Raw genomic sequence first — 70,799 nt, 5'->3', positions numbered from 1 at the left:
ACATCTGATGGGAGGGCGTTCCACAGGGTGGGTGTCATTACCAACTTCCTCCAACTTGGTCCCTCCAGATGAACGACAACTGCCATCAGCCCCAGCCAGCAGTTGTAGTCCAAAACATCTCGAGAGCACCAAGTTAGGGATGGCTGATAACTCACAACTTCTGCACATTCAGCTTTATGTGCTTGGCAAAAATAAAAGGGGCAAAAGGGGGCAGGCATCTGGAGGGGGGGGGGACGACTTTGGCAATCCCCACCCCCATTGCATCCAATGTGTTCCAGCTATACACAAGTTTAGCTTTACGTGATATCCTTGGAACACAGCCTTTGCATTAGCTGAGAATTGTCTGTAGTTCAGTACAGCGGTACCTCGGGTTACATACGCTTCAGGTTACAGACTCCGCTAACCCAGAAATAGTACCTCGGGTTAAGAACTTTGCTTCAGGATGAGAACAGAAATCGTGCTCCAGCCGCGCGGCGGCAGCAGGAGGCCCCATTAGCTAAAGTGGTACCTCAGGTTAAGAACAGTTTCAGGTTAAGAACGGACCTCCGGAACGAATTAAGTACTTAACCCGAGGTACCACTGTAGTATTTCAGACACATCTCTTTCCCTTCCAGATGCTACCAAATTTCTCATCTGTTGGGGGAAAGGTGACAGAACCACTAATACTGTTTTGTTGTGTAGGTAGGTAGACCGGGGATGAAGATATTACAGCCCAGTTCTTGTGAAGGACCACCTTGACCTATATAAACCTGCCCATACACTTGAGATCTACCAAGGGTCCTTCTTCAATGCCTGCCTTTTAGGATGGTGATCAAAGGAGATGGGCGCTACTCAGCGAGGGTCCTGAAACAATCATGGACTTGCCTCTTCAGCTCTGGCACTTGGGAGGCCTTTTGAACACCTTCCTCTTCATGGCTGCCTTTAATTGATATCCATCCATCGCTTGCATCTCCGGAGCAGATTCTTCTATTCTTCTGCTGCAACTTTTTATTAAGCACTCACTCTTTGTGAGAGCACCATTGCACTTATCGGCAGGTTGAAAAATACTATTAAACCCAATCAAATATTTTAAAGTCCCCAGAGCTGTGAGAGGCATTGGTTGTTTTTTTGGTTGGTTTGTTTTTTAAACCCCTCCCAGCTCTTCTGATGCCACAGGAGTTGGTGGCTATTGCAGCAAGGCCGTTGGTTCACATGGAAACGCTTGCAATCTGCTGAAGCGATAGCAATCTCTTCCTCTCCATCCTGTTCAGCAAGGTTATAGACGAGCCCGTTTAATTAATTGCTAGGAGTGTTTGCACAATGTTGCGTGGTTGGACAAGGTCTGCAGATGAACTTCTTTTGTGGATGATATTCTTAATTGTATACGCTCTTCATAACGTATGCTGTTGAAGTAGCAATACAGACTTGCAGTGAAAATGGCCCTCTTCCTATTGAAGTGACAATGCATGGGTTCCTCCCCACCCCCATCCCATTCATTCGAGGCATCCTTGAATTAAGAAGGTGTTTTCAGGGAGTGGGTGTTAAAATACACAACTGATTGCCCTTTTTATTATTCTTGACTAGTATTTCAAGTGATGTCTGGTTTTTAATTCCCTCTTTTGGTGCGCTGGAATGACAATCGTAAATGTCTTGCAAATGTATCAAACAATTCTGATGGCCTTTTGAAAACCACTTTGGGGGGGGGGGGAGAAAGAAAACCACTTGGGGGGGGAAGCCTTGTGAGGTGGGTCAGTTTGAAAATCAACAGCGAGGCTTTGATCTATATATTTTCTCTCTATGTGGACCAATTGTTGATTTATTTACTACTTTAAAAAAACAAGAACAAACCCTTAAGCATCCTCCAAATCATTCAGGGCAGTATATGTGAGTTTTCTTCTCTGACCCTTGCTCCTCCTTGTTTTATTCTCACAACTGCCCTGCATGGTAGATCATTTACAAGTACTTTCCTGCTCAATTGGACCAAGGCAGCTATCAAATCCAGAATCCGATTCTCACAGTAGCCCCCCAGATGCCTGTAGGAAGTTCAGAAGCAGGACTTGAGTGTGACATCGCTCTCCCCACTTGTGATTTCCAGCAGCAACTGGTATTCGGAGGCTTCACTGCATCTTGTGGGAGCGAGTCCCAAAGTTTAGCCCAGTGCTGCATGCAGAAGTACTTCATGCCTTTCTGTCCTGAATAATCCAACATTCAGCTTCGCTGGGCGGTCCCTAGGCTCTAGTATTATGCAATTAGGAGGAGGGGAGCAAAAATCCATCTATTTCCTTTCTTCATGCCATGAGAGAGTGTGACAGGCTTAGGCTACCCGGTGAGCACAATTGCGGGATTTGAACCCGGAACCCCTTCTCCCACTGTGGCCTCCTGCATAGACAAAATGGCAGTATCCACACTCGGGGAGGGTGCTTTGGCGAAATTGGGTGAGCTTCAGAAGTACAAAATAACTTGTAGAAGGAGGGAGATTGCTTGGTAGTCACAGAATACTCAGGGGTAGGGGAAAGAGAGGGGGGGCTAGGGGAGATGGAACAGAAGGGAACCTAGAAGGGGGAACATCCTGGAAAGGCATAGCTGGGCACCCTGAAAAGGAACACTGCACTGCAACATTTTTGTTGCAGGTACAAATTTTGCCTTTTAAAAGTGCCCCCGTCCTTTAAATCGAGCGACTATCAGCAGGTGGAATTTGATTGGCCAGTCCTGAAAATTAATTTTTAAAACTCCGTCAGCCTACTGTGTTGTTGTTTTTTCAGTCACTGCTCTAGCTATGCTAACCTGCCAGATCCGGCTTCTCTCTCCTTATGGCAACTGCAGGGTTACCCTGTCTCGCGGTGTGCAGACAAGTATCCAGAGACTTCAAGGGCAAACTGGGGATTCCGCCAGCCCAGCTGTTGAAGAAGAGGCAGAAGCTGCGAACAACAGCGACTTCAGGTGAGGCGTCGTTTCGCGCGGTTTCGAAAAAAGGCATGAGGCACTGCTGTTGTGACATTCAGAGGGCCCAGTATCCTGTGACCCAAAGGGACCACCTTAAGGAACACGCAGAAACCATAGGAAATTTGAAAACAGATTTCTGGAGTCCCTTTCCAGAAGATCGCTTATTGATCTCGGCTCTTCTGGAGTTGCATCTTTCTGCCTGTGGTTGCAATTGTGTGAAATGCTTTGAAATTGTTTTGTTTGCAGCTTAGTCTCACATGTTTCAACTGAACTTCGGGGAGAGAGCCAGTGTGCACCCAGGAGGTCCCAGTTTGCACACATCCCTCTCCTCCTTCACCCAGTGTTTGTGGTCCTGGCAGTGACTTCACTCCTGCTGTGTGCCTGTTCTTCTTTTGTGTCCATGCAAAGACAGAGTGAAGGGACGCGGGTGGCGCTGTGGGTTAAACCACTGAGCCTAGGGCTTGCCAATCAGAAGGTCGGCGGTTCGAATCCCCGCGACGGGGTGAGCTCCCGTTGTTCAGTCCCAACTCCTGCCCACCTAGCAGTTCGAAAGCACGTCAAAGTGCAAGTAGAGAAATAGGTACCGCTCCGGCGGGAATGTAAACGGCGTTTCCGTGCACTGCTCTGGTTTGCCAGAAGCGGCTTAGTCATGCTGGCCACATGACCCGGAAGCTGCACACCAGCTCCCTCGGCCAATAAAGCGAGATGAGCGCCGCAACCCTAGAGTCGGCCACGACTGGACTTAATAGTCAGGGGTCCCTTTACCTTTAAAGACAGAGTGAGGGCTAGGAGGACTGCCCTCGCTCTGATTTGGCTTCAGGTGTCACTGTGCTGCCAAGCCTCTGAACTTTGCAGTGTGATACAAAACCACACTGAGGGACGGTACCTATAGGATCCTTATACCAAGTCAGAGCATTGGTCCATTTAGCTCAGTATTGTCTGCAATGACTTCCAGGATCTCATGCAAGGGGTGTTTCTGGTCCTACCTGGAGATATCGGGAATTGAACTTGGGGACTTCTGTATGCAGGGCACACACCTTACTTCTGAGTCCCTCCCCTAGATTTCCTGCCCTTCTTTTGCATCTTCAGGTAAAGAAAAATAAAATAGCTGCCATTGATAATGGAGATGCTTACCTCACTGGACTCCTTGGCAGGTTTTGAATAAACATTCACAATTTTTTTACTGATAATAATCAGCTAAACAGTTTGAGGATCTATACAGCTTTGTAACATGCAGAAAATAGCATTATTGGAGAAACCAAAGACTGGAACTGAGGGAAGTGGGGGGGGTGGGGGGGGGGTTCTGTGGGGGGGGAGAGGAAAAATGGGGGAGAAATAAGGATATGTTTTTGGATAATATGTTTTATTATAACTTTGAATAAAAAAATTATAAAAAAGAATTTGTTTTATTCTGGGTTGGTTTATTTGATGTTTTAATGTGCTGTAAACTGCTTTGAGATTTTTCCTGTAAACTGCACCCGCAAATGAGCCACACCTTTAAAATTCAAGGTGGTGGTGGTGGTGGAAGAGGAGGAGACAATACCCAAATATGAGCCACTTCCTTAAAGTTCCCTAGATTTCCTGCCCTTCTTTTGCATCTTCAGGTAAAGAAAAATAAAATAGCTGCCATTGATAATGGAGATGTCTGTTCTGGAAAATGGCTTAAGTGGGGTGTTAGAAATGCAGATATATAAGTTCATCTCCAAATGGCACCTTAAACCTAGTTTACAATCGCTGCCATGAATTGTCTGGCACCATTTTTAAAAAATGAAATTTATTGTTGCTGTTATTATTCATTTCACTTTCATACCGCTTTATACCGTATTGGCCCAAATATAAGCCACACTCCCCCCCCCCCCAAATTTCGACCATGAAAAGTTAAAGTCCGGCTTAAATTTGTGACCTTACAAAAATTAGCTTTTCCGATATCGCTGCTGAAACAGATATACAGTAGAACAGAATGGGTATGAGTGCCTGCGGAACTTTAAGGAACTGGCTCATATTTGGGTATTGTCTCCACCACCACCACCTTGAATTTTAAAGGTGCAGCTAATTTGTGGGTACAGCTTACAGGAAAAATCTTAAAGCAGTTTACAGCACATTAAAACATCAAATAAACCAACCCAGAATAAAACAAATTCAAGCTTCAATGAAAATATTTGAGATCCTTCTCTAAGTGACATTTTGCTTTCCCTATATATTTTTTTAACCTACGTGATTTATATAGCTGCCCCGTAACAGAAGTACTCTCTGTATGGTTCAGTGGTTAGAGTGTCAGACTAGGACCTGGGAGATCAGGGTTCATATCCCCACTCAGTCATGATGCTCAAAGGGTAACGTGGGGCCAGTCACAGCCTCTTAGCCTAGCTCACAGGGTCATTGCAGGGATTAACTGTGGAGGGGGTGAACCATGTACTCCTTGGAGAAAAAAATGGGCTGTAAATGCAATATATAAGCTCTTCTGCTTGCCTGTTTAAGAAAGCTGGAGGCTGCAGCCAGATAGAGATGTCAGTCGCTAATCTGGCATCCAGAGATCTCCACAAGGTCGCAATTGGACCCATGCCAGTCGCAGAAACGCACCTGGCGCCTGGCTAATTTCTAACACTGAGTGAGGGGGCCTCTGAGCCATCCGTGAATGAGTTAATGAAATTAGGGTGGGGGAGATGCCTGCTTGGTCCCAATTTAATTTTACTAAATCTGAGCATCTTAAAGGTAGGAGAATGGGCAAGGTGAAGCAAGAGTAAGCCAAGTGTACTGTTTGCTGTTAAGAATTCTTAAACCTCCCCAGGCCGCACAGAGGTTCTTTTCTGAATGCCCAGACCGTGTTAAGCTTTGCATCAAAACTTCACATTCTCCCTTCCCATTTTACTTTTCAGCTTTTACCCCCCGGCACCAGGGAAAGGGAGCGCTCTGCGGTGGGATGGGAAGAAGTTTGAAGAGATCCCAATAGCTCACATCAAAGCTACATATAACAAGTAAGTGGCAAGTTTCTCCATCTGTGGTGGATTTGCCCCAAGTGTGCAGTTTGGGGTGGGGATCTGTCCCCTTTTAGCGATGGGGCTGAATAAAGACAACATGGAAATGTCTGAGGTGAGAGCCAACCTGACTTAACTGGATTGTTTCACACAATGTTTTGCAAAACAAAATATCAAATGGGGCCTAGGTTTATACATTCCATTAAGGTTCTATATGATGTGGGTGGCACTGTGGTCTAAACCACAGAGCCTAGGGCTTGCCGATCAGAAGGGCGGTGGTTCGAATCCCCGCGACGGGGTGAGCTCCCATTGCTCGGTCCCTGCTCCTGCCATCCTAGCAGTTCAAAAGCATGAAGTGCAAGTAGATAAATAGGTGCCGCTCTGGCGGGAAGGTGAACGGCGTTTCCGTGCGCTGCTCTGGTTCGCCAGAAGCAGCTTAGTCATGCTGGCCACATGACCCGGAAGTTGTCTGCGGACTAACACCGGCTCCCTCGGCCTATAGAGCGAGATGAGCAGGCAACCCCAAAGTCGTCCACGACTGGACCTAATAGTCAGGGGTACCTTTACCTTTGAGGTTCTATATAAAGAAAATTATGCACTGGTTTGCACTAATTCCTGTACAGTGGTGCCTCGCAAGACGAAAAGAATCCGTTCTGTGATTCTCTTCATCTAGCGGTTTTTTCGTCTTGCGAAGCAAGCCCATTGACGGATTAGCGCTATTAGCGGCTTTTAGCAGCTTTTAGCGGCTTATCTGCTGATCAGATCAACTGATAAGTGGCTTAGCGGCTTAGAAAAGGGGGGGGAGGGGAAAAAACCAGCAGGAACTCGCAAGACATTGTCGTCTTGCGAAGCAAGCCCATATGAGATTCGTTTTGCGAAGCACCTCCAAAACGGAAAACCCTTTCGTCTAGCGGGTTTTCCGTCTTGCGAGGCATTCGTCTTGCGGGGCACCACTGTAATTCTGTGAGACTCATGAGCAGGACTAAAGAGGGATGCCCCCATCTCCTTCCCCCCCAATTATTTGCTGTTTGTTTAGAACCATTGGCTGTAGCCCTCTGTAATATTAAAAATCTACAAGGATATTGAATTACAGCTAAAATTAAAGCATGTATGAGACTGGAGTTATTATTGAATATGACTTTGTTTGGCAGACATTCAAGGGTTAAGTATATGACGGTCATACTGAAAGCTGACTGGTAACGTCTTTACAATCTTCAGCCATCTCTCTGTAAAAGCATAACGCTTTGGGGAAGAGAAGGGAGGGAGGGTCACAATTTTTATCGGTGTGTTTCATGATGTTATTGTATTTGTTGTATCTCTTTATCCTTAAACTTAATAATGATTTTATTTTTTATACCTCGCCCATCTGGATGTGTTTCCCCAGTCACTCTGGGCAGCTCCCAACATAATTAAAAGCACAATAGAACATCAAACATTAAAAACTTCCCTAAACAGGGCTGCCTTCAGATGTCTTCTGAAAAGCAGATAGTTGTTTATTTCCTTGTCATCTGATTGGAGGGCGCTCCACAGGGCGGGCGCCACCACCGAAAAGGCCCTCCTCTGCCTGGTTCCCTGCAACCTCACTTCTTGCAGTGAGGGAACCGCCAGAAGGCCCTCGGAGCTGGACCTCAGTGTCTGGGCTGAACGATGGGGGTGGAGACGCTCCTTCAGGTGTATGACAAAGGGGGTGGAGCAGTTTCCGCTGTGAGGTTACAGCATTTGGGATTTTTTAGTCTAGAGAAAAGGCAAGCGAGGAGTGACGTGACAGAAGTGTGGAAACCATACCCTCTTCTCTTCCCTCCTTGCAGCACTCACATCCTGATCACCTCGCATGAGAACGTCGCCTTGACCCTGTCGACCTGCGGTAGCGAAGGGTTCAAGAGCGCCAGGAAGGCCACCGCCATTGCAGCACAGACCACGGGGATCGCAGTAGCAGCTGTGAGTGAAATCCAAGTCACGGCACCCCTGGAGGCAAAGGTTTTCCCCAGGGGGAAGGGCGAGGGCCAGTTTTCCCGCTTGGACGGATCTTCTTGACGCAGGCGGGGAATCCCAGTGTGTTGGCTCTGTGTTATTTGCACAGAGCTCCTCGCTTGCGTCCTGCACCTAGATGATGACCACAAAACTCTTTGCACATTTAAATATATGCTAGTATTTTTATTAGATGTTAAACTTACTGGTCACTTGTCACCCAAAGAATCTCCAAGTGACATTGAAAAAAATATGCATAAATACAGTGGTACCTAGGTTTTCGGACATCTCCATTGATGAACATTTCGGTTTTCGAACACCACAGACCCGGAAGTAAATGCTTTGGTTTTCGAACACACCTCGGAAGTCGAACAGGAAACACAGCTTCCGCTGAGTGCAAGATCCTGAGGCCTAGCTGTCAGTTATTGAGTTTTGAGTTTTTGACCGTTTCAAACTCGGACGGTCTTCCGGAACGGATTACGTTTGAAAACTGAGGTACCACTGTACATTGTACTGTAGAAAAAGAGAAGGAGGGGGTCATATAACACGTTAATGTTTGAAGGAACGTATGAGGGGGGCAGCCCCCCAATAACAGCGATAGAAAACATTGGCAGCACGCCTCCAAGAAACAAAACAATATTCCCACCCAGTAACCAGCAGATAATAGTAATAAAAAACCCACCTCCATTAGCTTGTCAACCTGTGATTTTGATATTGAAATCTTCCCCTCTCCACCCAGAAGACATTGGAGCCCTCAATTCTCAGCAAGATCTTGATCACAAAGATGTTTGCACAAGCAATAGAAAACATGCCGTTGGTTCAGTGGCAAACCCAGGCTTGTGGCTGCATAGTGTAAAAGGAAATATCTGAGTACAGCACTAAAGCCAGTGAGAAAAGGGCTGCAGGGATCACTCTCTCCTTGAAACAGAGCCCCCTTCTTATTTGGGGGCTCGTTCCCTCACTTGATTGACTCATTAACCCATTTAGTTTTGCACATTCTTTCAAGATGGAAATTGGTTTTCTCCTACATCTAGTTCAGTCCAGAGTGCTTGTGAAGAGCTTCTGCGCAGAGATGATGGATGTGTATTGTCAGTTCTTGGTGTCCCAAGGGTCTTGCTAACAGCTTTCTGGGTGTTGGTGTATGTTTTAAGTGGGCTCGTAAAACGGGAATGAGCATTATAAAGGGAAAAGGTTCAGTGTGCCCTGAAACGAGTGGCTTATATTGAGCACTGGTCCTGCTCATTGAAATCAATGGGCCTAAGTCAGCCACATTCATTAAATTCAGTGGGCCTACTCTGAGTAGGACAAACATGTGACTATCACCCTAATTATTTATTTCTAAGATTTGTATTTGCAGTATTGCTATAGAAGAAAAGACCACTAAAATAGCCACTAGATGGCAACCTTCCCATATTATATTCAGGGCATCCCATATTCTCTCTAGAAAGTTGCCAGTAGCCAGTTTGGAAGTAGGAGACATTTAACAGCGCCGCCAGTGTGGTAGGATTAAATGCCCTAGAACGGAACATTTCAGTTTTGCAAATGTAGCAAGTTCTCTCACATTACAAGGCCATAATTCTCGTCTGCAGCCTACAGTGGTGCCCCGCAAGACGAATGCTTCGCAAGACGGAAAACTCGCTAGACGAAAGAGTTTTCCGTTTTGGAGGTGCTTCGCAAAACGAATTTCCTATGGGCTTGCTTCGCAAGACAACAATGTCTTGCGAGTTCCTGCTGGTTTTTTTGCCTTCCCCCCCCTTTTCTAAGCCGCTAAGCCGCTTATCAGCTGATCCGATCAGCAGATAAGCCGCTAATAGCGCTAATCCGCTAATCCTTCAATGGGCTTGCTTCGCAAGACGAAAAAACCGCTAGACGAAGAGAAACACGGAACGGATTCTTTTCGTCTTGCGAGGCACCACTGTACTTTTTCTCTTTTTTTTGCATCTTAATTCATAGAATCATACAACTGTAGTGTTGGAAGGGACCCGAAGCATTATCCAGTCCTATTCCCTACAGTTCCCTTCCTCCCAGAATCCCCTTTTCCCTTTAACGCAATATGGCTGATAGAGAGGAAACCACTACCACTTAGAGCCTATTTGCACAAGCCCCGTCGGTACCTCTGCAACTGCAAAGCTCTTTTCCTGCGGTTTCCTATCCATCACCATTATATTAAAAAAAGATACAGCGGTACCTCGGGTTACAGGCGCTTCAGGTTACATACGCTTCAGGTTACAGACTCCGCTAACCCAGAAATAGTACCTCGGGTTAAGAACTTTGCTTCAGGATGAGAACAGAAATTGTGCGGCGGCAGCGGGAGGGAGGCCCCATTAACTAAAGTCGTTCTTCAGGTTAAGAACAGTTTCAGGTTAAGAGCGGACCTCCGGAATGAATTAAGTACGTAACCAGAGGTACCACTGTAATTCCCCTGTCTGTGGTTTCTTAGAACAGGCCAAGGGCCCATCTAGTCCAGCATTCTGGCCTCTAAGGGGCTGGCAAGATGCCTCTGGGATGCTCACAAGCAGAACTTGGAAGGCGTCATCACTTTTCCCACCTTCAGTACCCAACCACTCTTACTCAGAGGCAATATGGTCTCCGACAGAGGAGGTACAACATGGCCATTGTGGTTTACTAGCTGTCAATAGCCTCCATGAATTTGTCTACTCTTCTAAAGCCATCCGAGGTGTTGGCAATCCCTGCCTCTTGTAGCAGTGAGTTCCACAGCTCAACTGTGTGAAGAAAGATTCGCTTGCCTTCCGCCTGCCAATGTTCTGCTTTGTTGAATGGCTCCGGAATGTAACATTACCAAAGAGGCAGGAGAACGATTTCTTATCTACTTGGTTCTCAACATCCCATCGTCTTATCACGTTGCTCCTCACCCACCGTTTTTCCTAAGCTGAAAAGGGTTGTAACCTTCTCTCAGACAGCAGCTGCTTTCCTAAGCCACATTTGTTGTGATTCTCAGTTTTATGCAACTCCAAAAAGCTTCCTTGCAGTCAAGATCTAGCAACTCTGCTCTCTCTCCCTCTTCACCACCAAGCAGCTGCTCAGTTGCTGACTTCCCATTCTTCCTAAGGAAATCATTAATCCAGTGTGCCGTAGTGGTTAGAGCATTGGACCCGGACCCGGGTGACCAGGGTTCGAATCCCCACCAAAGTCACAAAGCTCATTGGGGGATTCGCTCTCAGCCTTGCAAGGCTGTTGGGAGGTTAAATCAGAAGAGGAGGAGAACGATGCACTGCACCTTGAGCATTTTGGAGGAAAGGTGGGGTATAAATGCAATAAGTATGTAAATAAATATATAGAAAGATATGTGATCATCAAAATGACAGACACAATCCTAAAATTGTCTGCTTCCCCCCCCCCCACACACACACACCGTACTATTTCCCCCCTTCATCCTTCCTGCTATGGAGAGAGGTCTCCTCGCAAGCCACTGTATTCTAGGGGCATGTTATATTTATAATAATATATAATAATATTATATTTTTTATTATTATTATATTTCAGGTACTGACCCTAAACAGGAAGGTTTGTCTCTAGGAGGTTGCCCACCTCAATGACATTCAAAGCTCATGCTCTTGTTGTAAGCCTGAGGGACTGTCTTTGTATAGATTTAGTAAGCTGCTCCGGTGGGGAGGGGTGATTTTTGGCTCAAGCACAATGTGAAGATGCTTAAAAACCATCCAGGCAAGACACAGACCAACCTGGCCCCATACACTGACCAGATAAGGAGCAGCTTGCTTTCCTCTTCCCTCCCTGTTCCATTTTCCTTTGATGAGGTGTCTATGAGAGCATGACCTTGCTGGCAGGGACAGTCTTTATATATACAGCGCTCAGAAAATGTCAGGTGCTTGAGGACTGTTTAATAACAACAGCAGACGTGGAGACCGAACGTGGGGGTGGCTCTTTGGCTAAATGTGCAAAACGTCTTTGTTTTCCCCACCCAGAAAGCATCGGCGAAGGGTGTGTCCCACGTCCGAGTTGTGGTGAAAGGCCTAGGACCTGGCCGCCTGGTAAGTGCCTGCGTTTCCTTACTGAGGATTCTCGTTGGTCCTGCTGTGCTCATTGAAATTAATGGACATTATTTTAATCCACCCTGGGTGCTGTTGGTACAGATGGCACATGACAGGGTGGCAAAATAGAAGAAGGCAAGTCTCTGCCCCTGCCCCCAAGGAACACACAGCCTTTTACATTTTGAAAGCAGGAGAGATGCAACAATGAAAAGGTAGAAGCAGAAACAAATGTGGGGGGCGGACATTGGCTGATTGTTTCAGTTGATGGTGAGGACCAGTGGGGATTGTCAAGAACTTATATGGCTCAAGACACAGTTCTAGGGTGAAACTTTCCTTAAAACGTGCCTTTGCTAATTTATATGCATAGGTGACTCTGGGAAATGAAGGGTCAAGCAATTTTTCCATTGAGAAACTGACCTGTGGTAAAGGAAGTAGCCTCAATTTGGAGTCTTGTTTCTGCCTGAAGTAGCTGGCCACTGAGCCTCCCCATCTCTCCTTAGCTGCTGTTCATTCTCCCTGGGGCACCTTCCTTATAAATCTTTAGGCGCCAGGCAAAAGCATTCCTCTTCAACCAGGCCTTCAGCTGATTAATATTCTACTGCCTTTAAAATGTGGTTGGGGGGGTATTGTAAGGGACGCGGGTGGCGCTGTGGGTTAAACCACAGAGCCTAGGACTTGCCGATCAGAAGGTCGGTGGTTCAAATCCCTGCGACGGGGTGAGCTCCCGTTGCTCGGTCCCTGCTCCTGCTAACCTAGCAGTTTGAAAGCATGTCAAAAGTAGATAAATAGGTATGCAAGTAGATAAATAGGTACCGCTCTGGCGGGAAGGTAAATGGCATTTCGGTGCATTGCTCTGGTTCGCCAGAAGCAGCTTGGTCATGCTGGACACATGACCCGGAAGTTTTACGCCGGCTCCCTCAGCCAATAAAGCGAGATGAGCGCCGCAACCCCAGAGTCAATCACAACTGGACCTAATGGTCAGGGGTCCCTTTACCTTTACCTTATTGTTCTCTCATTTCTGTTTTAACTACTTACAGTGGTGCCCCGCAAGACGAACGCCTCGGAAGACGAAAAACTCGCTAGACGAAGGAGTTTTTCGTTTTCTTAGCCGCTTCGCAAGACGCATTTCCCTATGGGCAACTTTCGCTTGGCTCTAATAGAAGGGTTTCCCCCACAAACCAAACTGCAGTAGAGGGGAAGAGGGTAGAGAGGACACCACAGACCGGATTAGAAGGTGGTCAGGGAAGGTCTTGGGTTCAATATGCAGCATCTTATTCATCTATTGCATTTATATCCCGCCTTTTTCTCCTCAACAACCCTGTGGGGTAGGCTAGGCTGGGAGGCAGTGGCTGACCCAAGCCTCATGGCCAAGCTGGAATTTGAACCCTGGTCTCCCAGGTCCTAGTCAGCCACTCGAACCGCTACACTACACTGGCTCATCTCCAGGTGAGGCTGGGAGAACCGCTGCCAGTCAGTGCGTAGACCCAGGATTCTCCAACCCCATGCCCTCCGTCTGTTGTGGACTACAGTTCTTATCATCCCCAGGCAGTATGTCCAGTGGTCAGGGATGGTGGAAGGTCTGGAAAGCCTGATTTTGACAATAAAGTGGTCTGATTCCATATAAGGCCCAATCAGCACTCCGCTTTAAACAATCATGGCTTCCCTCCCAAAGAACCCTGGGAAGTGTAGTTTGTTAAGAGTTGTTAAGACTCCTCCTTCTTCTCACGGAGCTGAGTTCCTAGGGAACTCTTGAGAATTAGAGCTCCGAGAGGGGAGCAGGGGGGTCTCCTGGCAACTCTCAGAACCTTTAACAAACGGCATTTTGAGGGGAAGCCATGATTGCTAAATTGGAAACCACAGTGTGCTTCTTTTTTAAAAGGTATAGTGCCGATGGGGCCTGAGTCAGCTTCTCTCTCATCTTCCCATGCAGGAAGCTAAATGTTGTGTTGTCTGAAGGGTGGAAAAAACACTCCTCTCTCTCTCTCTCTTTCAGGCAGCCATCAAAGGACTTACCATGGGTGGCTTGGAAGTGATTTCCATCACAGATGACACCCCAATCCCACACAATGGCTGCCGGCCTCGAAAGGCACGAAGGCTGTGAACCAGGAGCAGAGAGAGGAAGAGAGACTGTGTTTGGGGCTCGTGCTTCTGATGCGCCTCCTGTAGCCATCTTGAGGGGGCAGCACTACCTGCCCCTCATTCCTCTGTCAATGGAGATGGCCTTGAGCTTAGCCCAGTCACAGAACAAGCAAGTGGCTGTTTTTATCATCCAAACAAGTCTTGCCTATAAAATCTGTAGGTTAAAGTTGCCGCCTCTAAATGTCTCCTTTCTCAGGCTGCCACATTTTTATTTTACTCTATTTTCTCTCTGGAATTCCCCAGGAAGAGGGATTGATGACCAAGCCACTCTTGTCACTTGCTGTTCTGTGAAGGAAACAGGGGGTCATATCCCTACGTTTTAAAGCCCATGGCTTCACCCCAAAGAATCCTGGGAAGTGTAGTTTGCCCCTTCTCAGAGGTGTGGTTCCCAGAACCTTTAGCAAACTACATTTCCCAGGATTCTTTGGGGGTGAAGCAATGTGCTTTAAATGTCTAACGTGGAGGAGAGTCTCTTGTCTAAAGAAGACCAGAAGGAGGTAGGGCCGTTCCTGGAACTTCTCAGGGAATTGGAGTGGGTGGGTGTGAGAGCATGCCACAATTTGTTTCCCTACACCCTGCCACGCAGCTCGGAAGGTAGGTTGCTCCCAGTCCCCCCTCCCCAGTTCCCCAGTTTAAACAGCCCTGTTATCTGTTCCCGATAACCTCGTAGCTGGGACCCACAAATGTTGACCATTGCAGCTGGGAGGTTGGCTGATTACTCAAAGCCAGCCTTGCAAGAAAGCTGAGCAGAGCCGATGCTTATGGTTAATGAACAGCCAGCAAACATACTTTGTTTTGTCATGAGCGCTAATGGGGCGTAGATTGCTCCCCTTCGGTCCAGCTGCCAGCTCCAAAGTGAATGTTGTTGTGTCTGACTCCCTCCCCTTGATGCCATTATTTTTCCTTCTTTGGTTCCTAATGTTGTAAACAACTCTGCTCTTCTTTAAAAGAAAGGGTGCCATGGCAACCAGGCAGCCATTTTAACTCCTGACTGCCCTTATTATGCATTGCTGGAAAAAAACGACTCTTTTCCCTCCCTCCCCAACTTTTCTTGCTTCTCTTTTTTATTTATTTGTGTTTGCAGAGAGGAGAAGGATTGGAATCAACTTGTTTTGCTTTAAGGCAGGTACAGAGATGGGGTTTGGATTTGAACCGGTTAGGAAGAATGCAAAATGAGCACAGTGGCCCACCCAGTCAGGACCGCAATATCACAAGGACCAGCTCCCCCCATATGAACAGATCTGGACCCTGCAGTCATTATCTGAGGCCCTTCTTGATGTGCCTCCTCTGTGACAGGGTCTGGAGCACAGCAACACGAGAACAGGCCTTCTTGGTGGTAGCTCCCCGCTTGTAGAATGCTCTTCCCAGGAAGGCCTGTGTGGTGCCTTCATTACATCTCTCTAGGCACCAGGCAAAAACATTTCTCTAAAACCAGGCCTTTGGCTGATTCAACAAGACCTCCTGCACCCACGATATGAAACCTAAGTTGCCTACAGGGGTGCATGGCAAAATTTGAACGCAGTTCTATTCCTGAAAACAACCCAAGTGTCTTTGGGCTCCTTAAAAGACAAAGGACTACATTTGATCAGATGTGTGATTTTCAGGTACATATATACACATCTGTGGGAAGAAGGCAGCAATTGTAAGAAGTGAGGTTGGAGATGCAGAAAAGTACAGTGATAATCTTGCCCTTAACAGAAATAATTCATAGAATGGTACACAGAATTCCTGGCATTGGAAAGCCAATTAACACACAACATAGGCTAAAAAAAAAAAAAAGTTATTTATTTTTTGTTCTATCCAGAGCTTTTTTTGCAGCTCAGGTGGGCGCCATTGCCATTATAAGAGAACAAGGGAGGCATTCATGATGAGTTTTGGCAGCGGAAGTTTGTTGCAGAATAGGATGCGCAAGCTGGTTGCCTTTGAATCTGTTCCACAATAGCACAACTTCCTGTAATGAGTTTCAGCTGTCACACTGGATTCCTCTGTTGCACGACATCAAAACGTGTCCTGCCACAAGTGGACAGAAAACCCAAGTTTCTCTTCAATCCGCTAGCATCGAAACACCACACCTTTTTCAGAGGTTAACGCGTGAACATCCCCAAGATGCAGCCCTTCAACTTTCCCCTTTTAAAATAGTACTGTTAACATTTGTGTAAGCTGCAAAGCTCGGCCTGGCAAGCCAGCCTGTCTCAGTGAGGAACGTGACCCATTATTGCCTGGGAGCAATCTGGTGCCTGCCCTTCTATACATTTGTGTTTGCTTTGCTCTTCAGATCCTTGTGCATCTCTCGCTTGGGCAAAGGCGGGCTTGTTACCTTTCCAGCTGCCCATTAGGCCAGGGAAATGTAACATCTTGACATGTTTGCTTCCTTGCAGATCCTCCAGCTCAGCATAATCTCCAGTAGGGGTTTGTAAACATCGGCCTCTCTGCCTTTGTCTTTCAGACTTAGTGGGGTATCTTGTGACTCCATGGCAGCAAAATGGCTAACGAAGATGAGCTCCTGAGAACTTTCCTATACCGTACTCTGGAACTGGCTATAGCTAAAGAACTTCCTTTTTTTTTTTCCTAGCCCTTATGCTGCTGTCAAATTCCCCCTCCCCTTTTTGAAAACTAACCCTATTTTGGGATTCACTCACATTAAGTTGAACTTTTGGTTCAGTACTAATTTGAAGTAGCTTTGCAAACTGCAGTTTGTTGTGATCACCAAGGTGTGGTGCGACATTTTCAACTGTCAAAGTGCCCTGACAGACATTGTCTCGCCGCAAAAAGCCACTGTAGAGCTGGAAATAGTACGTGAATTGAAAAGCAATGAGGAAGCGCAGTCTAAACCATGCTTTGCCTGTTGTACTTTTGGAAGCGCAGACCGTGGTTATTCTAAACCAGGCATCCCCAAACTCGTCCCTCCAGATGTTTTGGGACTACAACTCCCATCATCCCTAGCTTAGCAGGCTGTCTGAACTTTGCCTCTGCCATTAAGCCATGAAGAAGGACCTGAGTTAAGCCTGCCATCAACACCCCTAAAGTTTTTTAATGTAGTTTGCAAAAGTGGTGTTTTGCTGTTTGATCTTTTCCACTCAGCCTTCTTTGAACTACTCTCACTGGCTGCTCAACTTGTTGATGGCGGGGGGGGGGGGGGACCCTACATAATCAATAATCAACTTGATTTGCCTCACCAGGTTGTTTTGCGAGGAAGGGTGTGATATAAAATAAATAATACCTATTAAGTAAAATTGAGGAGGAAATATGAAAGGGGAAAATAATTGTGCCAAGTCAATCAGCAATAGTTTTCTTTTAAAAATAAAATCAAAGCTAGTTGTCATTCTTCCCTTATTTGAGATTTTGAACCCCTCCCCTCCCCGCCAAAAGCATCTCCGCTTCCCTTTCTGTCAGTGAAATGTGTCAGGTGTTAAGTTCTGGTGCCTATTCAAATTTTCAATTACAGAGTTAATTAAAGGTTAGTGCCTTTAAATACCTGGCAGCACTAACTACAGCAGGTGGGGGAAAGGGCGACACTGGGAAGGAATGAGGACAGATTGCAAAAATGAACTGAAGTTTCAGGAGAGTTCTTTGGAAAAGGCTGCTCTCTGTGCAGGTTTGGCCAAGGAGGAAAATACGGCAGCTTCTACGTGAAAATATTTGGATCGCTTTGTCCTCCTTGATCACATCGGAGTTCCATCTAGTTCAAATGTTTTGGGACTGGAAAACGCTTCGGAATATAAATACTGACCAGTGACACCCAAAACTTTGAAAATGTTTTAGAGAAATTAACACAAAAGCTAAGGTCACTAAGGGCTGACCAGGAGGCAAAAGATGAAGGACCCGTTTGAGAAAATATGGGAAGTGTTTATGGATTACACAAATGTAAAAGATGCCTGCCCCCCCCCCATGTATTCTGGATTGTGGATCTTTTGAGTTATTTTCTCTCTAAGGAAAAATGAATGGTTAATCAGTTTGTATAGTCACTGAGATTTTTAAAAAAACCTGTTAATAGTCACCTTTTTGTTTTATCCTTCGTATTTTTTTTTAAAAAAGTTTAATATAAATCTGTTTTCAAAAAAATAAAAGCACGTTTTGTTCCCCAACTGCACCCAATAGAATGCAAAAGGGATGCAGGTGGCGCTGTGGTCTAAACCACTGAGCCTCTGGGGCTTGCCAATCACAAGGTTGATGGTTCAAATCCCCGCGACGGGGTGAGCTCCTGTTGCTCGGTCCCAGCTCCTGCCAACCTAGCAGTTTGAAAGCACGCCAGTGCAAGTAGATAAAGAGATACAGCTGTTGCAGGAAGGTAAACGGCATTTCCATGCGCTCTGGTTTCCGTCACTGTCCCGTTGCGCCAGAAGCAGTTTAGTCATGCTGACCACATGACCTGGAAAGCTGTGGACAAACGCCAGCTCCCTTAGCCTGAAAGCAGGATGAGCGCCACAACCCCATAGTCGCCTTTGACTGGACTTAACTGTCCGTGGGTCCTTTACCTTTTGCACCCAATACAGTGGTGCCCCGCAAGACGAAATTAATTCGTTCCGCAATTTTTGTCGTCTAGCGAATTTTTCGTCTTGCGAAGCACGAAATCCCATAGGAATGCATTGAAAATCAATTAATGCGTTCCTATGGTCAAAAAAAGTCGAAACAAAGCCAAATTTGGTACAACAACAGTTTATTAACTGCTCTTTAAAGTCACACATACTGTAAAGAGCAGTTCAAAAATTGAAGGGAAAATAAATTAACTTTATAAACAAAACATGTCTTTGTTTTTAGACAAAGGAAACAAAGCCACGAGACGTTTTCGTCTTGCGAAGCAAGCCCATAGGGAAATTTCGTCTTGCGAGGCAAATTGAAAACGGAAAAACCTTTTGTCTAGCGAGTTTTTTGTCTTGCGAGGCATTCGACTTGCGAGGTACCACTGTAGTTGGACATTCTCAAAGGTAAGGTGAAGCGAAGGTGCTTCCATTGGCCAATTTCGCCAAATCTGTCATTTGGAGCTGAGATGTCTTTGTGGCAGGGAAGCGAGGGAAGCAAGTTCCCTGGAACTGTTTCACGCCTGCCCGATGGGATATGAGTAATGCAACAAAGGAGGCAGCCTTTTATCCCAGTCAGACCATGGCTCCCTCTAGCTCAGCACTGGCTCTGCTGACTGGCAGTGGCTTTCCAGGGTTATAGGTTGCCAGCCCTATATGGAGATGCCACGAGGGATTGAAGCAGGGAAACCTCTGCATGCCAGAGCGACTGTGTTTCTGAAGGGACAGGTTGGCCTGCTGAACATGATCTTCCCGACAGGCAGGAGGTGCTTGCATCTCATGGCCCTCAGTCCACTCTGACTTGCAGCAGACTGCATCTCCTTTTGATTCAAGAACACAGACTAGCCGTTCAAAAAGTATTTGAGGAGAGTGCAATGGAGGCTCTGTGAGAGGTGTAGCCTGGGGAGAAGGGAAGGGACTGGCTTGAGATCTTGAGGGCCAGATAGAAAGGCCTGAAGGGCCACTTTCATGTCCTGGGCCTGTGGTTCCCCATCTCTGCGTTATTTTCAGGAGGGTGGTACAAGGTTGAGGACCCCTCCCCTAGCACTACTTCTCCGAAATTGAAGGCCCCTGTGCCTGCTTAGAAAAAGAAAAACACATTCAAAATCTCCAGAGGAGCAACTGCACAGCTCCCATATCTCGTCGTTTTCAACCCTGCACAGGATGCATAATATTTTGGTCCTCTTGTGTCCCGTTCTGGGAATGTAAGCTGTTTGGGGCAAGAGACCCATTGTCCTGATGTACCTCGGTCAAAATGGCGGCGCGGTGCGAATCACAACAAACGTTCAACCTTCAGGAGTCGCTTCCGATTGCTTTCCACAAGCCCAGGTGGCATTTATTCACCCGGCTCGCCTTTCCACATTCCTTAAACACATTTTTCGCAGGGCAAAGAAGATCAAGGGCCCTTCAGTTGTTGTTTCTGTACTTTGGCCACCCTCTCCACTCTCTGCAAGACACCCTGGCTTTAATTGGCGTACTCTTTCCATCTCTGGAGCTGCTAGGGTGCTTTTGTTATCGAGCCGGCTAAAAGCCTCCAAGAGGCCTTGCCCTGATGGAGGAGTTTGGTAAAGGAGGCAGATGGAAGAAGCAGGCAGCTTCGTTCCTTGGAAGCACTGAACGGGGAGGGCAGTCTCTACTACAGACAGACCCTCCAAGTGTCCCAATTTTCCAGGGACAGCCCGGAATTACAGAAGCCGTCCTGGTTTCTGACTTGATCCCAGAATGTGTGCCAGGGCAAAAACAGAGTCCTGTTTATATGGAAAATAAAATCCCTGCACCAAATGAAGGAAGCGGTGATGCTGAGAAGCCCTATAATTTCGAAGGAAAAGGTCACCAATCCACTTTAAAGTCTTTCACTGCAAAGGCAGACATTTCTTGGGAAACACAGAGAGTGTTGATTCCTTTACAGTGGTACCTCGGGTTACATACGCCTCAGGTTACTTACGCTTCAGGTTACAGACTCCGCTAACCCAGAAATAGTGCTTCAGGTTAAGAACTTTGCTTCAGGATGAGAACAGAAATCGTGCTCTGGCGGCGCGGCAGCAGCAGGAGGCCTCATTAGCTAAAGTGGTGCTTCAGGTTAAGAACAGTTTCAGGTTAAGTACGGACCTCCGGAACGAATTAAGCACTTAACCTGAGGTACCACTGTATTGTAAATGGAGCCTGACACTGTCTACTCAGAAGAAAGTCCCACTGTATTCAATGGAGCTTACTCCCAGGTAACTGGGTTAAAACTGGGTCACATACTGCCATCCAAAGCATTTTGACTAAAAATCCCACTTAGTTCCATAGGATTTACTCACTGGTATGTTCCTGATCATTCTCTCAGTTTCTATTATTATTATTATTGTTATTTCATGCTTTTTTCATGACAGGGACTCAAGCAGCTTCCAGCTATAATTTCATTTCATTCCCTTTATGAATGAATGAATTATGGTGTTGTATACAATCCCTTTCCTCATACAATTTTTCTTTGCAACAACCCTGCGAGGCAGGTGATTAAGATAAAGGAAAGAAAAAAGGCAACTGTGCCCTGGTGTCTTGGGTGCAGAGCTCTGCACATGCTCAAAGGCTTCCAAGCCTAGCACCTTTGTACAGTGGTACCTCGGGTTAAGAACTTAATTCGTTCTGGAGGTCTGTTCTTAACCTTAAATTGTTCTTAACCTGAGGTACCACTTTAGCTAATGGGGCCTTGCGCCGCCACCGCACAATTTCTGTTCTCATCCTGAAGCAAAGTTCTTAACCCGAGGTACTATTCATGGGTTAGCGGAGTCTGTAACCTGAAGTGTCTGTAACCTGAAGCGTCTGTAACCCGAGGTACCACTGTAACTCAAAGGCAAGTCACCTTATTTTGCAAACCCTTGAAATGAGAGCGAAGGAATTTGCTTGGGCAAGATTTAGTGGCTTGGTTCTTCTGTCTTCCCACAAGGTCCCATGGTGGATCCTTGAGTGAAAGCGAAGAAAGATGATCGCAATATTTTCCTCCTGCCCTAAGGCGACCGACTTTCGCAGGGCAATTGTCAGAAACGGCCCTCTTGCCGCTCTTTACAGAACAACCGAAGGCTTTCATTTGCTTTTGGTGCGGTTTATGGCAGATGTGCATCAATCCATTGCCTTGTCAGCACTCAGATCTGCCCAAGCAGGTCTGTACCGGACAGATGGGAAGGAAGATTAATTTGTAAGGTGAGCTGCCGAGCAAGGCGGAAGCTTTTTCCACTGTGCAACAAATGCAGCTGCCTTCCGTGTTCACCCCCTCCAAGGCATATATAGCAAAAGAGATAATTTGGAGAGCCCAGTTTAGTGCTGATGACCAGAGACACAGAAAGACATTCATCACTGGTCACCAGAGCAAGAATTACACTGGCAAGATCCAGGTGCATTCTTCTCCCGTGTCCTTTTGTCTCGGCGACTGATCTCTGATCCTCACACTTCAAGCTTCCTAACACCGTTTCCAGTTATCATACACCCTTCCCATTTACTCTGCGTCTACTGCTGGTTTTGGAAGCTAGTTTACATACCCAGTTAGCCACAACCCACATTTATTTATTTCATAAAATTAAAATAGCACTCGATTGCAAAAAGCAGCAACCTCAAAAACGGTTTACAACGAGAATAAAACAACGGACGGAATTATCAGTAAAAAAACACCAAATTTAGAATTAAATGCAGTCATTTACCCTCGCTAGATTCAACGTGCTGCCATCTGCCTTATTGCAGGGCAGATTCAAGGGTAAACCACACACGGAACGAGTCTGCCCCTGCGGCTTGATCCTTCTGTGATGTATGTATGATTTTTTTTGGGGGGGTGGGGGGTCTTGAGCTACAGGGTGCTATATAGGGGCTTGCACACCATTGTTCTGGGTTCCTCCTTCCTCCTGCGTGTGGTGAGTGAGCACCCTGTTTCAACAGTTTAATGAAGATGAGGCATAATAGCTACTTTGCTTTTCAATATTCTCTGTTTGGCCTCTGTTATTTTCTCCTACCGATAGAGAACCTACATAAGGACTCTATACGGGCGGTTGGATACCCCATAAGGGATATAGGAGCAGTGGGTTTTTTTATAAGGTTGCCATATTTCCAAATGTAAAAATCCGGACTTTTTTGGGGTGATCACCCCCGCTCACCCCTGTGGCAGCCGCTACCACCAAGCCCGGACCAGAGCCAGAGCTCAAGCTTGAACCCAATCAGCCCATGCACACAAACTGTTTTTAAAAGAAACCCCAAACCTGGACATTTGCTTACAATTTTAAAAATCCTGCTGGGTGGGCATGTAGTCCCCCCCCCCCAAAAAAAAAAAAAATACAGGACATGTCCGGGATTTCCCAGACATATGGCAACCCTATATATACCAACAGTAGCCCCTTGAACTTAACCCAGGAGCAACCGGGGCAGATCTCTTAGCAGAGGTGTTATATGCTGAGAGGCGCTCACTCTTGCCAGCACCCATGCTGCAGCACATGTATTCTGTCATTTCTTATGAAATAATGCATCTGGATGTGTTCTCTATAAAGCAGCTTCAATCTGAGTTGAGAGGGGAGGAGAACATTTTAAGCTTGCAATGTGTACACAGCCTCCCATTGCAATGAGCTAAGGGATTCGAGAAGTTTGCATATTAGCAAATCCGTGGTTGTAGGTACCTTTTTGAGATGCTGGTGGAAGTGTACATTAAATGACAATCTGCCATGCCTTGGCAGAAGGAAAGGCCATCTTCATTGAACAGGTGTTTGTTTGTTTTTCATCCTCTACTATAGCAAGAAGCTGGAATTGAAATAGACCAGCTTTCACTAACACTAATAATAATAATAATAATAATAATAATAATAATAATAATAATAATAATAATAATACCCTGCCCATCTGGCTGGGTTGTCCCAGTCATCTGGTTGGCTTCCAACACATATAAAAACATTTTAAAAATTAAACATTAAAACTCCTAATACAGGTGATTTCAGATGTTTTGGACAACTCCCATCAGCGACAGGCAGCAAAGGTGGATAAAGCCTGCCAGATTACAGGCAAATAATTGTACGATTTCTGTGCTAGGCATCTTTAAGAGTTGAATTTTTATTTGTTTATTTCAAAAGAAACATCTGCAACTGATTGGGCAGAGCTGGGTGATTTGCAGGCAGGCTAGTTTAGGGGGCGCAAGGTAAGCTGCCTGGCCCTGTCCTCTCCCCATCCCTCAGTATCTGCTGCCTGAGGCAGCTGGTTCCTTCTCCGCAATGGTAGGGTCATCCTTGCCAGGAGCCAAACCCAAGGAAGGGCCATAGCTCAGTGGTGGAGCATCTGCTTTGCATGCAGAAGGTTCCCGGTTCAATCCTTGGCATCTCCAGGTAGGGCTGGCGAAAGACTCCTGCCTTAAAATCCCAGAGAGTCAGTGCCAGGCAATGCAGACAATACGAAGCTGTATGGACCAAGGATCTGAATTCAATGTAAGGCAGTTTCCTATGTTCGCATGTTCCCTGGTTGCGTATGTGGAAAAAGGAGCATAGTATGGATGCTCCAAAGAGAATCTGAAGGCCCTGCCTGTGGGTCCCTGATCTACCACAATTTGTTTACACAGTGTGGTGTAGTGGTTAAGAGCGGTGGATTCATAACCTGGTGAACCGGGTTCGTGTCTCCGCTCCTCCACATGCAGCTGCTGGGTGACCTTGGGCTAGCCACACTTCTCTGAAGTCTCTCAGCCCCACTCACCTCACAAAGTGTTTGTTGTGAGGGAGGAAGGGAAAGGAGAATGTTAGCCGCTTTGAGACTCCTTCGGGTAGTGATAAAGCGGGATATCAAATCCAAACTCTTCTCTTCTTCTTCCACTTGATGCTGTGGCCTCCAAGCAATGGGCCCGCAAGGCTGAACAAGCTTTGAAGCTTCAGCTCTCCGTAGAACTGAACGTATGAAAATGGGCTAGTTGGGGCTGGTGGTTATACTTCCGGCTGCTCTTCCAGCAGATTTTCAAGAGAAGGAAGGCAACGTCTGGCAGGAAAGGAAGGGTTTTCCCTGACTGGAACTGAGCCAAAGCAGCAAACGGAGGTGTCTTGGAACACATCCAGCAATTCCCTCCCCGAGATTTAATTTAAAGCGTTAATCAGAGAAGAAGCCATGTGCTGAGCCTTCCTGGTATAACAGGTGCAAAGCTTAGAGTTGGCCGTTTAGTAGCTCTTAGATGCTCGCCGGGGACTTGAAAACGTAGCAACGCCAGGATTATGTGTACCTGTTGCCCTTGGAGAGCACTTGAGGGGATAGGGAGAGTTTGCCCTTCTCCCTCCCTCTGCCACGCCAGGATGGAGCTCTTGCTGATCACAGTCACCATGGCAACCAGGAGAGGCAGCCCCCTACATGGAATGTTCCCAGTGCAGCTCCGAGTTGAAAAGAGTGGTTGTTTGTCCACTCTATGCATGCAAAAGGGCAGCGACTCTTCCATTCCCTTGTATGGATCAAGGGCTTTGTGACCTGATAAGGCGACGCAATGGATCTTTTTAAAAAACAAATAAATGGAAGACTATGCTTGGCAAGGACACCCAAGTAGCAACCATCCAGGTCGGGCCCTACTATATATATATATATCTATAAATATATATATATATAAATATATATATATATAAATCTACGAAAGCAAATATATATATATATATATATATATATATATATATATATATATATATATATATGTTTTTAACATATCATTTTCAACAGTAATTAAATATACTTTTCCATCTTATACAATTTTTGGGACTTCCATCAATCACATCTGAAAATTTTCCAATCTAGTCACTTAATATATATTTCTTACTTTCACTATTACCTTCAAATCTCATAACTAATATATCTATTCTTTCTCTACTTTGCAACATTTCATATATTTCTCCTTACAAAACTTCTTGTAGTCCTACCAGCGTAATTTGTTGATTACAGTTGCTCTTCAAATCATTCGTATATTTCTTCCAATCTTCCGTAAATCTCTGGTCCCGCAGGTTTCGAATCCTTCCTGTCATTTTGTCTAATTCTGTGTAGTCCATTAATTTTGTCTGCCATTCTTCCGTCGGAATTTCTTCTTGCTTCCATTTCTGGGCTAACAATACTCTTGTAGCTGTTGTGGCCATACTATTATATAATGGGAGGCAGCTGCCCCACCATCCCCGCAAATCTTCTAAGAGGTGCCCATGGCTATGGGAAGCTGTTGCCTTATCACCAGCGCTGGAGAAAGAATCAACTGCTAGTTTGGTCAGATTCTGTACATGCAATTGTGGAGGTGGGGGGGCACCATCTTGACCTTGTGTCAGACCAGCCCTGGAGCCCTTGCAAAGTGCTGTCTGGCGGGTCCACTCTGACAATGATGCTCCTCCCCACTGGCATTGCCTCCCCCCAGTGGGCTAACTGGCTGCCTTCAGCTGCTAGTCTGCTAGTCATCAAGAGCATCCCTTGGCCAACTGCAGCATCCTGGTGTGTGTAAATGGGCATGGGAGAATGGGCTCCCACAGGAGAGGCACTTGGATGTCATTTCATGATGCTTTTCAATTTATACGGTGGTACCTTGGTTCATGAACTGAACTCAATCCGTTCTGGAAGTCCATTCAACTTCCACAACGTTTGCAAACCAAGGCGCAGCTTCTGATTGGCCCCGGAAACAATGCCGACAGCCAAAATGGACGTTCGGCTTCCAAAAAATGTTCGCAAACCGGAACACTTACTTCAAGGTTTGCAGTGTTCAGGAGCCAATTTGTTTGGGAGCCAAGCTGTTCAGGAACCAAGGTACCACTGTACATTCATTCTGCAGCTAGCCTTTAAGATAACAGCAGACAAGTGTAGAGAAATCAAGTGACATACATTTGTGAACACACATAATCCTGTCCCATGTCAGTCATGTGCTTTTTGAAGCACTTGGGAGTCAGCATGGTATTGGTTAAAAATTTCAGACTAGGACCAACGAAATCAGAGTTCAAATGGTCTTAAGGCATGATGAGTTGATGCTATGAAGACTGACGAGGGATCTTTGGTCAGTCATTCTCTCCAGCCTAACCTGAACTTTTCTTATGAAAATAGATGCTGACCCTGCTTAGATGCAAGCAGGACAGAGTTGTGACTAAAGAAACTTGGGTGTCCCTGTTATATCCAGCTTCACCCTTAGACTTCACGTGTTTGGATGTTATGGAAAAATACCTCTGCAAAAGGTTCTGGAACAGGCATAGGTAAACTCGGCCCTCTAGATGTTTTGAGACTACAATTCCCATCATCCCTGACCACTGGTCCTGTTAGCTAGGGATGATGGGAATTGTAGTCCCAAAAATCTGGAGGGCTGAGTTTGCCTATGTCTGTTCTGCAAAATGTATGTAAAAGCAAAGAGAACACAAAGCCGTATTAAAAAATAGAATTCCAGTTTATTTTGCTTTTAACGTCGCACAGGTAACAAATTCACACCCTATCCCTGGTGGAAACAAAAATATCAGGTGTAAATATTATCCGTTTGGGTTTCCTAAAGACATCAAAGGGGAGCAAGAACATACATTGTTGCAGATAATACAGTGATAGGCTCTGCCCTGCTGCACTGTGATGCCCCCCTCCCTTTAGCACACACTCCCAATACTTCATAGCTGTGAACACAGGATCATAGAGTTGGAAGGCACCACAAGGGTCATCTAGTCGAACCTCCGGTGATGCAGGAATCTTTTGCTCAATGTGGGGTTCAAACCCATGACCTTGAGATTAAGAGTCTCATGATCTACCGAGCTATGCCAGGTCTTATTCGCAGCACTTTTCAGTAAGATAAATCTATCAATGATTGCTAGCCAAAATGGTTATGTTCTACCTCCACCGCTGGAGGCAGTATGCCTCTGAATACTGCCAAGTGCTGTTGTGCTCAGGTCCTGCTTGTGGGCTTCTGAAAACAGGGGTGCTAGACACATTCATTCTTTGTCTCCGGAAACTAAGGCCCAAGGATGTCGATTGCAAGACACTTTGTTCCCCAGAAGCAAAGAGAATCTTCTAAAGCTAAGCAGCTTTTGGGGTGAAGTGAACAGAGTGAGACTGAATGAACAGTGAACGAGGCAGGTGACCCTGCTCAAAAGGACCTTCCAGGACCAAGACCAAGTTACCTATTGCAAATAAGGGTCATAGCTCAGTGGCAGAGCATCAGCTTTGCATGCAGAAGGTCCCAAGTTCAATTGAAAGCATATCTAGGTCAGCCTGGGAGAGAACCCTGCCTGACACCAAGCAGAACCACTGCCTGTCACTGTAGACAATGCTTGGCTAGGTGGACCAATGGTCTGACTTGGTACAAGGCAGGTTCCTAGGTCAGAGTTAAGATCAAGGGAAGTAATAGTGCCACTGTACTCTGCTCTGGTCAGACCTCACCTGGAGTACTGTGTCCAGTTCTGGGCACCACAGTTCAAGAAGGACACTGACAAACTGGAACGTGTCCAGAGGAGGGCAACCAAAATGGTCAAAGGCCTGGAAACGATGCCTTATGAGGAACGGCTAAGGGAGCTGGGCATGTTTAGCCTGGAGAAGAGGAGGTTAAGGGGTGATATGATAGCCATGTTCAAATATATAAAAGGATGTCACATAGAGGAGGGAGAAAGGTTGTTTTCTGCTGCTCCAGAGAAGCGGACACGGAGCAATGGAGCCAAACTACAAGAAAGAAGATTCCACCTAAACATTAGGAAGAACTTCCTGACAGTAAGAGCTGTTCGACAGTGGAATTTGCTGCCAAGGAGTGTGGTGGAGTCTCCTTCTTTGGAGGTCTTTAAGCAGAGGCTTGACAACCATATGTCAAGAGTGCTCTGATGGTGTTTCCTGCTTGGCAGGGGGTTGGACTCGATGGCCCTTGTGGTCTCTTCCAACTCTATGATTCTATGATTCTATGATTCTATGATATTGCTCAGTGACGCTCATTTAGATCTCATGGGAATTCACCCAAGGTCCAAATGTGCAGAGTTGTTGCACCTACTCACAGCAGTGGGAAAGTGCAATGAGAGAGTGATATGCACAGTGCTTTCCCCTCCAGTGGGAATGCCCCCCAAAGATACTCCGTTAAAGGCTTTGCTTCCTGATGAGAACTGGCAAGATACAACCAAGGCTGATCCTCAGACAGCTGGACCGAGACCTAAATTACGGAGCTGTGAATTTTGGGTGGGTGTCCAAAAATGTGCCGGTCATTCAATGTGGCTGGAGGGAAGATGGCTCTTCGTCTTGACCAATGGATCAGGTTGGACCATGTCTGTACTGTGGTCTCCAGTGACCAGTGCAAGTTAACAAGGCCATCCCTTTGTGCCTGTGATAGACACGGACGGCCACTATGCAGCTGAAACAACACGGAAGGCCTACCTTTTGCGTTTCCAGTTATTTGCAAAATTAAATCCCACCTCAGCACTGCAAGGCATGTCCCTTTCCTTTAATGTTTTATTTCCAAAAAGATTATATACTATTTAATTGTGGGGGGAATACCACAAACTGGCTTGCAAAGAGAATACTCCTTGTTTACTCCCTTTGAGTGGGCAGATTTAGGCAGCATTATGGCAAAGGGAGAACAGAACGTGGGTAGCAGGAAGATAAAAAGCAAACTTCTCTCTCTTTTTCATTCTGAAAAACAAATAAATTCTTGACTAGAGTAGAAAGACCCTAGAGATGTGAAGACTGAGGAAAAACAAGGGGGAGAATGGAAATATTGGAGTGGGATGGGAAGAAGGGGAACAGGGATTTTTTCTCCCTTGAGAACTTATTTTTTCACACAGAAGAAATGGACATTTTGAGGAACCCTGAAAAGCAGCTCCATTGAAATGTGTATTTTTAAAAAATTAATGAAATGCTTTTTAAGGAAAAGGTTTTAAATATTTATGTGCAAGCCAATCTACAGCAGGGATGGGAAATTTGTGGGCCTTCAGACTCTCAGCTGGCACCCCTAGCTGGCACTGGCAATGGTCAGGGTTGATGGGAGTTGTAGTCCAAACCTAACATATACTGTAGTGATAAATGACAACACTCAAATCCTTAAGCATTTCTGCGCCTAGAGGGTGCTGCTATCTTCATGAGAGGACCATACACTTTATTTTGTTTACTACAAAACTTGTGGTTCTTATTTTCAACTTTTATCCCCCGCCCCCCCCCCCCTTCTCAGGTGGCAAAAAAGTAAGATACATGTACAGCAGTTTGCATCTCTCTCTAGAATTGGGTATACTTGCAACTTTGCTTGCACAAAACTAAGGCATTTTTATACTTTTGAGTCTGCGATCCTATGCTTTGTTTACCTGGGAGTTAGCATCACTAAAGCGTGGGACATATACTTCTGAGTAAATATGCATAGGGCTGTCCTATCAATTTCATAAATACACCACATGATATAGCTTTGTGTGCCAAGTTGCGAATTATGCATTTTATGTTGTTAAAGCAGTAAAAATACATTTGGGTTTCATAAGAAAATAAATATTGCATATATTTCAAATGTCCTCAAAAATTACGCCACCCTCTCCCTGAAAAACAACACACACATTACATTTTTCCAGAGCTTTAACATTTCCATAAATTTTACACCTCTACTCTGAAGCGCTGAACTCTGATCCCACTGTTACAAGACTGCAGTGCGGGAAGAGGGAGAGAAGGAAAGACTAAAATCTTTGGTGTTAAAAGGAAATGGTTCCTCTGTTGTATTTTGCTCACGTAGTAATGCCAATCTTTTTAAAAAACAAAACAATGCGAGGCATTATTGGAGCAGAAGTAATTTACAATATAATCTGTTTGCTTATTGAGAATGGCAGAAGGGCTGAAAGTCTGAGAAACATGAGGAAAACTACGATGACTTCATCTGTACTCAGGCAACGCATCAAAGCCGCACACTGTTAGATAAGATGCACATCACTCCTCTAAAGCTGTTTGGTTTTCTACAGCATGAATGTTCAGCTTTGGTGTGCCTCTGACAAAATGCGTACACTCAGTGCCCATGGCGACCATAAGGGGAAAGCGTGCTACGTGCAGCTGTGTCTCATATGGAAGTTTACAACATATTCTGCATTAGTCCGCTGCACCGAAATAGCAAAGGGCTCGAAAGGGTGGAAGGTGAATGCAACCAGGCGTCGGACGGTGTGATTGATGGGCCGGCCCAGGAGTCCCGCTTGGATTTCAAACTTTAGAAGCCCGGAATCTCGGGCATAGAACCTGCAAGGGAGACAGACAGACAGACAAATGATGCTCGTAGGCCAGTCTTAACTACATGAAACTGAGTAAGAGGAAATCTACTGTGACTGAGCAGGCAAAGGAAGATGCCACGTTGTTTTGACTAGTGATAAAAGGAAAAAGCGGGCAGTACGACAGAATTGCAAGAAAGTTCTCATAAATGCAGTTCGGAAGAAGTCAAAGCCAGCTTTTCAGAAAATGAACTGTAAGGGGCCTAAAGCACATTATGGGTTAGCTAGTGAACGGCCCATGAAATGGTGGAAACCTATGATGAATGAGACCATAAAGACAGGCTGCAGCAGGGCGAGCACAGAGTGATGCTCCCCTCCCGACAGCTAGAAGTTCTGTATCCTTTTGCTCCTTGGTCTCCAGAGCGTAACAGTCTTTGCTGCTTGGTTGCCAGGCATTCAAACATGTTTGAAATGAGACCAGCATTAAGAGGCCCATCTTGCCAACCTGATGCCCATGGGAAACGTACAAGCAGAACCTTGAAACGACTCAGTAAGAACTGAGCAAACTCAGTAGACACAGAATGCTGCCTGATTTGGGGTTGTGAGGGTGAGAGGCAGGATGGGACAGAAAACCAGAGTGAGTGGGTGGAGGAATCTAGAAAAAGGCATGGCACTCTACACTGAAACATGCTGTAGAAGGTCCCACTTTTTATTATGCCAGAAGATGCGGCAATAACTACAATGGGAAGGGTGACAAAGCACAGAGAAAGTCCTAGGTTCAATTCCCAGCCTGAAACCCTGGAGAACCACTGCTGGTCAGTGCCATAGGCAATGCTGACCTAAATTGTCTGGTTGGATAAGGCAGCTTCCTCCAATTCTATGAGAATTGCCTTTGAAGCAGGATTAATGAAACAAGATTCCTGGAGAAGGAGAAGCCTGCCCCTAGAACATGCCCAAGAATGCTCTATAAAATAATGCGCTTAAAGGGTCATCTCTGCCCTTATATTACCAACCAATTGCTGTTACATGCAGAAGAGAGGCTCCTGCAGATAGAGTCTCATAAGGCGGTCCATTCCATACCTTGTAGGAATTAGGTCTTCAGTATGGTGACACCTAACCTCTAGAACTGCCTCCTGCTACAAAGCAGGCAGGCACCCATCTCAGTTGCCTTTTTGGCCCCTAGTGGAGATCTTCCTTTCTCAACAAATCTTCAAAGTGAGTGTCTTTATCCCAGGCTGTATCTGCATTGGATTTGTCCCACCCCGCCCTGCCCCACGGGCCATGTATGGAATTGTTTTAATTGTTGCTGTTTTCTACTGTGAAACTGCGAGGCACATTACGGGAAGCAATTCATAAAAGAAACCAAAGAAAGGAAGAGCTGGGTTTCTGCGGCAGACGCTGCGGTTTATTCCTCGGCAGATGAAATCAGTGCAGAAAGTGCTCCCCAAAGGTAGAAAGTTTGAAAATTGCAGCTGCACAATATGAGCAAAAGGCACAGGCCAACCGTGTCCTGGGGGAGTTGCAGCTGCAACTGCAACGAGTTGCTTCTCTCCCTGCTTTCAGCTCAACATGTCTCCCTCCTACAGAAGCGGACGCCATGTGCTTCCCCCAGCAGGATGTTGGCTCCTGGGCCAACCACTTCAGCTACTGAATGGGACCAAGGATGCTCTTTCAATAGGTAGACACCCCTCCAGGTTTGGATAAGGCAGCCAGCTGAATTCCTCACATTCTCTCTGCATTGCCATTGTTCGTTCTCTCTGTGTCTCCTCTTGAAAGCCCCAGCTAGCCTGACAATTAAAGGAAACAGACTGGGTGGAAGAGCAACAATCTTGATAGCTGGCTTTCTAAAGGGTTTCCTCCTCCACAGGAGCAGCCTTCTGAACTGGGGGTGGCGGGGAGAGAGGGGGGGGGAGAGAAAAGGAAGTGGAGCTAGTGTTGTTTCCACCCCCCTCCCATGTAAAGCATGGGTCTGCTGCCTGCTCCTCTCATTCCAATTCAGGGCAATTTACCATACTCAAGAAGAACGCCCTGTAATCTCCAAGATGGGCTCCGTATTTTTAAATCTATTTTTGAAGAGTGCTCTGCAATCAGAGGCCATTTCCACAGACTCACATGCGGTGGTTAAATTAGATGCTGAAATGCAAGATGCGTGTCAATAAGAACAGTAATATTGAGCATCTCCCCCACCCCACCCCCAAGCCAATTGTTATGAAAATGGAAAGTTGTTTTGCTTCTTAAAAGAAATTCTCCCAAGTAGGTTGCCTATTAAACTTTCCTTTACGTCTCCCAAAGCTTTCTAACGGCGACAGTGGCTGAAGACGGGGAAGCCACACCATTGCTTGTTCCCCTATTCCCTCCGTGCCCCCCCCCAACTCAAAGCCTCATCCTTGAGCTAGGGAACTCCTGGAAAACAACACTTCAAGTGGGGCAGTCTGGGAGGGACCAAAATCTCCCCAGTCATCCCACCACCTGGCACAGGTATTAGAAGAAGAAAAAAGTGGTCGTTCTGCCAGCTGCAGCCTGGTATAAGAGAAACACTGTGTGGTCGTGGGAGGGCAGGAGGAGAAACCAAAGGCGCAGAGGACGCGTGGCATGGAGCAATCCCACAATGCAGAAGAGCAAGAACAGCAGCAATTCTCTTTGTGGAGGAAAAAGTGGGGGGGGGGAGGCAGGCAGGAGGAGAGTGTGTGATGGGAGAGGGTACAAAGCTGCCAGCCTGTTAATTTGATTAACTGGCCCCTGTGAAGGGGCCGAGATGGCACAGCTGAAGGCAAAAGGTTGACGTTGGCACAATGACGATGTTGTCATCACAGTCCACCAGCATCAAGAGCAAAAGAAAAAAGAGTAGATTCAGGCAAGCTGAAAGTGGTTAGGGATAAGTTTCTCTCTCTCTCATAACTAGATCTCGGCGATATCCAACAAAAGTAAATGCTGGCATATGTAGGTCAGGTGAAAGAAAGTGGGGTTTGGTGTTTTACACATACAGCATAGTTAAAACTAAGGAATTTGTTCCCACAAGAACAAATGATGGCCATCAACTTGGATGGCCTTAAAAGAAAATTGGACAAATCCATGGAGGACAAGGCTATAAATGTCCACTAGCCACAATGGCTTTGTTCTCCCTCTGGTGTGGGAGGCAGAATGTCCCTGAGCTGCGAGGAATCATAGGTGGGGAAAGTGCTGTGATGGTCAGGTCCTGCTTGTGGGCTTCCCATGGGCTTCTGGTTGGCCACTGTGAGAACTGGGTGCTGAACCGGACTGGGCTTTGGCCCAATTCAGCAGGGCTCTTTTTATGTCAGTTTCTCACCCACTCAAGAGCACAACAGTAGCTCCCCTGAAGACTCCCCTGGTGTCTGCTGTTGCTTTTGGGCCCTACTTTTCTGGTTCCCAGGACGCATTTGGTTGGCCTCCGGGGGGGAAACAGGATGCCTGCTGAGATGACCTTTGGTGTGATGCAGCTGGGCTCTTCCTATGTCCTGCGTCTGGAATTTTCGTCACCCCTTTGAAGCTCCATTAGAATGCACATCCTTTATTCTCAAGTTAAAGCTGAAAGGGTGGAATTCATCCTCTTTGCAAACATGTTTCATTTGGGGTCGTCCCTCCAAAGAGGAATGCCTTGAGAAGTATTATACATCCCCTTCAGTTTTGGCAAGTCGCTCTTCCTGCCTGTATAACTCCCTGAGGACCAGAAGGTCCCAGGTTTAATCTCTAGAATCTCTATAGTTGAAATGTTTCTTTTGCAGCACCTCCGGGATCTAGGGAGAGCTGAAGCCAGTAAGAACAGGCAGTACTGGACTAGGTGAGAATAAAGCAACTCCACAGCTCAGGAGTAGCAGACAGGCTTCTCAAGTTCGATCGCCAGCATCTCCAGGTTACAAAGGTAGGAAAGACCTCTGCGAGAGACGTCTGGAGAGCCATTCTCAGTCTGTGCAGACTATTCTGGGCTAGCTGGATCTGTCATGTGTTCACAGGTGTTAATTTAAGGGAAATCCACAAGCAAATCCTCCTAATTTAGAGGCATCAGCCAAGTCAGCTGATTTTGGGGTACCGTGAAAGGGCAGCAATACCAACCAATTACATAGCAATTGATCATTACTACTGAGAGCACCCCATCTGTAAACTCTGTCTCAAGCAACAAACTAGCTTGGTTAGGCAAGTCTCTCAAAGATTGAGGGTGCATTTTTCTGTCCCCTCTCTGCCCCTCCATCTGAAGGTTCTTCTGTGTGGTCAGCAACTCCCAAAGACACAAGAACCACTCAAGAGCTCAAAAATGCTACATATTGCCTCTAGCCCTATACAACACCAGCTGACAAACTACGTGAAAATGGCTAACTGCTTTGTTTACAGAAGCTCATTAGTGAGAATATCTGCATTTTGTCGGGAGAAAAAATATGTTGCCACCTACAGCCCAGTGGAGCCTTCCTATAGCATCAAGGACAGCAGCAGAAAAACAAGCTGAAAAGTAAGATGGGATGACTCATATACATTAAGTGCTCTTATGACTGGGAGGCACACTGAACAGGGTTAGATGGTTCAAACACTCCCCCAAAACTGCAGAGAGAGCAAAGGAGGCACTACCATATCGTGAGCAGGAAGGAAATCAATTTGATAAAAATTCCCCAAAAATTCATTGGATGGCTTTCAAACTACTATCCACCTCTCCAGATCACAGAGTGTGGTTGGGGGGGGCGGGGGAGAGAGACTCCTGTATGCAGGTCACATCTGGCCAAAATTTCATATTGCCCTCTGGGGGGCCCAGTTCTCCAGGGGAGCAGAAAGGTCTCTGATGTCCTCTGCAAGGCATTTGAGTGGGAAATGTCTCAGTGGTACCTCGGGTTAAGTACTTAATTCGTTCTGGAGGTCCATTCTTAACCTGAAACTGTTCTTAACCTGAAGCACCACTTTAGCTAATGAGGCCTCCTGCTGCTGCCGCCGCCGGAGCACGATTTCTGTTCTTATCCTGAAGCAAAGTTCTTAACCTGAAGCACTATTTCTGGGTTAGCAGAGTCTGTAACCTGAAGCATATGTAAACTGAAGCGTATATAACCCGAGGTACCACTGTAGACTTGTGTTCCCAACAAATATGCAAAAGGTAGCCTATGCATTTTGCAACTGCATGCATGAAGTTTTGGGGGTGCAATTGCATTTTTTAAATCTGAAAATTTAAGGAGCTGCAAGGCAGAGCTTGCAGTTCAGCTGCATGTTGACCTTATTTACATGCTTCTGCTGAGATGACTGAGTGGTGGTTGCTGATTTTCCTTTCGCACAGAGGGTGCTGGAAAACTTTCTTTTCAAGCATTATAAAAAAATAAAATCTATGAAGAAAAATGGAAGGTGAAATGAGTGGCTTTTCTAAGAATGCCTCTGTTTCCATGGGAAATAGCTTTGCAGGTATGTTTGCGCATAATTCTGTGTGTGTTAAGGGAGTGTTTATGTGTGGGTTTGACCCTGCTCACTTTGGGAATGTGGCCCCGGGCAACTTTCCACCATGGTAACTGTCAGGGAACTGCCATCGGAGGAACAGGTGGTGGAGGGGCTCAGGGAGGAAGAAAGAGACTCAACAGCTGAAGCAGGAACCAGCATGGGGAGGAGTGGATCTCTGAGGGAATGCGAGCAGGAGGGAGGGCTCAGAGACGCTTCCAGCGAGAACAGTGGGGAGGTATCTGAGGCTCCCATTGGGAGACCCACGCCTCGCCGGAAACTGTCACGCCGTGAGTCCAGGAGACGCGTTTCCGTTAAGGAGCTTCTTTGCTGGAAACGCTTCCGCAGACAGCCACTGTCAGACTCTACGAGTGACTAGAGCAGACATGTTTGAGGAGCTCTGTCACACACAGAGGTTTGTGGAGCCGCACAAACTCTGAGGGAGCACGATTTTACGCACAAGCAGCTAATCATCCCATTACAGCAGTCTGACAGTCTCTGTACGCTGCCTGTGCAGGAGAAAGCATCATGAGCGACCCAGCCGGAACCGGAGGAGCAGGGGTTGGGGCTGGTCCAAGCTTGGAAGAAAGATACCGAGCGTTGGAAGTCCAACTTGCGCTGCAGACGGCGAGGCTTGAGGAGAGAAGGGCTCAGGATGCAGACAAGAAGGGGAGAGCCACTCAGTTCCCCAGAAAGGTACCAGGATTGGTGCAGAAGTTTGGGGGGGACCCCAAGGATTACCATGCCTTTAGGACAGAGATGCAATATGCCATTAATGTGCAGTTTGATGAGTTCCCTGATGAGGAATCGCGAGTTGCTTTCGTAATTGGGCATCTTGAGAAGGGGGCGCGGGACTGGGTTCGACCCCTAATGGCAACGCACAATGACGTCCTAAAGGACACGATGAAGTTCTTTCGTGCAATGGATATCATGTTTTCCAGCGATATTGAGGAAGGGGTGGTGCGCAGACAGCTAATGGCTTGCAAGCAGGGAAGCCGATCTGTCCGTGAGTACTGGACTGAGTTTACCATGCTGGTTCACAGATTGGGTTGGGATTTATCGGCGGCACCCATTCAGATGCTATTTGAAGAAGGTCTTTCTTCGGCTGTGAAAGACGAACTGTCCCGGAGCCCCAGGGCGGTGTCTATGGATCAGCTGACCAAATCTGCGCTGACCATAGGAGCGCGTCAGGAGGCAAGAGCCTTGGAAAGGCGGGAAGGGAGAGGGGAACGTTGGAAGGAGTTCCGCATTCCAGACATTCCTGAGCCAGCTTTCCCGCCGGCAGAGCCGATGGAAATCGGAACAGCGTGCGCGCGCGCATTTTCAAAACCCAGTGAGGGGGCTAAGAAGGAGAGAAACGGGGCATTGTACTACAAGGGAGCGTTATATATACCTGAAGGGGAATTGAGGGAGAAGGTACTCAAGCAACTGCACGATAGCCCCACAGCAGGGCATTTTGGGCAACACAAAACCATGTGGCTGGTTACCAGGGAATTTTGGTGGCCCAAGGTCAGGGAAGATGTGCGGGAGTATGTGAGAGGGTGTGACCAATGCCAACGAGCCAAGGGGGAGAGGCGGGCACCGGCAGGTTTATTAGAACCACTACCCACACCTGAAAGACCATGGGAAGCAGTGGCAATAGATTTCATGACTGATCTGCCAAGGTCTAGAGGGAAAACAGCCATCATGGTTGTGGTAGACCTGTTAACTAAAATGGCCCACTTTATAGCCTGCTCACATGCGGTCACAGCAGAAGAAACAGCTAAATTGTTTGTAGAAAATGTGTTTAGGTTGCATGGCGCCCCCTTGAGGGTGGTTTCAGACCGAGGGAAACAATTTACTTCCAGGTTCTGGAGGAAGCTCATGAGCTTACTGCATGTAGAGGTTAATTTCTCAACGGCCCGTCATCCAGAAACCAACGGGCAGGCGGAAAGAGCTAATGGTGTTCTCCAGCAATATTTGAGGTGTTATGTGAATGACAGAGAGAATGATTGGGTGGAGAAGCTGGCGTTGGCAGAATTTGCCTACAACAATGCAGAGAACGTGTCCACGGGAATGAGCCCCTTTTTGGCTAATCACGGGTGCCATCCCAGAGCCTTCCCAGGGGGGGAAGGGGAGAACTGGAGCGTTCCAGCTGCAGAACAGTTCGTTGAAGAAATGGAAGCGATACATCGCCAGCTCCAACTCAACTTAAACAGGGCTAAGGAGGAATATAAGAGGCAGGCAGACAAAAACAGAAGGGAAGGTGAAAGCATTAGGGTGGGGGACCAGGTGTGGCTGTCAACCCAAGGGTTGCCATTCAAAGGGGGTTGTAAGAAGTTAAGACCCAAAAGGCTGGGCCCATTTGAAGTCACGCAGCAGGTCAACCCAGTGGCTTTCAGACTCCGGTTACCGAACCACATGAAGCTGCACCCAGTTTTCCACAGGTCGTTGCTGTCACCGTATAAAGGGGACAGAGAAGGGAGGGTCACTAGGGGGCCAGCAATGGAGGAGAAGGAACACAGCTACCATGTAGCGGAGATCCTCGATTCCAGGTGGAAGGGAGATCAAGTAGAGTATTTGGTAATGTGGGAAGGGGAACCGGAGTCGGAAAACACCTGGGTTAGGGCAGAGGATGTCAATGACGAAGTTTTAATAGAAACTTTTCATCAGAGGTTCCCACGTAAACCTCAGCCTGTAGCGAGGTTCCGGAGGAAATACTTTGCCACCACCGACGAAGAAGAGGAGTTGGAGGGGTTCACAGATTCCGAGGAGGAGGAGGATTCAGCGAGCCAGGACGGCGATCGATGGAGGGAATTGTTCGAGACGTCTGAAGATGAAGAAGATTCTTTTCGGGGTTTTAACCCTTCACCTCCCAGAGGAGAGGAAATGGGAGGGGGTGAGGGGGGCCCTGGAGGGGAGGTGGATGTCAGGGAACTGCCATCGGAGGAACAGGTGGTGGAGGGGCTCAGGGAGGAAGAAAGAGACTCAACAGCTGAAGCAGGAACCAGCAGGGGGAGGAGTGGATCTCTGAGGGAATGCGAGCAGGAGGGAGGGCTCAGAGACGCTTCCAGCGAGAACAGTGGGGAGGTATCTGAGGCTCCCATTGGGAGACCCACGCCTTGCCGGAAACTGTCACGCCGTGAGTCCAGGAGACGCGTTTCCGTTAAGGAGCTTCTTTGCTGGAAACGCTTCCGCAGACAGCCACTGTCAGACTCTACGAGTGACTAGAGCAGACATGTTTGAGGAGCTCTGTCACACACAGAGGTTTGTGGAGCCGCACAAACTCTGAGGGAGCACGATTTTACGCACAAGCAGCTAATCATCCCATTACAGTAACGTAGCCCCAAAAAACATTATCCTACCCACCCAAGAGAGTCTGGGTAAGAGGAGAGAATCAATGCTGGCATGGGTAACAATGGTTCTTAGAAGACACCTAGCAGCATCACAACAAGCAACATCCGAATGTAAGAACAGTGAAAGCTAGATCAGACTAAGGCTCATGTAAGCCAGCAGCCAGCCTTCCCCTTCACAATGTGCTAGATATACAAAGGTCTTGTGTACTAGACCTAAACATGGACCATCACGGGGGCACGCCACATACCTGATAGGGTGGTCCCCACACGTCTTGGGGCGCTCCATGACAGACACCCACTTGTCGTCGTAACTGAAGAGGGAGAGGTCGAGGTAGGGGCTGCCACTGTAGGACTGAGCGCTGATGGGAAGCTGCCCCAGCAGCCGCCGCACGGCTTCCGTGTGCCCACCGTACTTTGCATTCACAATGGTGTCCTTGAATCTGAAGGCAACAGGCAGGTTGGCGGTATAGAGATGAAAGGCACGAAACAAAAATCACCACCACCCACAACGCTAAGTCTTAGCCTTGGAAGAAGCAGAGATAGAAAGATACAAAAGGAAGGGAGGGATCCATGTTTCGATGGAGCACATCCCTGCCACGTCAAGCTAAAAATATCTGAGGAAGCAGCAATGGGAAGAAACTCTGCCCAAGGCATTAGAAAGTTGCTGCCAGTTGCTGTACAGAGCACTGTCGCATCCAAACCATACATTTAAAGAAATATGATGCCCCTTTGACAGCCCTGGCTTCCCCCAAAGAATCCTGGGGACTGCAGTTTCTTCAGAGTGCTTAGAGCAGGGGTCGGCAAGGTTTATCTTGCCTGGACCAGATCGGTCCTGCGGAGATCCCTCTGTGGGCCAGATCACACGCGCACGATTTTCAGTGTCTGCATGTGCACAGATGCAATTTTTGGCATCTGCGTCAGAAGTGAGTTCCTGCGCCGTGCTGCTATAGTGAGCAGAAGCGGCTCGGGGCCAGTCAAACGACCTCCGTGGGCCACTTCTGGCCTATGGCCCTTAGGTTGCTGACCACTGGCTTAGAGTTTATAGAAGACCCCTTGCTGAGCCACAATTCCCAGCACTTCTACTGCAATTTCAAGGATTTCTTTTTTGGCGGGTGTGTGTGTGTGAAAAGCTAGCAGTTTCATATGCCAGTTACAGTGGTACCTTGGTTGTTGAACTGAATCCATTCTGGGAGTCCGTTCGACTCCCGAAATGGTTCAAAAACCAAGGCGCAGCTTCCAATTGGCTGCAGAAGTGTCTTGCACTCAAGTGGAAGATGCGCCAGACGTTCAGCTTCCAAAAAATGTTTGCAAACCGGAACACTTACTTCCAGGTTTGCGGCGTTCGGGAGCCAATTTGTTCGGCAACTAAGCCGTTCGAGAACAAAGGTACGACCGTATAGCAGGAGTTGGGGACCCTGTGACCCTGTAGATGCTGTTAGACTCCCAAGTCCCAGCAGCCCCAGTCAGCAAAGCCAATGGTCAGGGATGATGGAAGATGTAATCCAACAACATCTGGTGAGCCAAGAATTCCCCACTCCAGAGTTACACAGTATCTTTTTGCTGACAAACAACCTGCATTCTAAGCAGCAATTGTTTGGTGCAACTGTGTTCAAAGTGTGCTCGTTCGCTGGAAGCACATTATGGGGTCCTCAGTGAGAAGATGAGTGATGGAGGAGAAGCTTCCCTGAAAGACAGTGAGCCTATCCTTACGGATCGTTCCCCTGCAACAGCTAGCCACAGGTGTACTACTCTGGCCAAGTTCTAAGGTGCAGACTCACTTTACACAGGGCAACAATAGGACTCAACATGTTCAGGCAGGACGCCAAACAAACTGAGCGAGAGTCCTAGAGCCTCTGCAACAGACCTGAGGTTCCATGTCAAAACAGATGTCTCCAGGGAGGGACCTCTAGAAGAAGAGTTAACCCTTGCTAGTATGCTCCACTCTGATGAGCATGAGGTCAAAGACCTGTCATCAACCCACAGCTTTACTGATCAACACTGACTCCCACCAATTAATCAACTGAAGCTTTAGTTGATTAATCTAACAGTCAAAGATTTCAGCCTTGCAATAATTAAAAGCCTTTATAATGAACTGGATGCCTTATTCCCCTTAAACAGCACTCATAGTTTGCTTTCTGGAGGTAGCCTTGAATTTAACGGATACAGATTGGCTCCTTCCTAGGTTCAAGAGCCCCTAAGCTGCATAATACAGCAGAAACTAGAAAGGTGGGAGGAAAGAGATGGATTAGGAATCCATCAAATTAATACAAGTTTTCTCTAAGAGCTACAGATGGCTCCTCCAAGGTTGAAGGATGATGGGGAAATCCATCCTCAGATGTTGTTTAGATTATGTAAAGGTGAGGGACAGGCAGGTGGAGGCAAAGAAGACCTTGTTCTTGTTGAGCTGCCTAGAAAATGCTTTTTAGACACAGTCTAAAGTAGTTTTCTTGCCTTGGAGATAGAAGAGTGTGTTATGCTCTCGTCACTGGACTCAAGTGTACAATTCACAAATAATCATTATTTGCCTTGTTGTGCCTTATGCATGGACTTTGCTGGCTCTCATGCCACCCACCCCTCTTATTTAGACTCCCAGCTAGAACATCTCTCTTCCAGAATCCCATTGGTATGCCCCATTCTTCCTCAAGCCAAACAAAGGGCCATAATAATGCAGTGGTTAGAGCAGAGGCTAGCAGAAAGTAGATCTGCTAGTCCTCTGGGCGATCTGTAGGACAGCAGGAGTTTCTCACTCCCAATAGTTGAACAATAGTGTGTGTGTTTGTGTATGGCATGGCTGGCCGTTTGCTAATTGCTTCTGTCTCAGCCTCAGTGTTCCTCACTTGTAAAACAGGAGTCTTAATTGGTTCCCTTTGATCTCATCTTTGTGTAGTTCTGCTGTCTGATTTTATTCTAATCCATCCCCCCCTCAAATCTACAGAGTTGCTATAAAATAACAAAACAGGTCAACACCAGTCATGTTAAGCAATTATCATAAAGCAATTCTAAGCATAAAACGAACCTTTTAAAAGTAATTCATATACAATGTAAAAGGCAGAAGGTGAAACATATAATCAGCAACAGGCCACAACTCATCCAAAAGCGTGAATAAAAAGATTAATCTTAAACTGGCACTAAAGCCAGGTAGAGTTGGCACCAGATGCATCTTCTTGGGGAGGGCATTCCAGAGGCAGGGATGCACCACAGAGAAGACCATTTCCTACATCACCACACCTTCCACTTCACCTGGCAGTGCAACCACAAGAGGGCCTGCCACGCTGACCTTTAAGCCTGGGCAGGTTGGTACAGAAAAAGGTATTTGTGGCCCAAGTCATTCAGGGGGTCCAGAGTCATTGTTAACACTGTGAACTGGGATCAGAAACACACAGGCAACCTGATCAGGTTCTTTGGAACTAGTGCTATGTGGTCCCAGTGGGTTGTGCCACTCAGCCAGCCACATTCTGGATGAGCTGCAGTTTCCAGACAGTCTTCAAGAACAGTCCCAAGTAGTGCATGTTAAAGTTATCCAGTCAGGTGGCTACTGCAGCATGAAACAGTGTTTTTGTGCTACAATTAATAAGTAATTAGTAAGTAATTTTCAGTTGCATATGCAGGTTATCCCAATATTTGCCTCTTGGGGTACAGGAGGTAATCAGCTCCACCCTAGGCCACCGTTTGCCCATGGCTCCACTCCTGTTGTACACACTATGGTTCTGGTTGAGGGACCTCAGTCTAGTAAAAAGCAACAATGAACAAACCCTTGCCTCTGCCATGAACTTACAAGCTGGCCTTAGGTAACCCAGCATCCCCCAGCCTCACTTTCCGCAATATGAGGACAAAACTACTGGCTTACCCTATAAGGCTGTTTAAGGATGACTGATAATGTATGTAAAGCACTTGGAACATGTTAAAGCACTGCATTGAGGGTATCTAAAGTGCTGACAGACTACAACTCCCATTATCCCTGACCACTGGCCATATTAATTGGGGTAATGGGAGCTGAAGTCCAGCAACATCTGGGGGGCACCAGGTTGGTTATCCCAGCACTACATAAATGCTTGCTGTCATCATCATCATTCCTATTATGCCCATGTACACCAATGGCACTATAGCAATAAATTTAGTTGAGCCAGAGAACATAAACCGAAGCCAGTTTTTAGCCTCTCCAGCTTCACTGGCTTTGCAAACTGACTGGGCAACCATGCACGGTCCAAAGGGCTCACCGGCGTTGGATTTGCCTGGCGAAATTGTTGCTTGAGGCCGAGCAGGGGAACTGGACCGCCTCGCTGTGCAGTGTGGCATTCCGGAAAAGGTCGCAGAAGTTCTCGAAGAGTTCCAGCAGCTCGTCCGACGTGTTCTCAAATACAGCAATCACCTCGGTGGTCACCATGTTGTACACAACAAAAAACGAAGGCTGAGCAGGAGGAAGCAGAATTGACGTCAGCCAGCTGAGCCCAGGTGGAAGACACAAAGGCCATGTTAAGTGAGCAACTTGCACCACCAAGCCATTAAACCAACCAAGATACGATGCTGTTTTGTGGCTGGATGGGAGGATTCTGCGTTTCCCCTGCCAAGTTCATTGTAACTTCCAGCCATCGCAATGGGCGACAGATTAACTATGCTATTAACTACCGTCAAATTATTAACAAAGCAATGTGAAATTCCTCCAATTCTTGTTTTGTTTATTTCAAACTGGACACATCAATGTTGCTGTTTCCTTTCTCTGCCAAACATGAAATGTTTTTTCAGAGTGGCAGATTTAATTTTAGCTCCTGCTGCGAAGTGATTTTTAAGCCAGGTGGTGGCTGGCAATGAATTATTTTCCCCTGTATATGCAGAAAGGTGAGAGTTGGTAGGCTTTATTTGGGGAGGGGCTGGGGGGGACACTTATTTTCTTTTCCTGTCTTAATATTTCCAACATGCCGAGAGGAACCTTTTAAAGCGCATTGTGCTCCACTGTTGCCTGTAAATGGTGTACCCTTCAGGGTCCCCCGCTGCTGGGGAAATGAAAGACTGAGCGCCATTAACTATTTCTTTTGAATTACTTGCGTTCTTATCCAAGAATGTCCAAAAGCTGCATTTTGGTTTTGCAATCAGTCACCTAGGTGCTTGTGAAGAAATCTTTCCCTAGGTAACATGCTATGGACAAAAGATCAGGTCTATGTTTATTTCTGCATGTCTACAGACCGATTACTCAAGTCTGCACTGAGTTTGGCATCTCCAGAATCCTTGCATCCCCTTTTCTTTTTATAAAGGAAAAGTTTCAAGTCCATGAAAAGTCATGGAGGGGGGAAGGAATGCAGCTTGTTGTTATAGCCACCGTGCCAGGGTCAATTGCCTGCTACTGGCAATCTAAGCCCTACCCTCCACATTCTCTCTTGCTGTTTCTCTGCTACTCCAATCACTGTCAAACATGGAGTTTTTTTTGCAGGGAGGTGGAGAGTGAAATCCTGAAAGCACCATCTAGCTTTCCTGGACCTGCATATTCAACCTTTAGTGGAACCAGTGACATCTCAGATGTCTGTCTCCAACAGATCTGTCTCCAACAGATCAGGTATGGGGAACCTTTGACCCTCTAGATACTGCTGAACTGAAACACTGATAAGTCTCTGGCCATGCCTGATATGGCGGATGGGAGTTGTACTTCATCAACACCTGAAGGCTCAAAGGTTCCCCACCCTTACAATAGGTGCTTGCAACTTTTGGACGACCAAATTTCACTTAGCACTCTTTATCATAATAAATGTGAAAGACCACTAATGGATCCCACACAACAACTAAGACCAACACTTCACATTGATTACTCAACAAAATGTATCTGGAAGTGCCCAAGGACCCTATTGATTTCCCCTTGGGAAAACTCTAATCTTGCAGGGAAGTGCTAGGTCCAACCCAGTGTCTTACAGATGCAGCTTATTGACATCAAAAAGGCAGGATTCTGGGGAGTGCAGAAGAAGCCCCAATAAATACCTCTCCCTTCTTTCCTGGAAAAACACAACTTTTTCAGACAGCTTATTCCATTGATTCTAAAGGCCCTTACAGCCCAACATTGAGCCTACCCATAAGTTGCTTCTTGTCCTGTGTATAACAGAGCTCACATTCTCCAATAGCCTTTCCAACATATATGTTAACTTTAATCAGCATGCGCTTCCATTAGCAATTTTAATCTGGTATCCAGGTTACATATATCCAGACCCTTTTATGTCCTTTCCACCCACCCATCCCCCACAGCTTGCATACTAGACTTTGTCTCATTCTTGCAATATTCCTATGAATCCCTACACAAAGCCAGTCCTGTCAACCAGTACTATACACAGCAGCAGAGATATTAATTGATCTCAGTAGAGTTGTAGGTTGAAAAAAGAAAGTGACAAGTCCACACCAAGCGTTGTGGCTAAAGACGCATTTGAACCCATGTCTCAGCCTAACCCTGACCACTGCACCATACCAGCCCTCTCCCTAAGAGAAACATTTGTATACAAAGAACTGTGGGCCTTTTGTGACCCATTGCCACACTACTAACTTGCATTCATCTTGCAGGCCTACGCACACTTTACCAGGGAGCAAGCTGCATAGCACTTACTTCCAGGTAAAGGTGGACAAAATCAGACTGTATGGTTGTCATTCATGGAAACTCTTACACCAGTCATTTATCTGAAAAGGTCAATCAATGGACTCAACGGTCAAATTTAGCGACTGAAGAGCAAGGTGACTGACTGCAAGATAACAACCCAAATTGATCAACCAGCACAAAGATCAACCTTTTCAATCCCCTGACCCATTTTTAAGTCTAACCTGCAACACAGGCCTACTTTCAATGTCCATGGTTCCCTGTGTCCAGTTTTCTTCTTCCTCTCTCACTCGCTGCCCTTCTCCTCTCCCTGTCTCTTAAAAACACTTCAGTAAAAAAGAAAAGAAAATTGTGGTCTATCTGCTGGGACCCATTGCACAACTGAGTGAGTCACAACCAAACTACAGTGGTACCCCGCAAGACGAACGCCTCGCAAGACGGAAAACCCGCTAGACGAAAGGGTTTTCCGTTTTGGAGGCGCTTCGCAAAACGAATTTCCCTATGGGCTTGCCTCGCAAGACGACAGCCCATGGGGAAATCTCCGGGACAGCGGGGAAGCGCAGCGCGTCTTCCCCACTGTCCTCGGACCTCCTCCCGCCGCGCGGCATCGGAACGAAGCTCCGATGCCGGGCGGGGGGGGGGAACGCCTCCTCCCGGCGCGCGGCATCGGAACGAAGCTCCGATGCCGGGCGGGGGGGGAACGCCTCCTCCCGGCGCGCGGCATCGGAACGAAGCTCCGATGCCGGGCGGGGGGGAACGCCTCCTCCCGCCGCGCGGCATCGGAACGAAGCTCCGATGCCGGGCGGGGGGGGGGAACGCCTCCTCCCGGCGCGCGGCATCGGAACGAAGCTCCGATGCCGGGCGGGAGGGGGGGACGCCTCCTCCCGGCGCGCGGCATCGGAACGAAGCTCCGATGCCGGGCGGGGGGGGGGAACGCCTCCTCCCGGCGCGCGGCATCGGAACGAAGCTCCGATGCCGGGCGGGGGGGGAACGCCTCCTCCCGGCGCGCGGCATCGGAACGAAGCTCCGATGCCGGGCGGGGGGGGGAACGCCTCCTCCCGGCGCGCGGCATCGGATGGCTTTCCTGAAGACTTGGGGTGGGAGGAGGGTTTTCCTTCCCACCGCCAACATTCAGAATGCTGTTCTGAATGTTGGCGGCGGGGAGGAAAAACCCTCCTCCCACGCAAGCCCCGGGAACAGAGGGAAAGCGCTGCGCGCCTTCCCCTCTGTTCCCGTACCTGTCCTGAAGGCTTGCGGTGCGGAGAAAAGCCCTTCTCTGCACCGCCAGCCTGGCAAGCGGTTTCCCTAGGAACGCATTAATTGATTTTCAGTGCATTCCTATGGGAAACCGTGCTTCGCAAGACGAAAAACTCGCAAGAAGAAAAAACTTGCAGAACCAATTAATTTCGTCTTGCGAGGCACCACTGTAATGACTAATGAACCTAAACTCCTAAGCCCTTACAACAGATCGTAAAATAATAGAATCATGGTAATCAATGAAGCAACTGTTAAAGGCAGCACTTTAAAACAATTTTAGCAGGAGTTTAAACCCACCAGAGATTAAAGAGAGAACAGTGCTGGTGCTAGGCCAGCCTCCGTGGAAAATGAATTGCACAAGTGGGGTGCCACAAGGCCCTGAGAAAGCCCAGCCATGGCCCAGCCTACCAGATGTTAGGTTGACAAGAAGACAGTGTTCCTCAACCCTAGGTCCCCAGATGTTGCTATCTTCCAAATCAAATCATGCCCAGCCAGCTTAACCAATGGTCAGGGATGGTGGGGACCCCAAGATATTATTTTTTTAAAAAAGTATTAAGTCTCAGTGGCAAACAACCACATAGTGCAATTCTGTTCTGTGGTTTTTTTCTTACATTTATACCCCACCTTCCATCCATCGTGGGACCCAAGGCAGCATACATGTGGCTCACAGGTGGTCATGCACCCATCACTGCACAAACCCAGACCTTTATAGCTTCTGCAAGGTGGTGGCCCCAGGTGCCCTCAGATCATGCCCTATATTAGAACATTAATGCTGCCATTTGACTTGCAGCTAATAAGAGCTTCTTAGCTCCACTGACATCTTTCCACTTTGCAACCTACTGCAGTTCTGTTTCATGTTGTATCCCTCATCGCTCATTGTGCATGGGTCAGGGTATGAAGAAAGGGTTCTGAAGACAGTATCAGTGCTGTGCAGGTTGATGTGGGGAAACAGACCCCATTCCCGGACACCAGGGTCCCAGGTCGTGTAGGGCTTGAAACACAAGCTCCAGCACTTTGATTTGTGCTTGGAAATGGAAAAAGGACCCACGTGCAACTATTCCAACAGGCAGCAAAGACTGGAGTAGCCAGGAAGGACTGTAATTCAGTGGCATAGTATGTGCTTTGGATACGGAAGGTCCAAGGTTCATTCCCCAGCCTCACCAGGTAGAACTGGTAGAGACTCCTGCTAGAAACCAGCCTCTGCCAGTCAGTGTAGATAATACTGAGTTAGATGGACCAATGGTCAGACTTGGCATAAGTAGCTTTGGATGTTTCTGTGAAGCACTGTTTCAACCCATTCTTGGATTGCCTGGGAAGGGAAAAAAGAGCTCCAGATGAACCAAAGTAACAGGCCATCAATCTTGCCTAATGGAAGGAGAGGCATGACTGGGGTGATTTAAAGTAATAATAATAAAGGAGCAAGGGGGGGGAATCAAAATTTTAACCTTTCTACACCAATCAACATCACAAACAGGAAAGAAAAGAAAGAAACTAAAAACAGCCCAACCCAGCAGCATGAACATGCATGCCTCCTTTCTTCAGCTGTTTCCCACTCTGTTTAATAGTACAGGGCTATTGCTCCATTTTGGAAAGGAAGCTGCTGCAGATTTCATAAGAGACAGTTGTGAAAGAGTCTCCATCAGAATGCTACAGCATAGGCTCCCCAGCTGAGTGGTTGCAATGAGAAGCCACATTTTTATAGGTAGCCTTTTTGGCTAAAAAGCAGGTACAAATGTTTTCACTAAATAATATATACGATTGCAGGTTTTCCCCCTTTTCAGAGACTAGTGAAATTTACATTTGAGGACACTATTTCCTTTAGTTCCAGCAGCCAAACAGTATCACTTGGTCCATATAGGATTGAAGTTTATATGGTTCTAGAACCTTTGTTCAATAAGCGTTCAGGGACACAATGGTAAATATAAATACACAAACACACAACACTGCCATTGAAGCAAAGTGAAGAGAAGCAATGGGAACAGGGCTCCAGGAATATGAATTATATTGAGTGCAGGTTAAATGACAACTTTAATATAAATTCTTGTAACAGAAGGAAGGAGAAATGTCATTTTTATTTCAAATATCCTGGACTGGTTCTAAGGGTTAGGAACCTGACTAGGAACTTGACTATATAAAATACAGTGGCTGGAGGGATAAGCAACATGGGAGGGCTATTGCCTTTATCCCTGGATGCTTTCCAGAAGCATCTTGCCAGCTACTATTGGAAAGAGGATGGTGGAATAGAATGACCCTCAACCTGATCCAGGAGCTCTCTCCTTGTTAGGTAAAGGTAAAGGGACCCCTGACCATTAGGTCCAGTCATGTCCGACTCTGGAGTTGTGGGGCTCATCTTGCTTTATTGGCTGAGGGAGCCAGCGTACAGCTTCCGGGTCATATGGCCAGCATGACTAAGCCTCTTCTGGCGAACCAGAGCAGTGCACGGAAACACCGTTTATCTTCCTGCTGGAGCGGTACCTATTTATCTACTTGCACTTTGACGTGCTTTCGAACTGCTAGGTTGGCAGGAGCAGGGACCGAGCAATGGGGGCTCACCCCGTCGTGGGGATTTGAACCGCCAACCTTCTGATCGGCAAGTCCTAGGCTCTGTGGTTTAACCCACAGCGCCACCCGCGTCTCTCTCCTTGTTACTCACACTCAAAAACTCAAAACAGCCTGGTCGACGGGATTTCTAAGAACAATATCTGAGTTTCAATATCCTGCCAGAATAGCTCCCACAAAGGCAAGCTCCATACCTGTGAAGGGTCTGTCACCCGTAACGTGACCACGTCTTCACTTGTGTATTTGATGAAGAGATGGTTCTCATCCAAGAGCTGCATTTTCCACATGCGAAGCTGCCTCAGCTGGTCAAAATACTGGAAGAACCTCCTTTTAGCTATAGCACTCCCATCCTGTTCTGCCCTTCGCCACAAGTAGACCAGCAGCCTGTGCTTCAAAGAATTTATGAACGGTTCTTTGTATGGGTTCGCCATGCCTGTCTGAGAATCCCGCTGAACCTCTGGATAGACAGCAGAGAGAGTGAGGAGGTCATCTTCATAGCAAAAGCGGCCTATGGTTCGTACATCAATAAAGGTGCCCTCAGGTGTTACCTGAAATACATGGATGGTTTGCTGCTGTACAGACAGAATGGCCAGGATATTTTTATATAGGTAGAGCCCTTGGTTGTGGGACAATATGACTTTATCACATTTGAACGTCCTGGTATCACAAAGCCTGCCTGTGTGAAGGTCTATGATGTGCAAAGAGTAATCTTCCAAAGGTGACCGGGGGTTAGGTGTCACTGATTCACTGTTGCGGTAAACCTCAAAAAAGGGAGGGTGGGGCTCCTCAGGCAAATAGGCAGCAGAGCCAACAATGACATAGCGACAATCATCTGTGAACAAGCTACATTCACGGTTCAAGTGCTCGCCATTAGAGGCCACATTGGTAATGTGAAGGAGGACAAAGAAACGTTCAAAGAGTCGCCCACGGATGTTGATGGACCGCTGGTCATTGCCGTTAGCCAAGATCTCCCCATCGTAGCCCTGGAGGAGGTCCTCTGCTGCCTGACACCCTTGATACTCATAGATCTCCAGTGAAGTCTGATCTGAGGAGAAGGCAATGAAGTACCTTCCATCAGGGGAGAACTTCCGTAAGAAGCAGGGTGGTTTTTCAACATTGACCACGGTAAAATTGGGGAAGACATTTTGGTGGAAGATGCGCACCTGGTGCCAGTGGGTGCCAGTCTTGCCAGAGGTGATCCTTCGACGTTCTAGACGGTAGATGACGTTCTGGTTCTGGATCCGACGAGGCCTGATAGTTGGGGCCTCATGATCCATAATATCTTCAAGTGGAAAAAGTCCCAGGGTGGCTAGAATCTGACAGAGTCAAAAGGCATATCATGCTGTCCAAGAAAAGAAGGGTGTGGTTGCTGTGAGAATCAAATTGTAGAGAGATCAAAGGAAATAGAAGTCAGTGTTAGATTCACACACAGCATCTCTTTAAGAATAAATACATCATGGTTTATATAACAACAACAAATACTATCTAGTATGTCAAATGGGGTGAGGTAGGACTCTGGCCCATGAAAGCTTATGCAACAATATTTCTGTTAGCTTAAAGGTGGCACAACACTCTGTCCTATGGATGGAAAACCTATGGCTCTTGAGATGTTGCTGGATTCCAACTCTCATCAGTTCCAGCAAGCACAGCCAATGGTCTGGGATAATGGGATTTGTAGCCACATCTCAAAGTTCCCTATCAATGTTCTGCCCAGTTCTTTGTATTGAGTGCCAAAGGAATGTCTGCCTACCCACTGGCCAGCAGCTGTTTACATGTATTCAATATACAAAGCCTGAAGGGGATACCTGGGCTTTAACAAAACACATATGAGAACTGAGCATTGCCTTATTCTTTGTGGGAAAGCCAGAATTGTAATAATACATTTGCTACAAACATTTAAAATTTTGCAAGAAGGAATTGGCGAGTAAGAAAACTTCTTCCCACTTCAATATTTCTATGCACTCTTGCAGTAAAGTAACAGATGATCTGGCCCAACGGAACAGCTAGGCAGCTATATCTATTAATATAGTGTCTCAGGAAATATGAGCTGAAATGAAACATGAAGATTCTCTGGAGTGACATATATCATGAAAATGAATGCCTGCTATTATACAACAAAAAGTACTCTAGAAACAACAGAAGCACAGAACCAAATTACATCATTCTAACATATTATACTAGAAGCAAGCTTTAACAAAAAAAATCTTCATGGTGCCATATAAGAGATGCTGAGGTTAGAGATGACAGCAAAACTGAAAGCATGGATTTCCAATGCTTTTCAGAGTTCAGGGCTCCCTCTTTTACAACTTTATCTTTGCACTGGCCATTAGAGAAAGGATTAGGCAGAGTCTAGCGAGTGGCCCAAGGTCACCCAGCCAGATTCAAGGTTCAATGGGGATTTAAATCCTGGTCACCTGGGTCCAAGTCCAAATACTCTTATCTAGTGTTCCCCAAAGATCTGCCAGAAAAGTGTGCCTTGGTAGAACTAAACTTGTGTGTGTGTGTGTAGCATTTATGAAAATAGCCATAGCACCATGGCAGTGCACATACTTTGAATTCAAAGAGTCCCGGACTCAAACACTCACATCTGAAGATAGGTTTGGAAAGATCTGTCTGAAACCTTGGCGAACCAATGGTTTGACTCAGTATAAGGCACCTTCCTAGGTAATCAGCCACCCTCAATGACGCTCAACCCACCTTGGTTTCTACAAAAAGTCACTGTTCCAGGCCAGCCAAAGGATTGGAAGGAGGAAAGGAAGGCACAGCTATTCCTGCACAGATGCAACAGGCAGCCTCCTCTAAGGATGGGCGGTTCTGCGCATCTCTATATTGTGAAGCAGACATGGGCAAGCAGCAGATGCTGTTTCGAAGGAAACACGGGCTGAGGACAGCCAAGCCTGCACAGAGACAGTGGGCATCCTCCTCCTCCACGGATAGCTGTGTGACTTCTGGGAACTTTCAACCATCAAATTTATGTATGCATTGTTTTAAAAGGCGGGCGGGGAGGCACCCTCGACACAAAAAACTGGCTAAATTGCTCAAAGATGCGTCTTTCAAGGGGATTTCTAGGTGCTGCTTCCCGGGTAGTCACTGAACGTTTCAGCTTCCTTGCTATTTTGGGCAGGTGCGGACCCGAGGCCACGGAGAGGGGCGAGGGGAGAAGCGCGAACTCTCCCCTCCCAGCCAACCCTTCCCGCCCCCAAACTCGGGCTTCCGCGCGTGCGACGGAAGGGTCGAGCAGGGAGAGGTCCCGCCTCGCCGCTTCCCACCCAGGCCTCCCCTGACGGGGGAAGAACAGCAGCCCGCCTCCACAACTCACTCCGCGGAGGCCGCCGCCATGTTTCCGCCGAAGAAAGAGGAGGAGGAGGAGAGGGTGAGTGACGTCAAGCACTACCAACGAGTCCCCATAGCTTACCGCACTGCGAGCGGAAGGAGCGTAGCCGCGGTAAAGCGGCGACTTACCCAGAAAACACCGAGCGACAAGCGTCAGTGGAAAGACTGTCGACCGCCCTGGTTTGCTTTTCGATGGCGGCTGTTCTCTGTGTTTCCGCAGCGGCCCCTGGCGGACGGAGGTCGCGAGGGTGGCGCCTCGGTACCCCGCTGCCTCCGCCGCCTCCCGCTTGGCTGCCATGGCAATCGCATCCTCGCCTAAGGCAGCGCCATGGCAACCATCTTCCTAGGAGGGAGGGCTCCTCACGGCAAACGTGGAGCATCCCTCTCTCCTCCCTAAGGCGACTTAGTAACGCCTGCTCCGCCATACCCTGGCAGGGGGCATGAGCACCACCATGTTCTCAATTGACGTGGCCACCATCAGAGCTGGGGCTACGTACGGTACCCGCCCCGTAAAGGAGCCTTGGGGGGGGGCATTTCTGCCCCACCTCCCAGTGCAGCATGGGGAGGAGGAAGCCTGATGCCTATCCCCCCCAAGGTTGCCATGCCAACTGCTCTCACCAGTTGGGTGCCTTGCCACAGCCTAGTAGGGTGCCATGGCAACCTTAGGTACCATGGCAACGTCTCTCCCCACAACCAACCACAAAGCACACACATCTCCACAAACAGGTCATGAGGGCAACAATGACTCTACCGCACCCCAAAAAAGGCACTGGGACACCCCAGACGCACAGTGGAACTACTACTAAACCAGTGGGAGTCTCCAGGCACTGTGACAACTTGTTTCCCCTGAAAAGCTTCAGCATGCATGTCAGAAAAAAATTCTGATGTCCAAACGTCGTCCCTGTGGGAACAGTACAAAAACTGATTTTCTCCCTCAGGATGAAAAAATACTTACTTACATATCTTCTGAGAGGCCCCAGGCTTTGAAGCTTGAGATAATACACAGACTATTCTATTTTCCACTGAGGAAACTCCTAAACAAATACTCCTTGCACTGCAAAAATTTTGGGGGCTTGTTCTAAGGCAAGAGTGGGCAACTTCTATTTTCCACTGAGGAAACTCCTAAACAAATACTCTTTGCACTGCAAATTTTTTTGGGGCTTGTTCTAAGGCAAGAGTGGGCAACTTCAGGCCCAGGGCCAAATGCGGCCCTCGGGGCTTGAATATCTGGCCCTCTCCCTAGCCACACCTTTCACCGGTCCTGCTTTGCATGCTCCTCAGGTGTTTTTTCTGCTGGCTAGACTATGTCCTTGAACTCAGCTAATGCCTCTTACTTGCCTAGATGGAAGGAGAAAGGGGAGTGTAGAAACTGGCTTACTGTAAAATGTCCACACATTGCTTTGGCTACTTTTGCCTCTGGCCACACCTACCACTGGTATGTGCCCCCCACCCAGAAGGCTGCACTGCAGGAAATATAGCCCTCAAACCGAAACAGGTTCCCCATCCCTCTTCTAAGATGTGCACACTGCCTTCACATGGGGCATTGACCTGACCTCTTGGACCCCATTATTGTTCCACCTGTTTGTACCCTGGGACATACCCAATACTGTGCATCACAGGGAAATTGTAAGCTGAGGATGGTAAGCTGCCTTTTCACTTCCCTGTCATGACCAATGTTATCTTGAGAAGTCCTTGTTTAGTTTTCTGGGAACTTCAGGGTTCCTGGAAGTGGAACACAGTTTGAAAACCATGTTGACCCTTGCTTCTGGAAATATCTCAGTTTTTACTAACCATTTGAGTTGTTGGGCAGTTGCCTCTTTTGTCGTCGCTGCGGCTTTGTGATGGGAAACATAGCTTCAGTTCTATCAGCTGAACATCTTCCAGTTCTTAAAAGAATGAAATAGCCTTGGCCATGGCCAAATTTTAGGCCTTAACAAACAGCACCCATGCCAAAGGCATATAGTAATTGGCAATGTAAGCAATACATTATATCCGTGATAGAGAGCCTGTGGTCTGCCAGATGGTGACACAAAGAGGAGCAGAGAGAAAATATGATGGCACAGTGAGTGTTAGCCAAACAGGTTACTGATTACCAATTACTGTTTTTTATATATTTTTAGAAATTTTTGTGGTTGAAATGCCTGACTGAACTAAAATGGTATGTTTATCCAGTTGTCAGTTACCACCAGTATTGGTAACAAGAGACAAGGACATAGAATGCTTTTTCAATGCTTTATTCACACTTTGATTAATACAGTTCTCATATGGAATACATTACTTCAATGTACACAACCTATGCTAAAAATAATCCAACACATTAAGCAAGCAGTATAGTATCCCAGCACAGCAGAAATCTAGACTATTTGGTTGATGAAGTCGACTAATAGGTAGGAAGAGTCTTACCAAGCCAGAAGGTGTTGTGTGATCAGATGCAATAAAGTCTCCTCGTAAATGGTCAGTTGTGACTGAGTGCTCCCAAAAGCCCCAATACTTGTCATTTTAGAGGTTTGCTCCAACCATTCTTGCTCTGGGAATCTCCCACCCTTTCGCTACCATATGGCATACAAGAGACTTGTGCCCAACTTGTGTTTTCCCCAATGTGTCAAGTCTTCATACTATCTTGTTTTGATTAAATGTATGACTAAACTTGTTTTTTTACTATTTAATTTGTTTTTCTATCACCCTTCTACATATCTTTCCACTAGCAGCCCTAACATCTTTCCTGTTTCCTGCTGTCATCTGCTCATAAATGGCCATGCTTCAGTTGACCTGACCCATCCCAACTATTTCATCATCTATATCCTTAATTTACCCCACAAGTACTTTCGCTGGAAGCCTTTCCCATAGCTGGTATCTTTCCAATATCATTTTTAAAGGCTTCCTATCAAAAGCATATTTCTGAAGTCTTTCTTTTGAAGTCCTCCCTAATAGCATGCATATGAAGCATCACAATGGATCAGTTACCCTCTCAAAAGCTTCTAAGGACTTTCTTGATGGCTTTTGCAACCAACATGACCCAACACTCCTCAATCAAAGATGGCCACATGCTCTTGATTAACAGAGCTTCAAGTTCATCTGCTAGTCTTTTATCTGTCTGATTTTCTTCTTAATCCAGCATGTTAGGGAAATAAAGGCTATAATGAGTCCTATTTCAAGGACACAAATCAAAATCACTCAGGGAGAATGGTGTGGCGCGTGCGCACACACACACACACAGAGAGAGAGAGAGAGAGAGAGAGAGAGAGAGAGAGAGAGAGAGAGAGTTTTATGCAATCTTGTAAATTCTGCCCACTTTTGGCTCTGGCCCTACCTACTGCATGTGCCCTCCCCCCCCCCAAAAAAAGTATCCCCAAGGGAATGTGGCCCTCAGCAGAAAATAAAAGGTTCCCCAAGCATTGCATCGGCTACAAAGGCTTTTACAAACAGTTCTTACAAACTGTTCCGCCCATGCACATGCAGGTGATGGAATATAAGAGCTACTACACGTGCATGACATCATTTTGGATACCTTTCTATGTAAGTGGTCAATAAACACTTGCAGAGGGTGAGAAAAGAAGTATCTCTGATTCTGTGCTTTTAAATAGGCATATATTCCCCAGAATCAAGCACCATCCATCTAGGAAAATATTCCTTTCATGATTTGTCTAGTTAGACAAATTGCAGGAAAAAAGACTGTTGTTCAAATAGGCATGCTGAACCAAAGGATCGGGATATGGTGTTTAGGGTACAATCCTATGCTCCAGATACGGCAGCTGGGGAACTTTAGGATCTGGAAGAAGCTACTACTCTGGTATGTCCAGAGATATGCCTCTAGTAGGGAAAATACACCAGTGCAATTTCAGAAATAAAGCAGCTGGATGTTACACCTGCATATCCTTACCACTCAGGCAGTTCTGCTGTGAAGGACCCAAAACAGTGGTAATATGTGTGATAGGAACATAGGAAGCTGCCTTGTACTGTTGGGCCATTGGTCCATGTAGCTCAGTATTGTCCACTCTGACTGGCAGCAGCTCTCCAAGATTTCAGACTGTGGTCTCTCCCACAGAGAGCAGAGCCAAGCAGAGACACAGCCCTTCCCAGTCAAATCCAGGCTGTGCTCCAAACTCTTCCAACAAGGCATTATGTTCTGCTGCACTGTTGCAGTGGGACAGGGTTGGGCACAAATGGAGCACCACTATTTAATGGGGAGCCAATAACATCACTTCCCAGGGCACACCTCTGAGTCCACCAGAACTCTTCAACAGACTGCATGTTACACAAAGCAGAAGAGGCACGCATGCAGGGGTGTGGTTTGGAGGCTGACTTGGAGCTGAAGCCACAATGTCTTCATTGGTCAAAAATTCAAAATGACCCTCAACACTTGGGTGTGCTTGTTAAGGACCTGGACAACTGGCTAGAAAAGGTTAATCATTGCTGGTCTAAAGCTCTCCAAGAAATGCTTCGCTGCAATATTTGGGCCATTTTAAAAGTGATGTGATCTGGACTTACCAAGGTCTCCAAAATTTATAATGTTTGTGATTCATGTAGGGCCCACTTTGTAAACTATTGGGATTTCATGCCTTGTGAAAACAGAACAGCAAAAGCCACTTTGCTGTCTGTTCTGTCAACAGATCGAGATTTTCATAAGTTTGGGAATAAGTGTTGCAACTTGAATTCTTCTTTCAGTGCTTGGGAAATATGTTTTAGTGGGAGGTTAGACAAATCAATATCCCTGCTGCTTACTGAGTGTTCGGATCCAACTTAAAACTCCATGGGTTCCCCTGCATTGACTGAAAGTAGCTGAAATCAAAGAGTTCCATTTTTGGAATGTTATGAAATAAGACAACCATGGGACCCAGTATGGTGTTAGCAACCCTAGGAACAACCAGTTCGAGATCTGCCTTGCTGTCACAGTAAATAACCAGCAAACTTTTCTCCATCCCATCCCATTCCTCCCAAGCCTTTTCAATTATTGGTGGGAGGCCTATTTACTCTTGACCTCATGCCTAGCATTGTTGACATGAAATGAGATTTCCTACATCTGCACACACACAACCATATCTTGTTGTTAGGATTCCTATCCTCAGTTTAGTGTGTCAGTGCAGAGTGCTGACCTTGGAAAGAAGAAAGCTGTTTTCAGTTCAGCAAGCGGGCAGGAGGAAGATGTAATTTTCTGTTGTGGCACCAAGGATGTAGAACACCCGAGATCTTCCGTTTCATTGGGCAGTGAAAACGTTTATTGCAGCAGGCTTTGAGGGTGGCTTTTAATTTGATCACATTGTACCGTATTGGGGCTGCATTGAAAGGTGGGTGCAGAAATAAATGCTAATTCTGCTTTTGTACAACAGGTTAATTTCCAAACACACACACACAGAGAGAGACACTGTCCACCTTCAAGACAAGGAAAAGTATCAGTATTCAAGGACACCTTCCAGCCTGGAAAACTGTGTGAAGCCATTGGTGTAGCTGTAGAAAAGGTGTGTTCTGGGGAGAGTCCCAAGGTCCAGACTGAGGGGAGAGTCCGCCCCAGGACTGCAGTTCCCCATCGCTGCCTCATATTGTTGATTTGTGCATTTGTAACAAAAATGTCGGATGTTTTGAATAGAATAGAGTTGATGCTTGGAAACAAACAATACCTTCTTACGACAGTTTCACAGCTCTCTGCATCCTTGAGTGGCTGCAGGGTGAGCTTATTTGAGTTAGAATCTCATTGCGGCTCTGCATTATGTGCTTATTTTCAGATATTCATGGGTAGCAAAGAGGAACTCACGTTGCCATGGGCATAGCCAGGGGGGCCGGGGGGGCAGCTGATTAAGAATTGACACAGGGTGTTTTTTCAGATGTAACTCACTAGAACTCAGTTCCAGCAACTCTCAGATGGGCGCCATTGCCATTATAAGAGAACAAGAAAGGCACTGACAGTGAGCTCCGGCACCTCTTTTTCTAGAAAAATAGCACTGAATGGATGGATCTGTTAATTCGGTTCTCTCAGTTTCTACTTTTCCCAGCATTAAATTCAGTTATCCATATTTCTGAAGTGATTTATTATTTTGTAAAAATACATATGAGAATCAGTATTTTAGTGCAAATGTCTGGTACTAAACATATTTCTGTAGGCAGTTTTGACTATTGTACACATTTTTGCAAGCAATTTCCCCAATTATTTATTCAAGGCGTTTTTATATTGCTTCACCATTAGCATTTCTAATGGTATAGTGTGTTATATTTCACAAATATATTCATGGTTGTTCACAATTTCCCTTAATGTATAATTTTTTGAAAGCATTCGTTAGAGATCTGTATCTGAAAATTCTGATAACTGCACATTTTGAAGGGCGCCTGTGTTTCAGTTAATCCCCTTCCCCATTTGCTAATTTGGTAGATTCACCTTCAAATGTCAGCTGAATCAAATTTCCCCCTCTTTGTTACTCCAGATAGTATCTTCAGTTACAGTAGATCCACAGACATCTGTTCCCCCCTGAATTTTGAAATAAGAGACAAGCACTCTCGATAAACGACTGCCGGAACACCTTGAAACAAAGAACACCAGCCCTCAGTGCCAAAGGAAATGATGGAGAGATGTGAGATTTTGCGGAAGGGAGATGATGTGGGGAGATCATAAGCAAAGCCTTTATGAAATACAGCGGCACCTCTGGTTATGTACTTAATTTGTTCCGGAGGTCCGTTCTTAACCTGAAACTGTTCTTAACCTGAAGCACCACTTTAGCTAGTGGGGCCTCCTGCTGCTGCTGCACCGCCACCACATGATTTCTGTTCTCATCCTGAAGCAAAGTTCTTAACCCGAGGTACTATTTCTGGGTTAGCGGAGTCTGTAACCTGAAGCATATGTAACCTGAAGCGTATGTAACCCGAGGTAGCACTGTAGCATTAATGTCGGAAGGCCTGGAAATATCCATGTGGAAGATGTTGCAGGCGGAGGAAACACTGTTCCTCGCCCGTCTGCGGCTTCATTTCATTCTGCTATTCATGCACTGCTCAACCAAGGACAGTGAAGTACTTCTCTAGTATAGCTGCAGTTGACCTCGCTCATTTACCCTGACATGCGCTACCCTCATGCCGTAAACCACAGGGTGCGCCATGCTTGTTTGAAGCTGCTTTTCCGTCCCCTACCAAAGCAAGCTTCTTACATGAGAGCAGAGTGAGAGGGTGAAAACCAGCCCAGGGCCCCTGTTACTGAGGAATTCACCCAGCGACAGATATATTATTCCCCAGGTTCTGTGGCCTGATGGTAAGAGGGCCTGGTTTCGTTGTCAACTCAATCTCTCTTGTTCAAAAAGGGTTTCTCAGGAATGGAAACAACAGCCAGCTCCCCAACAAATGATACCCGAGAGCTATGAAAAAGGGGGAAAGGGTTCTTTCCTCAAACAGATGTGGCAGGCTCAGGGACAAACAAGCAGCAAAAGGTCAGGCCTCTCACACCTCTGACAATTTTCTTCCTCCTCTGCCATCTCTGGCACTGGGAGAGAGGGTCCATGCAAAGCAATGCAGCTCCCAGCCAATTTCTATCGCAATCATTATGAGGGTCTGACCTGTCTTTTCTTCAGCCACCCCCAATTATAAGGCTGCTGCAAGCTAGACTAAAGCTTATGCCATCTTGCAGTACTCCAGGTGAGACATTATGAGCTTGTGGGGTGGGAGGGGGGCAGGAAGAAGCACTGGACAGGAGGAGTGCTTTATTCATTGCAATTATATTCTGCTTTTCCTCCAAGGCATTCAAGGTGGTGCACATGTTTCCTCTGTTCCCCTTTGCAGACCCTCCAAGTGTCCCTATTTTCCAGGGACAGCCCCAGATTTAAAGAAGCTGTCCCAGTCTCTGATTTGATCCTGGAATGTCCGGCTTTTCCTTAAAGGTAAAGGGACCCCTGACCATTAGGTCCAGTCGTGACCGACTCTGGGGTTGCGGCGCTCATCTCACTTTATTGGCCAAGGGAGCTGGCGTTTGTCCGCAGACAGCTTCCAGTCATGTGGCCAGCATGACTAAGCCGCTTCTCGCGAACCAGAGCAGCGCACGGAAACACCGCTTACCTTCCTGCCGGAGTGATACCTATTTATCTACTTGCACTTTGATGTGCTTTCGAACTGTTAGGCTGGCAGGAGCAGGGACTGAGCAACGGGAACTCACCCCGTCGTGGGGATTCGAACCGCCGACTTTCTGATCGGCAAGTCCTAGGCCCTGTGGTTTAACCCACAGTGCCACCCGCATTCCTGGCTTTTCCTTTGAACATCCCTATTTCCATCAGAGAAATGTTGGAAGGTATGGATTTATGCAAGCCCCAAGCCAAGGAGACAAGTAACTATACAACCTTTAGAAGACATCTGAAGGCAGCAGAAGTTTCTTTAGTGTTTAATGTTTTGCAATGTTTTTATATATGTTGGAAGCCACCCAGAGTGACTGGGGCAACTCAATCAGATGGGAAGGGTACAAATAAATTGTTGTTGTTGTTTTTAATTATTGACGTCCCTATTTTCATCAGAGAAATGTTGGAGGGCATGTCTTTGTCTCCTCACAATAACCCTGTGAGGTAGGTCAGGCTGAGAGACCATGGCTGGTCCAAGGTCTCCGAGTAAGCTTTGTGGCTGAATGTGGATTTGAACCTAACTCTCTAACCACTACACCACAAAGGCTATATAGCAGCTGTGAATATAAAGAACCTCCTTATACAACCACCTTAATTTCAAAAATGGGGGGAAACAGGAACCACACTAGGAGATTCAAGCTGGACTCGATCCCATCCTGACCTTGAGCAGAAACAGACAGGGTGTGATGGAGCAAAGCAGCCCTCAGCTGCAGAACTTCAGAGAATACCAAGGAAGCAATTGGTTCTGACGTCAGAGGCTGAACCGAGATCCTTTATTCCTGTGCATCCAGCCTACTAGTCCCGAATTTCTGCACCTCCTCAGGTGCAGTGGTAACTGGTAGCCATTGGTGGGGCAGAAAGCAGGGAGGTCAAGGATAGGTGGAGGCAGAGCCAAGGACACAGCCAGCTAACTCCAGTTAAGCTCCATCCTTTTCCCTGCTGAGTTCTGCAAGGGACTTGGGAGGAAGGAGTCGGCAGACAGTGACAACCTGTGAGCAGGTTGTAAGCAAGAAGGCAGGTGGGTTGGGGGCTGGCTTAAGGCTAACTGAGCTTGGTGGGGTGCTGCCCCATTTACTCTAATGGACCCAGCCTTCACTAAGGACTTAGAGCCTACTCAGGAGTGTGACTCCTCATTGTCTCCTCTTTGTCAGTCTCTTTGCTTGACAAGCAGTCTAATGGGCTTGTGAGGTGTGGTGTGTTTTGTGGGGTTTGTGTTCTTCAGGGCAGGGTACAGCTTTAAGAGTCAGTCCCTCTGAAGGTCTCAGTTCAGCAGGGCTTGGCTCAAGGGTACAGTGGCCACTTGCCTTACTTTAACAAAGGCCACCTGGTCGCAATCTACCCCACTATGGTGAAATGTCTTGCATATTCCTGTTTAAATCATAGTAATTCTTTTCAAATGGCCACCAACAAATATAAATCAGTACAGTGGTACCTTGGGTTACATACGCTTCAGGTTACAGACTCCACTAACCCAGAAATATTACCTCGGGTTAAGAACTTTGCTTCAGGATGAGAACAGAAATCGTGCTCCAGCGGCACGGCGGCAGCGGGAGGCCCCATTAGCTAAAGTGGTGCTTCAGGTTAAGAACAGTTTCACGTTAAGAATGGACCTCCGGAACAAATTAAGTACTTAACCCGAGGTACCACTGTAAAGGCAAACTTATGCCAGTGGGTGCCCTCTGTGCTTGATGGTACGTAAGACGCCAACCCTACCTGGCCAACAAGCTCACCTAGGATGCTGCAGCCCGGATTGGTACCCAACACCTCGGCTTCTGGTGCTGCTGGTCCAACTAATCTGGCTGGCTTTTCCTCATGTGGTTGAGAGCCAGGGTCTGAGCTGCTGCTCAAGATGAGCTCCTGAATCACTTGTTCATTCCCAACCTATTGTTGGTAGATGCTGAGTTTTCAAAGCTTCCACGGCCAGGAGTAGCCAGGGCCTAATTTAAGAGCTGAGCCTTACTCAAAGAGCTTTGGTTCCTCATGCCCGAGTTTTATTTCTCCATAGATAATAGAGCAGATTCTTTGTTTGGCTGTAAGAAGCTGCAGCTGCCTTTTGACGCAATTCAACCCCAGTCTCTTTTTTTTTGCGTCCTTCAGTAAATCAAAACAGGCACTGAGAGTCTCCGTTCTCTTAGTGTGGAGAGCTGAGGGTAAAAGCTACAATGGATTCCATCTAGCCACTGTCAACAGCCTCTCCTCAAAACATGTGCTTAGAGGAGTCTTTGTCAACCTGGCACAACTCTGAGGTTTCAGACTGCAGCTGCCGCCAGCCCCAGCCTGCATGGGACACAGCCTGATTTACCACTCCAGGGCTCTAGCACTTCATTTCCATCTGTTGCATGTGTAGTTGCAGTTTGACACTGAGCTGGTCTGATTATAGAAGCAGGAGACACAGTCTGCTCCTTGCTGGATCCAAAGCTGTGACTTGGGGGCTTGCCTGGAATCCGAATAGAGAAGCAAAATGTTGTGGGGTTCATGCTGCAAGTCTGCCCCCCCCCGGTCATCAAGTTGTATAATATATGTGTAAATAAAGCCATTCATGTGAAAGACACCACAGTCTTCTCTGACCCTCATTCCAAGGAAACTGAAAGCCAGGAATGTAATAAAGTGAAATGCTTCTGGGAAATGATTTATAACGAGATGAAAAAGATGTTGAAATATACATTTGTAAAAAAAACCAGAAGCATATCTACTTGGTATTGTAGGCACTGACATTAATAGACAAGATAAAAAAAAGTTTTTATATGCAACGACTGCAGCAAGAGTATTATTGGCACAGAAATGGAAGCAGGAAGAACTACCGGCAAAAGAGGAATAGCAGACGAAATTAATGGGCTATGCAGAATTGGATAAGATGACAGGGAGATTCGAAACCAGCAAGACCAGAAATTCTTGAAAGTGGAGTAAATATGCTAGTTATTTGAAAGACAATTGTAATCAATTGACTACTTGTAGGATTACAAGAGGTTTTGTAAGGAGAACCATATGAAATATTGCAGAAAAGACTTATGAGAATGGGTTTTAAGTTACTGATTATTAAAAGTAATAGTTATGATAACAAATGTAAGATTAAGAGAGGAGGTTTGAGAATCGTAATACGTGGTTGATGGAAGTCTCAGGCTAAAATAGCAAAAATGATGTATAAGATGAGATGATTTGTTCTGTTTGGAAAATATATGGAAAAACCAATAGATAGATAGATAGGTAGGTAGGTAGATAGATAGGAAGGAAACTGAAAGCCTGGAGAAAGTGCTTAGAATCCCTGGAGTCTCTTACCATGCAGAGATTGGAACAACGTGTCACAACGACAACAACGTCCAGCATTAAGGTGCACTCCAAACCTTCTCTGTGCCGAGTTGGGGTTGGGGGCTAGATTGTCCTGGGATGTCACATTATGGGGTTGGGCCTGACTTGGGCCCGGTACAGTGATTTCTCCTTAGCCCAGGCTGCTGTTCATGGCACAACTGTGGATGCCCTGCCAAGCAACATCCACGGTGGAATCTACACACATATAAAAAAAATTGCGAAAATGCTTTTTAAAAAAACGTTTTGAAAAATATATTGAATTCGCCATAGCTCACCATCGCCATCTAGTGCCACGTTTGCATAATTCACTCTACAACACGCTTAAAACGTTTAATTTGCAGCTGTGTAGCTGAGTCCCAGGTTTGGCTTGTGTGTCCTTAGCAACTCACCCTGTGTTGTTTTTGCTTTGCTTTGGCACCCGAGCCCTCAGTAGATCAGACAGTAATTAAAAAGCCCAAGGCAGTCCTAATCGTTAGCACACGTAAGGGTCCAACTCCGTTGATCCGTCCATTAAAAGTTCTCCGTACCATTTCACCGACGCATGCACTTTGAAGGTCAGAAGGGACCACTAGGCGCGTCAGGTCTTGCGCCTTGTGTAATGTAGGCAATTGAATTGCTTCCAATTGTTACAATATCAAGGCCACTAAATTGTGTTTGGCTAACAACGTGTCTGTTGGCTCAAGTCCTGTGAGTCAATAGCATCAGTGGGAGTTAGGGCAGCGTAAGCCGTGTTGTTAGAACAGGTGCATGAAACAATGAGCCGCAGACTGGGATGAATTTGTCACAGAGGGAGATACATTCCTGGCCCTGTGGCAACCGATATTATACCACCAAAGGTCCCTTTCTTGCCTCTCTGATTGTCTGTCTCTAGTGCATCCATATTCCATTGCAAGCCGTGCTTTTCGTCAGAATCGTTTCCAGATGAGCGCGACCTGCGGGTCCTCCATTGTCACAGGATTGTTCTAGGAAGGCACCTCCTCATTCTCAATAGTTTTCTAAGCCCACAAATGGCTTCATCAAATACAGTAGTTATTATTTTTAAGATAATGGTCCTTGGCTCAATTCCCTCCTCCTGGAATAGCAATGAGAAGGATCAGCATTAAGCACAAAGAATGTTCCTCTAATGCCTTGCATCCTGTTCTTATAGCTATAGAATGGCAATGGGGAACCTTGGGCTTAGGGGACAGAATGAGGCCCCCTATGCCTCTCTGTCAGGCCCTTGGGACCTTTCCCATGCCACATACCAGTACCTAGGGATGGGGGAGAGGTTCGATTCAGTTTGCTTTTAAAGACAAACTTACATAATTTAGCCTTTTCCAAACTACACATGAGCCCAAACTCAGCCAGCCTTTGAAATCTGCGCTTCTCTGAATTTTGCAAAGCAATTCTCCAGCTGCATAATGTATACACAAGATTCATGTGCTAGGGTAAAGTATATCCTCCAACATTTCTCTGAAGAAAATCGGGACATCCTAAGGAAGAGCAGGACATCCCAGGATCAAATCAGAAACTGGAATGGCTTCAGTAAATCCAGGGCTGTCCATGGAAAATAAGGATACATGTAGGGTCTGGTATGCGTACATGAAAAACTCCTTAAGAAATGTTTCTTTGTGCAAAAATGTGCATATTAGCCAAAACTGCATACGAAAATGTGTATGTTAGGAGAAATTTGTATGAAAATGCTGAGGACTTAAAAAAAAAAAAAAAAACATTCACAAACAGAGGTGGAGATTGGGGTGAATTGAACTTGAGACTGGAATAGAGTCTCATAAGAACTCTCAGCATCTTTATCAAGCTGCAGCTCACAGAATTATTTGGGGGAAGCCCAGTGGCGTAGCGTGGGTTGTCAGCACCCGGGGCAAGGCAGGTAATTTGCGCCCCCTAACCCGTGGATTTGCGCCCCCTATCCCTAACCCCCAGATGTTGCGCCCAGTGCGGCCGGCCCCCCTGCACCCCCCACGCTACGCCACTGGGGAAGCCACAACTGTTTAAAGTGGTACCACAGTTATTTACGTGTATTGTGTGAATGTAGCCCTAGTCTTTGTTGTTTAGTCGTTTAGTCGTGTCTGACTCTTCGTGACCCCATGGACCAGAGCATGCCAGGCACTCCTGTCTTCCACTGCCTCCCGCAGTTTGGTCAAACTCATGCTGGTAGCTTCGAGAACACTATCCAACCATCTTGTCCTCTGTTGTCCCCTTCTGCTTGTGCCAACATCAGGGTCTTTTCCAGGGAGTCTTCTCTTCTCATGAGGTGGCCAAAGTATTGGAGCCTCAGCTTCAGGATCTGTCCTTCCAGTGAGCACTCAGGGCTGTTTTCCTTAAGAATGGATAGGTTTTCTTGCAGTCCATGGGACTCTCTAGAGTCTCCTCCAGCACCATAATTCAAAAGCATCCATTCTTCGGCGATCAGCCTTCTTTATGGTCCAGCTCTCACTTCCATACATCACTACTGGGAAAACCATAGCTTTAACTGTACGGACCTTTGTCGGTAAGGTGATGTCTCTGCTTTTTAAGATGCTGTCTAGGTTTGTTGTAGCCCTAGTCTAACCACCGCTAAAGCTTCGTGCAAGCATATCAGGATGAATGCTCAGTAAACAGGTCATCTGGGAGAGCCCTTAGCCTACTGCACGGAGGTCACAGCCGCAGCTGTGTCTGAGTGTGCATGCATGTGCACTGTGGCAGGGCACATGTGCATGGTTGCAGCCTCTGCATGGTGCCCCCCAACATCTTCTCCAGGTTGCAGATGTGCCCAGAAAGGTTGATGACCCTTGACAGAAAAATATGGCAGATGGAACTGCTCTGCCTCCACCCACTATAAACAGAGAAATGTGTGAAACTATGGCAACAGAAAGGGAAACAACAAGAAGAAAAAAGGAGACAGAAGTTGCATCAGGGATAAGTGAGAAAGGGAGCAAGGGGCAGAGGATGTTCCTCCAAATTTCCCCACACTACCCCATTCGCTTCCCCAGGTTTCAGTCAAATATATTAACATCTAAAGATACATAAAGGTATTTGAGACAGTTTTAAATTCCAAGTGCATCTCCCATTTTTCCACTCTTGATTAGGGACAGGAAGAAATTCTATTCAGTTCACATTGAAAGGTGAAGCTATCCAAATCACATTTTCTGAAAAATGTGAGACTTGAAACGCAGCCCTCCTTAGAAATTTGCACTTGTCTGAATTTTGTGGGGCTACCTTTGAAGGTGTCCCGGAAACTTCAACTAATACAAAATGCGGCACCTATACTGGTGACTGGGAGTGGCTGCCAACACCATATAACACTGGTCCTGAAAGACCTCCATTGGCTCCCAGTACGTTTCTGAACACAATTCAAAGTGTTGGTGCTGACCTTTAAAGCTCTAAATGGCCTTGGCCCAGTATACCCCCATCATCCAGTCTGGACACTGAGGTCCAACTCCGAGAGTCTTCTGCCGGTTCCCTCACTGCGAGAAGTGAAGCTACAGGGAACCAGGCAGAGGGCTTTCTTGGTAGTGGCGCCCGCCCTGTGGAATGCCCTCCCACCAGATGTCAAAGAAATAAACAACTACAGTCATACCTCATGTTATGTCCGCTTCAGGTTGCATGTTTTCATCTTGTGTCCGGTGGCAACCTGGAAGTACTGGAATAGGTTACTTCTGGGTTTCGCCGCTCACGCATGTGCAGAAGCACCAAATCGCTGTGTGCACCTGTGCAGATGCGGCGCTTTGAGTTGTGGGCTTTTCATGTTACGGATGGGCCTCCAGAACAGATCCCATCCATAACATGAGGTACCACTGTATCTGACTTTTAGAAGACATCTGAAGGCAGCCCTGTTTTGGGAAGTTTTTAATGTTTGATGTTTTATTGTGCTTTTAATTCTGTTGGGAGCTGCCCAGAGTGGCTGGGGAAACCCAGCTAGATGGGTGGGGTATAAATATATTATTATTATCATTTTCTCCAGCCAAACGAAAATGTGACTCTGGCCATTTGACTGGGCTCTGCTGACCCCTAATTGTGGATGGGCAACTTCAAGGCCCCTCCTCAAGGCCTCTCTGTTCTGATGGCTCATACCTTCTGTTCCGTAGGACGCAGCCAGATCTTTTGAGAGCCAGTGTTCCCAGTCCTGCTGCCTCTGAACATGTGCTTTCCATGCAGAAAGACAGTTGGGTTTGCCCTGTGCAGAAAGGGGTGGGCATGAGGGAGAAATGAGTGCATTTCATAGAGGGTGAGTTTGGAAAGCTCTTTTCAGATTTGCCCGGAAATCCAGAGCTGGCATGCAGCAGGGCTTTTAGCTGCACTTTCTCCTCCGTCCTTTTGCATTAACAACGTAGTAGAGAGAGGGAGGAGAGAGAGAAATGGGAGCCAAGAGGGGTGCTGGAGGCAGAGGTGCTCGCCATCTCCCCTTCAGTTCCTCCTTTCTCCCTCTTCCCCCCTTTAAAAGGGAGAATGTCAGGGGTCTCTCGAGTTCCATTTACTGGCTGCTGGCCTGTCCATTTTCTCTCCCAGGCTCAAGTGGCTTATTATGCATTCCCAGCACCAGCCATCCAGGCACTCAATGCTCCTTTATAAGTGGAGTAAATACAAAAGAGATGGGGGCCGGCGGCGTTGTGGTGCGGGGAGAAAAATCCAAGGATTGGATTTTATTTAATTATTTTTATTGACTGGTAAGTGGGACTGGAGTGCCTGCTCCCTCTTCGGAGGGTGGTGCGAGGGAGATATCGCTGTGCGTATAGATCTTCACCACCATAGGTGATGGCTCATGGCTTTCAGAAGAGAAATCTGACCACTTAAGGTGAGCTCCATCATGTCCAGAGGACATCAGCTTTTGGAAATCAGCTGCCTGGGCAGGAGGGATGGGCTACTGTTTTCACATCCAGCTTGGGTATGGGGCTTCCTGGAGGTATCTGATTGGCCACTGTGGGAAGCACTAGGACCACATCCACACCCAGTGCCATAGCGTGGGTTGCCAACATCCAGGGCTGTGTGGAGGGCAGGGGGTAAGAGGAAAGGAAATGGATGGAGTATGCATGCACATTCAACTGCCTAACGGCGTCCGTGTCACACAAGAGATCACATCCGCAGAGATGAGAAAAGAAGAGTTGTTCCATTGTCTGTAGAGGTCACTTCCTGGTTCACACAGAGAAGCTGTTTTCAACAGAGCCTAGCAATGGAACTATGCAGCTGTATTGAGTCAGCACTAGTGTTGAAATTATGCGCCCCTAACAATTTTGTGCCCAGGGAAACTGCCCCTGTGACCCCACCCCATGCTATACCACTGCCCACACTGTATGTTTAAGCACTGTGATGCTACTTTAAACAGTCACAGGTTCCACAAAGCATTCTGGGAGCAGTAGTTTGTTGAGAGTGACTATTTGAAGTGGTATCATTGTGCTTTCAATCCATGGTGTGACTGTGACCTAGATGGACCTTTGACCTGATCCATCAAGGTTCCTATCACAGAGTTGGTACCTTGAAGATCATCTAGTTCAAGCAAGGGAACCTTGGGCCCTCCAGTTGTCGCTGAACTACAACCCCCATCACCTCATGTTTGCTAGGGCTGACGAGAGTTTGCAGGTTCCCCCTTCCTGATCTAATTCAACCCAACTGTTCAACGCAGGACCACAATTCAGAATGCAACTAGGGCATTAGCATAGCAGCCATTCAAGACTGCAGTGGCCATCACTTGGGAATGCAGCTCAGTAAAAGCCTTTCTTGAGGAAGCTGGTAAGAGTTTGGTGAGATAAAGGTAAAGGTACCCCTGCCCGAACGGGCCAGTCTTGACAGACTCTGGGGTTTGTGCGCCCATCTCACATCTATTGGCCGGGGGCCAGCGCTGTCCGGAGACACTTCCGGGTCACGTGGCCAGCGTGACAAAGCTGCATCTGGCGAGCCAGCGCAGCACACGGAACGCCGTTTACCTTCCCGCTGGTAAGCGGTACCTATTTATCTACTTGCACCCGGGGGTGCTTTCGAACTGCTAGGTTGGCAGGCGCTGGGACCGAGCAGCGGGAGCGCACCCCGCCGCGGGGATTTGAACCGCCGACCTTTCGATCGGCAAGCCCTAGGCGCTGAGGCTTTAGCTAGATCTCCCAAGTGTCTCCAAAATGCTAGATCTCCCAAGTGTCCCTATTTTCCTTTACATAAGCTGCCCTGGTTTCTGATGTGATCCCAGAATGTCCCCCTTTTCCTTAGGACGTCCCTATTTTCATCTTAGAAATACTGAAGGCAGCCCCCTCTGAAGGCAGCCCTGCATAGGGAAGTTTTTCAATTTATTATGTTTTTATATATGTTGGAAGGCACCCAGAGTGGCTGCGGCAACCCAGTC

General features: G+C 46.9%; 2 protein-coding genes and 1 long non-coding RNA gene across 9 annotated transcripts in view; 2 read left to right on the top strand and 1 right to left on the bottom strand.

The window, feature by feature from the left end:
* The window catches only part of MRPS11 (mitochondrial ribosomal protein S11), a 15,751-nt gene extending 1,571 nt beyond the window's left edge, over positions 1 to 14,180 (top strand). The window contains exons 2-6 of the mRNA XM_081171319.1: positions 2,803 to 2,919; positions 5,799 to 5,897; positions 7,706 to 7,835; positions 11,810 to 11,875; positions 13,869 to 14,180. Of these exons, the coding sequence (XP_081027445.1) occupies positions 2,803 to 2,919; positions 5,799 to 5,897; positions 7,706 to 7,835; positions 11,810 to 11,875; positions 13,869 to 13,976 (520 nt within the window). The 3' untranslated portion in view covers positions 13,977 to 14,180. The remainder of the gene's footprint in view (positions 1 to 2,802; positions 2,920 to 5,798; positions 5,898 to 7,705; positions 7,836 to 11,809; positions 11,876 to 13,868) is intronic.
* Positions 14,181 to 29,307: 15,127 nt separating this feature from the next.
* Positions 29,308 to 55,152, bottom strand: DET1 (DET1 partner of COP1 E3 ubiquitin ligase). 7 transcript variants are annotated; one of them, XM_081171180.1, is made up of 5 exons: positions 52,476 to 53,091; positions 49,973 to 51,147; positions 43,615 to 43,805; positions 39,646 to 39,837; positions 29,308 to 30,672 (listed from the first exon to the last, which is right to left on the bottom strand). In XM_081171180.1, the coding sequence occupies exons 2-5, from the start codon at positions 51,053 to 51,055 to the stop codon at positions 30,483 to 30,485; spliced, it is 1,656 nt and encodes a 551-aa protein (XP_081027306.1). In that variant the 5' UTR covers positions 51,056 to 51,147; positions 52,476 to 53,091; the 3' UTR covers positions 29,308 to 30,482. The 7 variants fall into 7 exon arrangements, with proteins under 7 accessions (XP_081027306.1, XP_081027307.1, XP_081027304.1 ...); XM_081171178.1 differs by lacking the exons at positions 29,308 to 30,672; positions 52,476 to 53,091 and adding exons at positions 30,689 to 32,428; positions 54,903 to 55,152; XM_081171177.1 differs by lacking the exons at positions 29,308 to 30,672; positions 52,476 to 53,091 and adding exons at positions 30,689 to 32,428; positions 53,241 to 54,138.
* Positions 54,230 to 63,654, top strand: LOC308573939. Its single transcript, XR_014002261.1, has 3 exons — positions 54,230 to 54,751; positions 59,525 to 59,671; positions 63,287 to 63,654. It is a non-coding gene; the product is annotated as an uncharacterized lncRNA (long non-coding RNA).
* The last annotated feature ends 7,145 nt before the right edge of the window (positions 63,655 to 70,799 follow it).

This window comes from Podarcis bocagei (genome assembly GCF_964188305.1).
Source record: "Podarcis bocagei genome assembly, chromosome: 14".
Lineage (NCBI taxonomy): Eukaryota > Metazoa > Chordata > Lepidosauria > Squamata > Lacertidae > Podarcis > Podarcis bocagei.
Note: the sequence above shows the minus strand (reverse complement) of the source record. Positions and strands in the feature narration are given on the sequence as shown.

Coding starts and splice junctions, on each gene's coding strand:
- DET1 (XM_081171178.1), bottom strand. CDS start 51,055: ATGGATCATGAGGCCCCAACTATCAGGCCTCGTCGGATCCAGAACCAG. Junction 39,838..43,614: donor GCCAGGCAAATCCAACGCCG/GTGAGCCCTTTG, acceptor TGTTGCCTTCAG/ATTCAAGGACACCATTGTGA. Junction 32,429..39,645: donor TGTGGGGACCACCCTATCAG/GTATGTGGCGTG, acceptor TTTAATTGTCAG/GCTAGCTGGGGCTTTCAAGA.